The sequence below is a fragment of the Dreissena polymorpha genome, chromosome 4, assembly GCF_020536995.1.
Source record: "Dreissena polymorpha isolate Duluth1 chromosome 4, UMN_Dpol_1.0, whole genome shotgun sequence".
Lineage (NCBI taxonomy): Eukaryota > Metazoa > Mollusca > Bivalvia > Myida > Dreissenidae > Dreissena > Dreissena polymorpha.
Genome location: NC_068358.1, coordinates 112,277,279 through 112,349,367, shown reverse-complemented (window position 1 = coordinate 112,349,367; position 72,089 = coordinate 112,277,279). Strand labels below are relative to the sequence as shown.

The 72,089-nt window shown below is 33.6% G+C and overlaps 3 protein-coding genes across 3 annotated transcripts; 2 read left to right on the top strand and 1 right to left on the bottom strand.

The window, feature by feature from the left end:
* The first annotated feature begins 37,589 nt into the window (after positions 1-37,589).
* Positions 37,590-40,011, top strand: LOC127876594 (neuropeptide S receptor-like). The gene is made up of 2 exons (XM_052421924.1): positions 37,590-37,717; positions 39,078-40,011. The coding sequence occupies exons 1-2, from the start codon at positions 37,598-37,600 to the stop codon at positions 39,813-39,815; spliced, it is 858 nt and encodes a 285-aa protein (XP_052277884.1). The 5' UTR covers positions 37,590-37,597; the 3' UTR covers positions 39,816-40,011.
* A 3,858-nt stretch (positions 40,012-43,869) lies between these two features.
* Positions 43,870-52,336, top strand: LOC127878709 (neuropeptide S receptor-like). Its single transcript, XM_052425241.1, has 4 exons — positions 43,870-43,969; positions 50,174-50,349; positions 51,548-51,643; positions 51,896-52,336. The coding sequence occupies exons 1-4, from the start codon at positions 43,870-43,872 to the stop codon at positions 52,334-52,336; spliced, it is 813 nt and encodes a 270-aa protein (XP_052281201.1).
* A 1,418-nt stretch (positions 52,337-53,754) lies between these two features.
* Positions 53,755-56,583, bottom strand: LOC127878708 (uncharacterized). The gene has a single exon (XM_052425239.1). The coding sequence runs from the start codon at positions 56,581-56,583 to the stop codon at positions 53,755-53,757; it is 2,829 nt and encodes a 942-aa protein (XP_052281199.1).
* Between the last annotated feature and the right edge of the window lie 15,506 nt (positions 56,584-72,089).

Below are 72,089 nucleotides of genomic sequence, written 5' to 3'. Positions count from 1 at the left end.
ATGTACGTTTATTTTAGAGCTTCAGTTAACCAAAAATATTATTAAATATGTGTCTGTTTGAATGTTGATTACATGTTTTATTCTACGCAAGGAATCTACCAGATTTGTTTTTGTTGTTGTTTACTGCCCTGGTAACATAGATAGCTTTGTATTCGCATATTCGGATATAATCTTACAATATAGGTTTTAAAAAGCGGGAGATATATTTGATACCGCACATTCTTTTACAGTAACGAAGACAGTAATTTACATAGGTTTAGATTTTCTTACGCTTCAATACTTGTACTCAAATCTATCTTATTTTGAACGCACGTGTAACATTTACTCTTGTAACACCTACTACTTCGCTTTGCTTATTTGTTTTTGTCATAAGACGCGTATTTTGCTGTGATTAGAATTACGTTCATCCTAAATATCTTTTATTGTAATTCAAATAATTTTAAAGGAATAAAATGAGTTACTCAGCGTCTCTTTCAGTTCTTTTGTGTAATGTTTTGTTATCGCATTATGCATTCCTTAATGGTCTTGAACGACGAGCCAATGTATGTTGTAAGTAATGAAAAAATAATATATAAGTATGACTTCTCCTCAACAAAATGTTGTCCGTTTAATATAAATAGACTGCTGATTATCACTGATTCACATACTGTTTGCATTATGTTTAATGCTTGGCAACCTTGCTTTAATTTAACTAAGTGTAATCATGTTTGTGTCTTAGTTTTTTTATCATGTGAATGTATGCAAATATGTTCACATGGGCAATTGGCTTTCAGGACATGCCGTGAACTTATCTGAATCTTTAATTAATCTTATTTAATTGATAAACCTAACCATACCTAAGTGTCTACATTTGCGCTTCCCAAACTAAAGCAACATATAGGAATGCACTATTCGAGTGCGAATTAAATATCTTGTAAAAATGGTAAAATTAACGCCGCAAATAAGCGCAAAAACTTTATGTTTCTTAAGTAATTAAGATAAACGTTCAGTTAATTCAACACACGTATAATGAAGAAGCATTTTCCTCGTATATGCACTGAGATAATAAATCGTTGAATCTATCTGAAAAATAAAATCAAATATTGAATTATTTCCTTAATATATAATCATATTCGCAATAATCTGTCTTGCTTGGCTTGGCATGACATATTGCGTGACGTTTTGGCGACCATTCGGGAATTTAGTCGTGAAAAACATGTGATGTGTTTACACCCTACGTCCATAGCTGTTGATGGAAACTACCACATCAACAGATACGGGTGTATTTATATGCTTAATATCAAGACAAACTACGTCAGACATCCCCTATTGTTTTTATTCAATTAACAGTAAATCATTTTTTCCTCCAATATCATATTCTAAACGAAATGCGTGTTTCTCTCGGCATAATGTCTTTTTAAAAGTCATATTTGTTGTTTATTATCAAATGGTGAAGATATATGACGTGTAGTACGTGATTGCCATATCATATTTCTTTTTATTTGACTGTATGTGTTATAATTCTCATGCAATTCTCTTCTATATTATACGGTACTCAAAGTTTGGTTAAGCTCATTTTTATTATGGGAATTTCAGGAAAAACATTACCTTTAACAAGTTGTTTATAATTCGTTAAATCAATTTGGAATGATCCGAATTGGAAACTAAAACGCCGTTCACCGCAGCTCATTGTCAAGAGACCGGTTAATCTGAATCATTGCAATCGCGTAAATAACTTAACTAGATGTTTCAAATCGTCTTTACTTTGTTTAGCATTATCACGTTCTTACAATTGATCTTCATTTGAATGGATTGAATATATATAGAAAAAAGCAGACTTTGACAAGTTTATGTATTGAACTGTTAACTGGTGTTAAGTTATGGAGGTAATACGATATAAAGATATTCAAATTAAGTGTTAAACTGTGTTACTCATATACTATTAGGGAATCTTTAACTTTAGGTATGATTCTTTTTCCATCGAATCATTTGCAATATCATATGAGGAGTATTTACTCATCAGGTTCGTAAAACAATCGCACTGTTTCCAGAAAAGCATCCTTTCGGAAAAAACCTTTTAACCGTCAATATTTGGATTAAGATTTCATTGGTTGATATAATGGATCAGCGTTGTTTGTTCCGAGGAATAAGTGTTTTTTTTCAAAACGCTTGCTAATTCCGGAATCAATCTATATAATCCATTTCACAATAATATAGCAAATCCACATGTCTGGTATCGGCAAGCAACGTACTATCGTTTATCTAATTTTAATAATTAATTTATCATTATTTCAAAACCATATTTACATTTGAAATTACTCCTACAAGACACATCTCAGATTTGATGAGCGTTTGATGCCGTTTCCTTCATCTGGTTCTTGATGAGCGTTTGATGCCGTTTCCTTCATCTGGTTCATATATGTTTATAGGCACATGTAGGCCAGTCATACTTTCAAGGCTGAGTATAAGAGTCCGAGCGATATTTAATAGGTTTTAGACATATATGTGTTTTTATTGACAATTCCAAGGTGTTGAACCCATTATAAATCATGCGAGGCTCATTTGTGACTTATGGTGTAATAGGATGTACCACCCCTGCATGTTAAGTGATTATTGCTGGGCGAACTTGCAATGTTTGGTAAACCGGTTAAAACCCCGATGCTATGTATTTACCGTCTATTAAATCAACAAAGAAATATGTCGTGTAAAATGCGTACAATTAACACGAACCGAAGTGTCAAATACAATTGTTAACCGATCGTTAATATATAATTATGCCATCCTGATTTAACAATATGATGGCGAATTATTTATTTCACTAATGTAGTTCATACTTGCACAAATTATGCCCGAGACTTAAACTTGTATTCGTATTTTGTGAATATTTATGTCATTGTTGTCATTTGTACTGTAATCATGTAAAAATGGCTGAATAAATGCATTTATTCTTAGATATTAATTGCACCAGTATGCGTCGTAAGTCTTCCTTTAAGAAATGTTATGTGTTTTCAGTCGACAATTTAAAAATTGAAAATTTCTATGAACATCACACATTAGCTTATGATTACCGTTTTGATTTAAAGGCAAGATGTTCACATTGTTACGTCAAGCTGCAGCGTAGTTCATCTTTTCCATGACAATACCGTGCTGGTAAGAGAACGTTAATGGCTTTTGTTTAAATTAAAAGCACTTGAGTAAATGAATCATTTTCTGTAGATTGAGAACATTTTGTTTGGTAAGATGTTACCATGGTAGAAAAGAGATGTTATAAAGGACCTGCACAATTGTTTGCGTTTATCACCTTCAAGTTACGGTTAATTATTGAGAGAACAATATTTTAATATATTTATCGCTTACTTAGAAAATATTTTTACATTAAAAAAACATTTAGTTTAATTATGGTATAGTTTCTATAAAAACGCATTCATGTGTGCAGACTTCTGCAGCTTACAATTATTATTTACAATAGATATGCATAATGCTTTTTCCGTGTTTGCTTACACAACAACACGTTTTTACATCCATTTTGAAGTGTGTTTACTTGTCTACGGAAATGCATTGAAAATATTTTTTTTATTCAATATAATACATACAAAGCATACATGCATGTGGTCATAAATCAAATTGATACCATGTAGCAACAATAATGTTCAAACATGTTATACAAGATATGCTAATATATTCTTTAAAAAAAGACAGAAAAGAAAAACAACATATTAATTATGAATAAGGATGAGTTGTATGAAGTGGGTAGAAAGCATACTGGACATGTTATGAAAATTTGATGCGTTTCCAGTTTTGGTCAAATAAATGAAGTGTATCATTGTTTAGGGCTATTTCTTTTTCAATTTGATTTTTCAGTTCTAAATAATTGATAAAACAGTTCATTGTAGGTGTTATTTTTCTGTATTTCATACTGAATATGAAATATTTCATTAATATAATTATGTTGTTTGCAGCATTATTAACCTCTTGTATTTAAAGGTATTATCCCTAAACTGATGTCATAGAGAGATAGTTTAACATTTAATTTTTTTTTTCTCTAGAAAGGTTGTCAATTGATTGAATATGTTTACACTCCCAGAAAAGGTGTTCTATTGTTTCAATATGTTCACTACACATATCACATAGATTGGTATTGGATAGGTTGCACTTAAAAAGATATTTATTTGTAGCTATGATTCTCTGGATGTATTTATATTGAAAATTTCTTAGTGTGCTATCAGTAGTTGATTTATTTGGCATGACAAATATTGGTTTCCAATGTGATTCTTGTTCTCCAAGAAGGTTTTGCTATTTAGTTTGAGCTTTGGAGATTTCTGCAGGGTTTTTAATTTGAAGTGTGAAAAATATTTCGTTCGTTTTGTTTTCTTTTGCAGTTATGTTTTCTACGAATGTATTTTGAGTACACGGTGTGTTATTTGTGTTAGTAGCAGCTTTAATATGTATGGGTATACTTTAGATCAATGTGTAGTATACCAGGAAATTACTTGTAGATATTACGTATATGTAGCATATGTTTTCAAAAGAGTAGAAGTCGTTTATTCTGTCGTCGCACAATGGATCTACATATTTATTTTTTCAAACCAATGTTTATAGAAAAATTTAAATTGGTAGAAGTAGTATATGTTTTGTTCCATACAATGGTTTTACTATTTATTTTGGCTTCTAAATTATGAGTAATTTTACACCATGCCGATAAAACATTCAATAGAAATATGTTTTTGGTGGAAATTTCTTCTAAGATATTATTGTCGATATTACATTCAAAAAGTAAGAAATCACCATTTTTGTTTAGAATTTTCTGGTAGAATAATTTCCATTTACTCGTATTCGTATAATCTAAATATCTTTTAACCCAACTACATTTGATTGCATTCAGGAATGAATCTATGTCCGTTAGTCTGATACCTCCAAGGTCTACTGGTTGAATAAATTGAGTACGCTTAATTTTATCAGGTTTAACGTCTCATATGAAATTAAATATTTATGATTTTATATCTTCAATAATATCATTTGCTGGGTTTGGGAGGACTGTTAGTGTATACATTAATTTAGGGAATGCAAATGTTTTTAACACGGTGTTTTTTCCGATTAATGTGAGTTTACGATGCTGCCATGATTTGAAACAATTTTTTAAATTTTGTAGCTTTGGTAATATGTTTTATGCATTGAAAATAATGACCCCAATGCACTTCATTTTATTTTACGGTACTTCTGCTACTTATTAAATAATAAACCAAATCAATAAAGCTAGTCCCATTAGTTAGTATTTAATAAGAGAATGTGAAATACAGTATGTGTGTGCATGTCAGAATTTTTTTACAAGTAATCGCCGAGCATTCAGAATTACCTTATGTGCTGACCTGTGAAATAATGTATTCGAACGACTTGTACACTTAACTTATTCTTGATTGCTCGAGTACACCATTGCTTTCTTGTTTGAACTCCTGGATGTGCGTCGGTTATTTAACCGTCTTCGAACAAATTACTGAGTCCATATCATATATCAAGTATCTCCGATGCATTTAAAACGGCTTACATGACACACATGACAAGGATTCCAACGTTTCTAGTTTGTGAAGATAATCGATAAATTTAAACACAAGTTAGGTCTGATGATACAAGTGTTAATGAAATTTTGGTGTTTTGTTGTTTTCCAATCCAACTAGAATCTTGACCACATGTTAACCAATGTTTTCCTCCAGGATTTTATTTCCTGGGCTTTTTTATGGAAAGCTCACGTTTTTCGCTTTCAATAAAAAAGCCCAGACAAACAAACTACTGGTAACAAGAAATTCCAAATTAAATACGCATTGTTAAAATAAATATATTTCACAATTGAATACTCTCATGAACGAAAAGCAACAACATAATAAACTAAAAAATATCGTCATCTTTAATACGTGGAATCATAAAAATCTCGCTGAAACCTTATTGCTGTATCGTTTACGTCCACGGTCCTTGCTGATAAACGGTCGTGCTTTATCACCTAATTACGTAAATAATGTGAAGCATATTAAGACGACGTGAAATAAAACGCGTAAATGGCGTCCCCTGGAATCAAATTAAGGAGGTCAAAATGTATGATGTCGCAAAATAGTGGTTTCATTACGTTTGGGAATAATATAATCAAGCTTCTTATAGTGTTATGTTGGAAAAATTGAATCAGTATGCGAAAAGATAACATATTAATAAATCTTAAGGACACAAGTTTGTATGTTCTATATATCAATATTTGAATATTCCATCAGTGCACATACAAAACATAGACAAATATAACGCAAATACAAAATACATGCATATAATTTATATGTGTAGTTATACTTTTAGTGCATATCAAAATAAAAGATAACATTCACAAAAAAAAAGATAACATTCACATAATCAACATTATTATAATAATCCAACATTTAATTTTTGTATAAATGTGTGCATAACATATATACCATAGCAGAAAACACACCTGTACTGACAGTCACTGACATTAGACAATACATACGGAATATTACGCTAGTCAATTGTTCCAAGAGTTTGTATCACTCGAGTGGCTTGTGTGATGACGTATCACACGAGAGGCGCAGCCTCGAGTGTGATGCGAAATAGCACAAGCGTAATATTCCTTTTCTTATATACAACAACTAACGAAAACAGTTAACAATTGTATTGTTTTCTTTTACAAAACTGTCAAAACAATGACTAAAAATGTACGACATAGTTTTTAAGACGCGTATGAATACAGGCTATGTAAATAAACGTGCAAACATTCGAACCGGGAAAACACAGGTTTCCGACACGCTTATCTTAATGCCATCGTTAATCCAATGTTTATAACAATTAAGTTGACAACTTTAATTCGATGTTTATAACAAAACGTTGAAACGATATGCACTTCCACTTCTAGTCTACCATGTCTTTATCGAAACTTAGTTTAAACCACACTATTTTATTGTATTCCTATTGAAATAAACATTTAAGCATAATAAACACACACTCCAAAATACGTTTTGAATTCGTCAATATTTTTAACAAATAGTTAACTGTTAAAAAATACCAAGTCCGACATGTCCTTAAATTCCAGAGAGTTTAGATAAAACTATTGTGTTTCGTCACAGAAATGACATCACACGATGTACTACGTAATATATTTCGTTAAATAAAATATTTATATTTTCGGTGCGCGGAATGTGACGTCATTAAATGGGTCGAAGTAGTCCGGCTAGTATGGTAATACGGAATTGGAAACAGCGAGTAGCGTAATACGGGATTTTTTATTTCAACGATTGATACAACCTGTATTTTGTTTCATGCATTAAACAGGTATATAATAAAATAAACAATTACTATCTGATACAGTTTGTGTTTTCAAAAATAATAATGCACATATTAATTCCACGTGACCAAAGTGAATTCGTTATTTAAAAACAAGAAAAATGGTTTATGATGATATGCATGTTGATACCATTCAGGTATATTGGACTGCACATGTTAATCTGGGACGACACTTTACGCACATGCATTTAACCCCCTTTTCATAGAGCACGGCTCATATGTAATTGAAATGATGTATAAAAATGCCTTAGTCGTACGACTTTATAATACCGCCATAAGTGCAGGCAAGGGTCATAATTTTTTAGTTTTATTATTGGAGGCCTATTCATCAGTGCATTAAAGTGAACATAATGAAGCAGACATTCAGGCCGTTAATCGACGAACGAGTTATAACACCACCGTTAACATAATAGATCTCTCATTTTGAAAGAAACGTATATATTTTGTTCGTACATTTTTCAAATACTCAAGTCATTCAGCAGAATCAAAGTCTTTGTTGTACATAATCGGAACAATCTTATTTGAACGGGTTTGTCAACACATCGCACTACTTTCACGCGGATGAAAAGAATGTCAACTGCGAAGTGAGTTGGTAGTCGTTAATTTCGCTTAAGTAAGGTTTGGGTAGTATATATAACACAGTCGGTCATTTCGTAGCTTGACAATGTGTCAAACTTGCCGGTTGTTTTTCTCGGACAATGTATCAACCAGATGACATGCTTTTTCTTAGCTGGCAGTAGTTCTTAAACTGATTTGATATATCGCATCAAGCCTGCTAAAATGCTTTATTCGTTATGGGACCAATATTGCTCACTCTATATTATTAAATATCAGAAACATACTTTTTTACGATGCTCTCATCATTTCAAGAATATTTTTCATTATATTAATACGTATCAATTTTTTAGAGTATCCGTCTCATGCATCGATCATAGCGAGTACCGGATTAAATATACATGTACGAGTAAGCATAACCAGGAAATATTGTCCGATTATATATCTTTTGCACACACCCGCAAAATCGTCTGTTATTTTTCACAATCATTTTACAGTGTCTAAAACGCTCTGCAAATAAAGTCATTAAGCGTTCATATTGTCAAATGGATTTTTACGGGCGTTTTTTGCGCAGACGTTAGCAATATACTAACGGAAATTCATGCTTGAAATAAAATACAACACTCGGATACATACGACGGGGCACGTCTCCGGCGGAAATAGATACAACGGTCTTTGTCTTCGTAATATGACTCTCTTCATGTTGCAGTCGCGGCGCACTTCTAAATTTGCCATGCTCACGAAATCATCCCAAGAGAACACGGTTAATACCGTGGATTTCCGATGTCAAAGTCGAGGTTAAGGTCGTGTGCGTCTTTTATAAGGTTGGGAAGAAATATGATGTTTCGCGTCTTATTGTTTGAAAATCGTGAGCCCATCTGTCCATAGTGTATCGTTATACATTAGTCTGAAACCTTTTTTCAGAACTGTATAATTTAATGGCAATGTCATAAAACGTTTTTGTGAAGCATTATAAGAAGGTTAATGGAATCAAACCGCTTTAAGAACGCAAATTCATACCGGGCACATTGTCAGATTATTACTCCATATGCCTTGATATGAACAAACATGTATTTCGCAAGAATGATTACGTCTGAACCCGTTTTGTTTTCCGCTGTTAATACGCTTATCATCGAAGAACTTGCAATAATTGTTGTCTAAGGAACGCGTGCATAATTTCCTTACAAAAACCCTGTACAATTTATGCGAAAATTACGGTGTGAGATGTGATATTTTGGAATGGATGTATATATTAACGATAAATGAATGAATAAATGCACATTTTCACTACGGCTTTCACTTGTAGAAACTGTTTAACACAATATTATTTTCCGTTTGACATATTTAGCTTTCATTCATCAACAGTTTTTAAGTTTTCATGCATGTTCTGGATTTTCCATATGCTTTTCGAAGAGATACGTTTGAATTGGAGTTCCAGCTATGTTTATCGCCTAATATTGTATGGTATGTATCATTATATAATACATTATATGTATTATTTTTACTTTAGCCCCTCCTTATCGTATTTAGGTGCAGCCGATATCAGCGATGTCAAACCAAATATAATAAATAAAATAATAATAATAAAATAAAGTAATTGCTGTCTCAGAGAGCAAGCTTGTTGATCACCAGATTCCGTAGGCTATTTGGTAGCCATGGAAATATCTTTTTTTATGCACTCTGAAATTGCTTTATTTTGACATAACAGCCCAGTCAATGTATTTCAAGAAGAAGACAATTTTTTACGTCATTGTGTGTTTTTTTTGCGATCAAAACGATATTTCAAACACTTATGCTCTTTACTTTGCACTGAATCCCAGTGAATTGGTTGGTTAGGTATTGAACCTTTTTGGTTTTCTTAAAGGATCTTTATTGTACGTTGCTAGATATGAACATTAAACATAGCACGAGTTAAAATGGTTTTAAACTCGCAAAAAAAGTCTAGCACGCTCACTGTCTTAGAATCGTAACAGGATCATTTCACAGATTTTGGTATTTTTAACATTTGTCATTAATGCTTAATATTGATAAATACAAATTAGATACAAAATTTTGAACTAAATATCTCCAGAATAAAACAATAATAAAATTAAAGAAGGAACAAAATAATCCACAACTGGCCTCGAACCACTGACACTGGCGTAAAAGTCGAGCGCTTGAACCACTAGGCAATCCATGCTGGTATAGTATATGGTGTATGTTATACCCTATTTAAGCAATCCTTGTCAAGTCACAAAATATAACAATAAGAACAGAGCTGTCTAAATAATTGAATCGTTTCGCGTTTGTTTTGCTTTATAATTTCAGTTTTTTTGGGTCACAAGATGCATACACGGATATTTGAGGGCATGGTAAATGGTCAGTTATACTGCTTCCTCACAAATGTTATAAATCTAATGAACATTTCAAAATCGGAAATATATTTTATCTTTCGTCAATTTACCAAAACGTACAAAGGTCCATTAAAACGTTCAACTTGTTAGAAATAATACATCGCATACCAAACATAATATACGAACACTCTCTAACACAAGTGCTCAATCACCTATAGAAGAAATGCAAAACCTTTATTAGATATATGATACTCATTCACATCGGTCTAATATGTGTTTTCGACATGATCATTATTCTGTGGTACTGCAAAGATCACGTGATAATCATTTGGGATATCATACTGTAAACGTTTTGAGAAGCTTATTTGTCAACTGTTTATGACGGCCATCACCATTACTGGGTGTGTTTTACATAGAATCCCTCGCAAGCAAATCATTTAAAGAAGGCAATTTCATTATTGTAAAGACACAATTCATTTGCAGATTGAATCATCTTTAAAATACATTGTTTTTCTTAATATAGGATATCAATTTCTAGCATACGTTTGCTTGTTTATAAAGACATCACACAATTGCGATTTATAAAAATAAACACGATCAGAAATATCGAGATATAACTTCAGAAAAAAATCATTTTTTAGTGCGTTTTGTCGTCGTAATTATAATATTCGTATAATTGTGCGTGCATCAAATCGACGTGTATTTGGTTTCGCGCATCGATTCTATTTGCTACTTGTCACTTCTTAAAGGCATACTTTTTTAATCAACAGTCGCCGTTATGAACCTTCAATATTTGAATGAATATGTTTAGATCTTGTTGTTAACAAGCTGCAAGTTTAAACTTCGGTCGATTGTCAAATATTGTTCAAGCATCATAAAGTTATAAAATAGGGCGCACAACTTATCCACGGATACTAGTTGTTTGTCAGGCACTCTGGGTGGCAGACCGGAAGCGGTAACGTCTATGAATGCTTCAAAGGTTCGCGTCCTGTCTAGGCGTTGTTGTGTTGACCTGTGCCTGGACGGTATTTTACACTTCAAGTGACGTTGTATCTTTTCCTAAGTTGCTTAACCATGGATCTCGCGCAATAAAACTGACGCGTGACGTCGGTTACGCCACGTCCGGCTCTAAACATACCAACAGCCTCTGAACGTTCATGTTCTAATAAGCGTGACATGCTAGCGAACACGTTTTACATGAATTGTGAATGCTAAAAGTTTCAAATTGTTGGAGTAATTCGTCGGACTAGTTTGTGAATGCAAACAGATGTACGAACGGACGGACAGACTACCATGGTAATTCTAATATTTCCCATTTGTCCTCATCTTCGTAGCGAGGGGTGTTAGTAATTCGAAAGAATAACGAATAATTTATAGTTCTGCTTAAATTGCCATATAATTACGTTTGAAACAATAAATAATAAGGAAACTGTATGAGTAAAAATGTAATGTGTCACTTCAACGCGTAGAATGTTATATAAATAAATTTTCACTTACTAGAGTTGGTACAAGAAAACACATGTCTATTTTGTTTTAATGCTTTATTAACGAACACGTTTTTCCCTTGGTAACTGTGCCAGTACATACATATACACGTGTGACCTTAACATATTTGCTCTATTGATGGCGTTCCACAAGATAAGGAATGTACGATTTTTAAAGGGATTTTCCGCAAATTAAGCATTTTTATTGTAAATTAGGATGTACCAAACAGTTTTTTTTATTGGATCTGATATACACGCCTAAAGCTTGTTTGAATATAAAGTCTTTAAAACACTGATTTAGTAATACAACAAATCAAAACTATGAAACAGCGTTGTGGAGAAATGCAGTGAAATTCCAGGATGTAGTAGAATTTAGGCAGACGAAAGATGTATTATATTTAACATTGAATATTCTAATTCTTACAATTTTTTACTTGAACATTTTTCTCTTATAATGTTTTCTAAGATTTTTTCTATCACCTTTAAAGTTAATATTTCATTAATATCATTTTTTGTGAAAAAAATGTTGTTGAAAATACAACAAATTTCGTTCATGAAACAATTCTGCAACAGCTAGGGTCTCTCTAAAACGCATAAGGGAAACGCAGACAATTTACAATATACCGAAAGGTAACATTGAAAAATGCATACGATATGAACATAAAAGGACAATGCAGACGATGATTAGGGTCCGTTATAATGGTGTTTATTATGGTTTCGTTGTTTGAATGTATGTGTTTGATGTTGGAAATACATCAAATTCAAATGATGTTCGGAATACTTAAATATCGCTGTTTTATTGAAAACGTGGCTCGGAAAGAGATTTCGACCCAGATCGGAATTAGTGTAATAAAACCTCTAACCTTATCCGTATTATCTGCGTTTGTTTGCCATATTTGCGCATTGGCCCTGGTCAATGTCCTGAATTTAAAGTGTATGGCAAAACAAAGAATTGTTTTTTGACTCCAGAAGCTGAAATGTAAGTATAAATGGCCAATATTCTAGTAGTTTCACTAGTTTTCAGTAATTCGAAACTAAGTTACCTGGATTTTAGTAAACATTCTGCACATGCTCAGTGAGAAGTAAACACATGTACTGACTGCTTAAAGCAGCCGACATTTGACAGATTTCAACAGTTGGTTTAAATAATTTAGGAGATCTTAACAGTCTAATGGTAATGACCCATTTTGTTTGGCTCAGTTTGAAAGCATTTGCTGTGATAGTACAAAGCATGTTGTCGACTGTGTGCGTTATCTTACCCGGAAAGATAAATGTGATTGCCGGGTTTATCTAAATATGGGTTTTTAGGGGCAAGTTCCGTGATCCCCGAAAAGGTCTATTGTACCCCAGAAATCAATTTAAAGAGCATTATTTGCATTGTTTTGTGCTTTATTTTCAAGCTGTTGATGAGCTGCACTGAATATTCTCTGGATCTATTTGCAGGTTGGTTGTGACTGAAGGCCTTGTTTTGAGGTTGTTTTGCAGAACAGTGGTTTTCGGTCTGTGGATTTTCAAGAACAACTGTAGACTGTTCCCAGAGCAAGTGCTTAACGGATTTAAATCGGCTGTTACTTTTACAATGTGTTTCGTGCAAATACTCCATTGTATTGTGTTTTATAACTTTAAACACATTGTTTTAACTCAATATATGACTTAATCCTTGTTTATGCGAAAAGCAAATAATACCTTAATCGATAAAACGTACCGAGTAGAGTAATCTGTGCATCGTATTAAGTGCGTTTTCGGTACAAGTGTTATGTCTGTAAGGTATTCAATGGAAATGTATCAAGTCAAAAAAGAAAACGGATCGTTGCATAATGGTATGTGTGGAATAATGTAATTCTATACATGTATTTCATAGTTATGTCATTTTGTAACCATTCACCTTCGTCGCAATTTTGAATTCCCGTTCCTAAACATAGAACCCTTTACTTGGTAAAATAAACACACTTCAACCGGTAAAGAAAATGGCGGCACCTAAAAAGCAACGAGTAAACATTTTTGCTAGATGACTGTTAGATCCTCTGCAATTTGATGGGGTTAGGAGTGTTGTTTAGCCTGTTTGCAACCATGACCTCACGCGCCTCAGATTACCCGATGGTAACACAAATGATAGTAAATAGTGGTTTTCGTCTTGCAGATTTTGCAACTGCACTATTGAACAATATGTTGTTTCGGTACATAATCAAACAAGTAACTATACAGAAATATTACACTCTTTCTAAAAGATCTAAATCACATTATTAACACAACTGTTTACAATAAATATCTTCTCATAAGTATTTCTAAATGATAATACTAAATAACAATAAATTTCTAACGTCTTTTATTTTCTAGATTGATAGACAATGAAATACTGTAAAATTTATTTTTTATTGTATTTTATTGTTTAATGAATGAAATAAATGTATTTAATAACTGATGTTACAAGTCATTCAAAAACAGGATATGTGGGCTAAGATGGAGGATGAATATAAAAAGAAATCATCCAAAAAGTAAAATGAACATCATAAAAGAAAATGGCTGAATATGATAGCCAAGCACCTTCTGATATGAATATCCTTATACGTACCCGGCCGATTTAGACTGTACCCGAGTTGTATTCCCACCCAAAACCCGATGTTGTAAAACGCGCTACGGAAAACAAAAATAAACTTCTCTTTAAACAAGACCTGCATTGACATGCTTTTTTGAGTAATGCTTCGATAAAAAGAGGCAACTTCATAACATATTGACAAAAATATGAACACAATTAATATGAAAAAAACGGAAAACGTCCAATTAAGCGCTAGAATTGCCGGGTACGTTTCATCATATTTTTGTATTTTTCAAGGGGTACACTTAAGTATACTTAAGAGTACCAGGGGTGCATTTAAGTAGTACCAGAGTCGGCAATTACCAATCGAGCATAACTTAAGGCACCGTGCACTGACTCGTAGTCAACAATTAATTGTAAAATGGGACCAACATCACTTTGAAAATGCAAGTCCTCTTAATGCAAAGAACAAACAAAATTGATACTTTTTAAGTCAGTCATGTTAAATTATGTTACTTGTAGCCATTGTTTACTTTTCCTGTCAAGTAATATTATGTTGATAAATATGTAACAACACTCCAGTGAACGCCTGCTTAAACAATTCAGTTATGAAATTGTTCATTTAAGGAGGAGGAGGTTCCAATGAAAGTATTGATTTTTTTACAGAGGCTGTAATGAAATTCATAGGCACCGAGTTGCCTGCAATTGCTGGGGCTGAAACAGTGGCTCTGTACACCTGCTTCAGTTAAGTGCAGTCGTTTTCAGCCTTGTATGACACTTACTTAAGGTAGCGCACCTCTAATGATTTCCCGCGATTTATTTTACGATCATTGCCGATCTTCAATGATCGGTTATTTCCGAGTGATGCATTTTATTGTTTTCAAACTTCGAATTTTGATATATGTTTACGTAATTCCTTTAGAATACATTATTTTCACAATAAATATTGACTTTGATCCAAATATCAACATAAAAATACAATTTCGCGATGTCTGCAAAGATCGACGAGCCTTTTTATCTGTCAACTTATGGATACCTTATTTAAGCTTGTACTAATGTGAAGTTGTCGTGGCCGAGTGGTTAAGGCGATGGACTAGAAATATTTTGGGATCTTAACGCGCAGGCTCGAATCCTGCCGACATCGCATACTTTTTGCGACGCGTTTTATTTCTTTTCTAACGTAATTTGATTAAATATAGCATATAAGCTATGTTTATTGTTAAATATGTTGAAATTTTTATGCACATCCTAAATTAAAACAACGTTATGGCTAAATTTGGTGATTTACTGCTGAAAATACGAATGATGCATGTTGCATTTTTATTTTTATTTCAAAAAGTAAACGGTAAAAATGTCTATTTCTCGGTATTTTTGCTGTATATAGTGTTTCTATAAAAACTAAGTTCACAATATAACTTAATTATACTATTTTGAATTTCATGACTTTTTGTTTTTAACCGACCCAATTTTTACTTTGCTGAAATCACTTACACTTCATGGCGCTCTTCCATAGATACAAATTTGTAAAAAATAAATGTCTGTAAATGAATACTAATGTCATCTTGTTTAAACTTTTAACACCTTAACTGCATCTGTACACACCAACTGCATACCCATATTTGGAAATTTGAATGAATTATGGAACTTTTATATACCCCAGGGTTAAAAAAAAACTGGACAAAAGCCGAGCGTGGGGGTGGTTTTGAAAAAATCAGTATATTTTTTAAAATCGCATGGAAAGCCTACCTAAAATTTGCATGTAGTTCAGTGAAATGATGCTGATTAAGAAAAGTAATTAGATTATATTTGGATATGTGCCCATTAGGGGTGCGCTACCTTAACTTCTTAATCAACGCATATAAACAGTATCCTATTGGATTTTCCCGTCTGTCATCCAATTCAGTCAGCCTGTCAAAAAACTTTTCAGAACTATATACATGTATCACAAACTATATAAGCTGTCAACATGAAACTTAATGTGTGTATAGATATCGATCATGAAAAGTGTCATGCACACAAAAATACCCAGACACTTTCATAGTTTAGGGTGATTGCCTTATGTTTTCTTGTATGATGTAATTGTTAAGGGCTTTATCTCAGATACCATATCAGATATCAACATGAACATTCATGGGTGTGTATAAATCAATAGGAAGAAGTACCACGCACTAAAACCATAACCCTGCACTTTCTTAACTAAGAATTATTGCCCTTGTTTTTTTATTATGTAACTTTTCAATGCTAAATCTCAGATAAGATTTTTTTTAACATGAAACATCATGGACGTATAGACAACAATGAGGAGAATTGCAATGCATACAAACTATAACCCTACAGTAAATGATCTTTTTAGGATAATACCATATCAGGGTTTTTTTCCTTTTAAGAGATTCACAAATCCAGTAAGGTCAGTATACCTGTTTTAGATAGAATTTACCAGTCATAATAGTGTTGTTAGTGGTTATGTATTGAAAGAAAGTGTCAAGACAATAAATATAATAATTTAATGCATTATTTAGAGACATTTTAATATGATGCGAGTATTAAACATGCTTTTACCTAAACGTATTCTGTACAAACTGAATTTCACAATTTTTACAAATTCGCGAATCGTTTTTTTCTCACAATTTTCAGAAGTTCGCGACTCATTTTTTCACGAAGTGAGGGAGCCGGGGCCGCCTTACAAAATCAAAAAAAATAATATATATATCGAGGGTTTTGCATCCATTCATTAACTAAATTTATTTGGCGGGGAATATCAATTCAACAAATTCGAGTGTTTTATATCTTGATTGGGCATTTTAATGATCGTACGTGTATATTTATAACTGAAGACAACTTGCAGAAAACACAATCCCAATCATAAAACAAGTTCAGTTGCATGGTTTAATGTTCTTGAAAACATTGTGTGACAACAAATTCTTTTAAAATCTTACAATGCTACATAACTGAGTATTATCTAAAATGCTTAATTGATTTGAAGAACGAATACAATTATTTGTTAACTTTAACATAAATCACGTCATTCCATTAAAGGACATATATTTGTGATTAAATGATGAACAAAGACTCGTGGCTATTTTGTTCTATATTTACGACACATTCGTCAGGAGATTTCACATGAATAAGAAACTGATTCATAATCTCACTTCAAAAACTGACGAATCTTGATTATGTTCATCGGGTCATTTATGGCACGTCATAACTTGTGTAACTAATCTTTAAATCATGGGTTAACCAGACAGCAAATCACTGGACTACATGCATGATTATCTGTCTTAGTAATACATACGCTCACCCTTGGCAACTGGTTAATTTATATTTGAAAAACAGATAAATGTTTGATAAACCTTAACTTGACTTCACCCTTGGTCAGTGATTAGTTTATATTTGAAAGACCGAACACATTTTGATACTATCTCAACTTTTCATAAGAACGCAATTTAGGAAAACGTAAATTAGATGTTAGTTTTGACAGATGCTGTAGTGCAACATAGTCATTAGTCATAGTCATAGTCATAGTCATTTGTTTTTGTTCCAAAAGTATCGTTCTGACAATACAAAAAAACTGATATACGGCTAATTGTGTACAGCTTAATTGGTACATATAATTGCATGGCTTCATTTAAAGAGCTATGTTTGTCTGCCAGTGTTCACAATGTGCGTAACAGGTCAGGTGACGAAACAAATTTGGCGGATTAAACAAATATCTTTCATCGATAACCCTATTATGATACATTGAACAGACTCCATGCACATAAGTACTTCAATTTAGGTCATGTTTTCATGACACATGAACACATACACATAAACAAAATGATGAAATTTGTATGTTCGCGATTGCTTTATTCAGGAACAAATAGGTGAAAATACAGCGTTGCTTCTTTCAGGAAGTGTTATTTTATCACTACATACGTGTTCATTACAAATTTTCACGGTGCAAAAAAACCCAGACTGATCAATATGGACTATGAATACTCTTGTCATAGAAACTTATCAAATCTGCTCTGCTGACTGGAAAGTCATATGAATGAATTACCACACATGACAATCATCTGTCAAAATGATGATTGGTAATAACCTGTTTAGTTTTATGTAAGAAGCTTTGTCAAAAGATATAAGGGTTATTAAGTATTTATTGGCGCATGCTCGGGAATTAATATAAAAATCCTGTGTTGACAGATGCTCAAGAGAGCGTACACAGTATGCGTCTTTCATGTGTTAAGATGTTTGAACTGTAGTAAGGACTTGCATACCTTCCAAAATGCCTACCCTACATATGTTTTCCCTTGTTTTGCTTACCATTTATAAACAAGTTTCTCTCTTATGGGTCTGAGCCCAGTACAAAGTACATGCCATATATATCAAACGTCTGTAACACAATTAAATCAGATTACAGAATATCATTGCTGATATTAAATACTTTCAAGACATCATGCTCTGATATGATAATAATCAATCATTTTAATTTTCCTTTTTTCATAAAAAATGAATGCGAGTAACAATGCATGAGTTACAGACCATATTTAAAACATTATATTAATTTAACATGTTTGACCCACTCTTCGTCAAACTTGCTCTGAATATTTACAAAGTTGTGCATATCTGGGCTGAATGATTGTGGTGTGTACAAACACATGATTGGCAGGTGTTGGTAGCTTTTCTTTTTCTAACACGTCTGTTCTGGCGCCTTTTGAACACTACTATCTCAGAAAGGAAAAGTTCCTTGGAATCTCATGTGGGCGCTTTCTTGACTTATAACCTTCTACAATACTTTCTTGATTAAAACACATGATGAAATCACATTCTACTATAGAAATTACAATATTACAATTTCGAAATAGTTCTATATAATGTTCTGACAATGTACAGCAACTTGAACGTATGTTCACGCTCACTAGAACATATATAATGTGTTCATTAAAATCATGTTCCGTTAAAACAGAACATATTCATCGAACATTTACACTAAATGTTGACTTCATTGAAATGAAATTGACATTTTTTTAAAATTGCTCTTGTTCGTTACCATCAATAAACATGACAAACAAGTATTCATTGTTCTGTTTTGTTTTCAATTAATCATTTTTTTCAATTATTAAATAATATTTGATTTGACTTTTGTATTAGATATTTTAAGCACACATAATGGGAAAATGATTCAATAAATTGTATAAAAATTGTAGATATTACATATATTCAAATTATTAACCTAGTTTAAAAAGATGTACACTTTTTTATTGATTCACTAACCAAAGAAAACCAAATAGAACATATAATTTTCAAAAAGAACTGGTTTTGTATTATGATTGACTATCACTGTTGAGGTCTCTATATTGTTCACGGTTTTAAAATAAATTACCTCGGATGATCAAAACCATTTGTCGGACCGAATTCACAGCGTCTTCCCTCGCTTGTGCGTCGATCCAATATGTGAGATGACCTTGCGGTGTTTCATCGTAATCTTCTTCTTTGTAGTCCGATGCAAGTCACAAAATGCTTTTCTAGTATTGTCTGTGAGCGTTCCATCTTCATTTCTGGAATACCTGGAGTATGGAAATGCTACACTGACTACCTGCTAACCTACCCCAGCGTAACGGTATGAAAGTTTACTTTTTTACTAACCAACACAACATCTCATGCTAAAATCATAAAAAAACATAATTAATGCACTTAAAGTGAATAAATCGCATTTGTAATACAATTGTAATACGACACGTATACCAATGAGCATGGTTGACATGAACATTTTATGTAAAATATGCCCTAAGAAAGAATACTAAGAACACTAAGAGAGTACTTTACCTGGATGGAAAATAGTCATGTTTCCACCGGGTGACGGGTGGTCCATGGTCAACACACATTCCGGGTCTCCAAGCTCCTCACCGTTCGTACGACCGTCTCCGTCTGAATTCATAGGACAGATATTAGACCATATCCATATCCGAGATTGAGGCCAGACAGAAACGTGCACGCTCTGGGGCTGTGGATGCCAAGAGGCCTGCAGCGGCCAAGGCCACCAAGCCTGCAGCTAAAGGGGCCAAGCCGGCAACCAAGGCTCCTGCCAAGGGCAAGAACACCTGAACAACAACCTCATTGCGTCACATAAGTTAATAAACTCTAAAATGTAGTACATGTACATAATATATTAATACCTTACCAAAATCGTTGAGGTTTTTCTTTGATTTTACGTCATCATACTTCACATTGATCTAGTGACTGACTCTCTGCCACGTGTTGCCCTTGACTCCCAAGCACGGATCGCGAACTTGGTGACCGTTCGGTATGACGAAATAGCAAGAAACACTCCGGTACTTGGTACTTGGTACTTTAATCGACACACGTATTTCCCGCTATCTTTATGCGAGTTGCTTGCTTTCCATGGAATATTCCGATTTCGTGTGCACAAGTGTGCTTTAAATGCAAATTATCAAATTATGTTTTATGTGGTGCGCGTGGACTGCATGGTAATATATATATATATATATATATATATATATATATACATATAACTTATATCAACACCAGCGGACATTCAATGACACGCATAACTGTTGAACTTTTAAACCCAAACACTTAGTGATAGACTTTATATACGTGTTTTATTACATTTTTTTTTACATTTTTATTAAAAAACTATTCCAAGCTTTTATATGTTGTATTATATTTGTTTGAAAATGGAATACCTGCACGTATGAAACAGATAATTTACACTAAATAAATATAATAATTTGCATCGTCAGACCCGTGCGTACGTTAATACTATAAAGTATGTACGTGATGCTTTACACAGAATTTAAATGACGAATACTGTTAGACCACTTACATCAGTTTTATGTATTTTTGATAGTCTTTTATAGTGTTTTTAAATGCGTTAGAAAACATATAAAATGCTATTGTAGACAACTCAACCATCTGTAAGTGTTTATTTTAAATTAAAACAGCATACACAGTAAACATTGAAGAGATTTAATTGACAAAAGAAATAGGCAACAAACTATCAAGTGTTGGACAACGACTCGGGGCCGATTTAGTTTCTACTCAAATTGAATCCACAAATCTGTTTAGCAAATCCAGTATAAAGGATATTACCAAACCAGAAATAAATGTACTACATCATTCGGTAATTTATTGATTTTTTTTAATACCGTAACGAACGTATATAAGCTTTATTTTGGTTGTATACGTCTACAGACAACTTTATGTACACACCACATATCATATGAAGTTAACGCGCGTGGCATTATAAATATAAAATATTGTGAGAGTGTGCGTTGTCAACCTTTTCACCGCATACCTGTAAGTCGCAAGATCCAATGCTGGTTTAAGGATGTTGTGCATTGGACAGAAAAACGATTTTGCCGACATAATTGAGCCGTCCCTGATTAGCATTTAACGCACATGAATTTACCCCCCCCCCTTTTCGCAGAGCACGACTCATATTTTATGAAAAGACCAGAGAACAAGCACGTGTGTCTGGGGAGAAAATAACAGTCCTCACGCAGAGCTGACTACGTCTAATTTACACCCCCATATAATTGAGTGTCTTGTGATGAAGCAAAAGTACAAAATTATGCAACCATTTTTATCTTTTTGTATCAGAAGGAAATAGAGATGTCATAAACAAAGTCGGACTGCCTGCTTATTTTCATTTGCATATAAGTAATAGAAATGACACATTTAATATACAAAACTACCACGTCAGAACGTGTTCCGATATTTTGAAACACGGTTTTACTATTACTGTGTATAACATGATTATAAAAATGACAATCTTTAGGTGTGAACAAATATCATAACCATTGTGTGTTGATCAGTTGTTAGTTTATTGGAAGATATAAAGTTATTATAATACAAACAACTACTTATTTTAACATAAAAACATTTAATACTTCAGACGTCAGCAACGCTTACTTTTTAAATAGCCTTCACATTCACACAATGTGATGGTCTCTGGTTGGCATAGAGCGAAATTGTCAAAATGTATTAGTCGCGTCCTCGGAAAACGGGGCTTAATGCATGTGCGTCAAGAGTCGTGTCATCTAAGTCCGTGCAGTCCGCAAGGGCTTATATTGAAATACACATATCGCATAAATTTGATATTCGTTTTGAGACCTCATTTAATTGGAAAATACTATAAATTTGGAAAGTGTCATCCCTGATTAGCCTACTGTTTGAAGTCCATTTTACTGGTGTTATGCATTGATAAGCCGCTTAAGCCGCTCTGAAATGGCCGCTTATTGTTCAAAACATACTCGGATTATATTTGCATTTAAATTTGTATATTATTTGATGAAAAAAACACCATATATAAAATAACAAATTCGGCCATAGTAGTATTTCTTTAAAGCGTAATAAATCGAACCATAACGTTGATTTGTACATTCGCAGCAATAGCTTATTGAATTGTTTATGTCCTGAAATGTAAAGGCAATTCAAACGAGCTGGAACATATTGTATTGTATATTTTCGATATTCTATTCAGATGATATGACACTTTGATGTTGCCGTGAATGTGCACATTAAAATAGATATTTGAAAACGTGATATGTTGACGATAGAGTTTATAACGCTGTTAACCCACTTTGGGGCGCTAAACATTTTTTACACTTTTTCTTGCATATGTTAAGTATTACTAAGCATTTGAAGGAGCATTAACCATCCCGCACTGGGAATTAAATGAGATTTTTCACCTGCTTCAAAATCTAAAACACTAAGGGGTTATTATTCTCAAGCGGTTTTCGACATTTGCTACATAGCTATATTTTACGTATAATTGCTCTCTCAACGACTCAAATTAAGTAAAAAGCTTCTTAAACAGCATGCGTTTACGAGAATATGATAACTGAGCTTGGTAAAAAAAAAACATTTTTTAGTAACAACTAACGGTACATTGAGAGTTATAATGTGTATGCCTTTGCAATATTTATAAATGAAGAATCATATAGTGTTTACCCTACGTATTAGTGTAGATTGGTGAATAGACGGATGGAGAGAGGTATGGTTGGATGGGTGTAAATAAATGGCTATACGGAAGGATGCTGATGTGTGAACGGCAAAATGGAATTCTCAGAATGAATTTCGGTTGCTTAAAGGTCAATGTCACAGTGGGCACTTAAAGTTTGCTTATATTTGTTTTGATAATACGTCAAGTTATAATATAGGCTTGTGTCACGCCCATCACTTTGTTGTGCAAGATTTGATTTGATAGAAATTGGCACGTGATCATCCTATGAGGACGACGCGTCGCGCGCATCAACAATGTCCCCCGCTTACAGGTCACAGAATAAGCTAATTTGAACAAATGTTTTCAAACTTTGACCATCGTAAAAACCTTGTATTGTGTTATTCATTATTTAATAAAAGATCAGTAAAAAAAATAAATCGTTCACATATGGTCAGTCAATTTAAACAAGGTAAATAACGACGAACATAAGTTAAAGTCAATTTTAACAGTGATAAACTTGAATATTTAAAAATCAAATATATGAACGTCTTCCCGCCAGTAATAACCATGTCGGTGACCAGTGTCCGTAGGTTTTGCAAGAGCGCCGACGAAAACTCGGCCTTATACAATGCAAGCCCGGAAGGACGGCAAGCAGGCGTCGCTTTCGTATGACACGCTTTACTTCGACCGTGTAAAGTAAACACATGATCAACCTCCACCCGTACCTGTACCAGAGACGCCAATCCGTGGACCGCGAAACAACCTCCGTCGCGATGCCGGGAGTCACGGCGCTTCTTAACCCCGAAGTAATTAGGAAAACATCCAGAGGCAGCTAAATATTTGTTCGTGTAATTTTCGTGGCCTTCAATAAAACATGACAGTGATTTTTTAAGTGTTGTATTAATACTTATGACAGTCTTTTTCTCACGAAAACTTGGAATTATAGACTTTCAAATAATCACATTGATAATTTTGATCTAAAATATTATAGCTTTAATATTTTCACTAACATTGCGCAATGGAATTAATTCTTGGTGCGAGAATGATATTATAATACTATAATCAAAACATCGCAATTTGGATTTGGAGATAATCGTACTAGTACGATTGATTACATTTTTATTGTACACACTTCACAACATTATTTATACCAAAGCGAAACTTTATTGCGTTTTTATTGATCATGAAAAGGCATTTAATACTGATATACACGAGGCTTCATGAATTAAATTAGTTCAGGCAGGAATAAGTTGTAAAATGTTAAAGATGATCAAGTCAATATCGAAATGTTAAATAAAGAATTCAATATTATAAAGACTTGTCTTATTCTGAGCTTTTTGATGTCACACTTGGAGTGAAACAGGGTTATTTACCACCAATGCAGAATGTCTTCACTTGTAATTAGATTCCGTCTATCAATTCTCATTTAAATGGGGATAACAAACAGATATAAACACACTTCAAATTTGGATATCCTAAAACAGGAAAAGCGATGGTACAATGATATGGAATATCAACCAACAGGCTATTGAAATCGTTGATGAATTGTGCTACTTAGGCCTAAAACAACACTAAATAGGTAATATACCAAGCAATTAAGGCAAATAATGACAAAACCTTAAAAGCTTACAACCAATTTTTGTCATTTTTCTTTGCAAAGTAAAGCTAAACTCTTTACAAAATTATCTCTGTTCGACTCCCTATTTGTACCAATTATTTCATTTGCATCTGAAATATGGGGAATTTACAATATTGATGAAGTTCACAAACTTAATTTGAAATTTTGTATTACTATTCCTGTTGTGCGCTCTCACACTTTTAATGCCGCTGTCTTAGGCGAACTAGGCAGATTTCCACTTTCTACTATATGTGTACAGCAGGAAATGAGCTTTTAGGACACAATAAAACAAAATCCTAAATCTCGTATGCACACTGTGCAATTATTTTATTAGGTATAATAAAAGCAATAACTCATCTATGTGGTGTACATTTGTTAAAAATCAAAAAGAACAACTAGAACACGAACTTGTATTCAATAAAGTAATTGACAATTTAAATTATTCTAATGAAATTAGCAAAATATTAAAATACCAATTTATTAAAAATTGGCACGATACAATCTATAACCAACCGAAACTAGAATACTATAGAATGTTTAAGACTGAATTCGCGTATGAAAAATATTTAGATTGCATCAATACGAAAAATCCCAAACAACATGTAATACGATTTAAACTTAGCGTCTATAAATTGGAAAAAGAGGCTTGTAGATATATAAACATACCAAGAGATCAACGCACATGTATACTATTTAACACTAACGCTGTTGAATGTGTGTATCTTTTTTTTAACTTGCCTAATCGATAAAGATCTACTAACACAATATTGTATTCGATCAAGCTTGCCAAATTTGATTACATTTAAAAACATACTTTCTGGTCACAATAATAAAGTCATTAGCATTGTTGTCAGATTCATTACCGATGCCACGAAACTCCTTGAAGAAAAATAACAAGTATTGTCTGCTCCTTAAATGATAAGTGTATGTAACCCTAACTATATTTGTATAGATTTATATATTACTTGTTTACTTCTTTGTGCATTTAATATAACACGTTTGCACATAATGTTTGAACACTTTTATTGTAATGTGTGTTTATTGGCATGATAGCATTTGTATTGTACTGATAAACCTTGACTATACTTTGTTTACTTGTATGTAAATGATCATAGGCGTGCTGCCGATATTCCAATGAAAATAATTGAGCTATAAATCTGTTTTTAGCCCTGGTTGCATGCATAAACAAATATCATATCAATTAAAAAGGGGGGTAACAAAATGATTCTTCTCGTAAAATGTAATTAAAACCTTCCAAGCGTTAAAGCAGAATATTTTGTTGATTTATTTTCGGCGGCAGATGAAGGATGACGCAAGGCGGACATAACATGGGTTCAAAAGCTTAGTTAAAGCATTAAATATGCGAGCAAGAATGACTAAAAAAACATGGTGAAAAATGACGAATAATTTTCAGTAAATCTATTTATATGGCTGCGAATATTCAGGTAAAAACAATCATTCGGAATTTACGAGCACACGTTCAACAAACTTGAAGCTAACGTGAAATCATTTACAAGACTCAAACATCACATAGGCAGTTTAAAAGTATTTTCCTATGTTAGTTTTTTAATTTATGCTGGAGTTACGCCACGTAGGACGAACTTTTATGAATAACGATGTTGCATCCTAAGACAGACGTATACTAGTATTATACATGTGAAAAATGTAACCACCGTCAACGTTTTCAGGATATAAATTACTAGTATATTTTCCCGCATGTGTTTTAATTTAGGTAAGTGACCTTTGTTTATAACATGTTTAACAAAGTATGCAACGCATTGATACACATGTGAGTTACGCTTTATGCAAATAAAACTTTTAATGACGATCTTGTCGATGTTGTCGAAATGCTAACTCTAAACGTCGCACTATACCTTGCTGGGCAGGTGGGACGGGCAAAAGAGGGGAGGCTAAAGTTTTCAGATAAACCAAATTTGAAAAATTGCCGGCAGTGCAAATATAACCTCCATGATCGCAAGTGAAGCTCTGGAATTGCAGTTTCCTCGGCCTCGAGTTATCGCTATATCGCTTAGGACGTTATGTTGTTTACAAGCTTTGTGACATCATTTAATGTTGATATTGCAACACTAAAAAGCAGTTCAACGATCATCACTTTAACGTTTTGAAATATTTAGCAGTACAATTGCGACATTAAGAAGCAGTTCAACGTTTTGCGATATTTAGCAGTACAATTGCGCAATTAAGCTTCAGTGGTGTAACGACATTAAGTGTTTGTTGCGAAATAACTAGTTTTCTTACTAGGCTCACGAAAGCGTCTTATTTTGAAGATTAGTGCAATTGCCAGATATGTATTGTTTACTGAAAGATATTTGCATGATGTTGTACTGTTGAGGGGGGGGGGGGGGGGGGAGAGGAGAAAACACCAAATTGCAAATCTGAATATGAAACTTAAGAACAGTTTTACATCATAATTAATATATGTCCTAGATCAGCTTACATTCATTGTATTTGAGGTTTATATAATTTTATTTCGAATGAAATATGCAGTTTTACATAGGTACTAGACATTTCGAATTCTGATTGAATTATAATACTCATTTACAAAATACATAACGAATTTGGTTGTAATACGTTACGGTATGTCACAAGTACGACTCTCGAAGAAAATACTTAGATGTGTTCACGTTTCAAATCTGCGCGTTTCATGAAACTTATTATCTGAGTGGTAATAACCATCGCGGAATTAATTTGCACAATTTTGCAATTTGGTACGAATCAAGGTGTGATTTTCGAGGCAGTTTTCTCAATATTATTAAACGTGTACCGAACGTAATTGTGTTTGACATGAATTTCAAAATATTTGCTTGCGTAAGATGTTATGATTTTCCACATTTATGTTAACGTTTGCCTTGCATTTGAATTAATAGAGAAATAAATAACAACAGATGAAGAAGGCGTTGTAGAAACATTAAAATACCAAAATTCGTGTTTGTCTGGAAAAATACTCGCAATGACTAAGTAATTGAACTTTGCAAATGATTGTACAGCGCCAGGAGGATGTCCAAACGAATGAATGGATGGGTTTGTCATAATACAGAAGCTATCACAATCTCGCCTCACAAAGTCTTATAATTTTAATGTTCGTAGGGTAAAAAGGCCACACGAAAGATTTATATGAAAATTAAAAAGTAATGCTGCCAAAAAAATAACAAAACACAAACTTGCTTTTTCTGTAAATTACTGTCATTTAAAAAAATCTATAAAAAAAATCAGGCGAATTTAAATAAAATATCATGTTTTATTTTATTGACGTGATTTTGTGTTTTACAATACAATGCCAACAGTTTTTGTGTAACTAGAATTTACGTTCACTTGTTTACATGTGAAAATTTGTTTAAAATAAATTCAAGACAGCATGGAAGGCGTTTCATTAAAAAAGAATTCGGTCACATCGAACTTTCTAACGATTTTCACATAAATTCCCACCAAAAATAGCACGCATACTGGGTAGTGATCGCAAAAAGATTCCTGTAAATACCAATTTTTAAACCATATTTATCGAAATATTAAGTTTCTGTTCGTGAATTTAACATTAAACTAAATGATCTTAAATGGCCTAGAAATGCCATAAGTTACATTTCATTATCGGTTGAGAGAATAACGTTCCGAGTATCATGATTGGCGTACCGATTTATCGCGGTCTCTTAACAGTGAGTGTATTATTGTGTCAATATCAGACCTTATCAGATCTTGTATCTTGACGTTACCTGTTCCCGATTGATATCTATATCCGATAGCTTGCGATAGTTTGTCATGCCAGTCGTGTTAATCCTGGACAGTTTGTGAACTGCGGACTTTAACAAATATATTTGGTTCACATCCTTCGCTTAAATGTTCGTCGCGATACTCGCATAAAACGTATATAATCGTATTGAATTGTAACAACAATCCGCGTCAAATCATCTAGATTCTTACTTTCAGATCGAAGTGTTTGCAAGCGATTGTTTTCAAGAAACAAATGTTTTGTTTGATACGTATCTAAATTTGAGATGATACCTTATCAGATAATTCCAACTGCACTTGTCAAATTGTTTTTAAAGCGCAAATAAACGCATGACAGTGTATAATGACGTACTGACTCGTATGAGATTTATCAACGCTCTCAAAGAAAGGCCACGATCATTAACGTATGACCAATCGTGTCGTTCGTGGAGAATCACAATAAAGCGGAAACGCAGCATAACTAACACGAAATGTATCAGTTTTGCTAATCTTAGATTAACCCTAACCCTAAACCAAACTCTTACCCTTACACGCTTATATTTATGTTACCACTTGATTTGTCTAGCCTTGTCATAGCAATTACAAGTCTTAACTCGTCAAAGGTTCGCAATCATTGCATGAACCTTTTAAGTTAGCATGATGGTTGTGTTACAATTGTTATTGAAAATGATGAATGATCCATCACGACAAGAATTTATACCGATTAAATAGAATGATCCGTAGATATGAAACCACAACTATCGGGAAACATTGTATTATTTCCATGTCTATTAAATGTTGAGTTTAATATACTAAAAACCACCAGTAAACACTTTCGGCATTGGTTTATTGCAAGGCTTTGGATTGTACCATGCTATATTATATCGTAAGAGAGTTATGGTTTTTTGTTTTTAAAGTGGGCATTTTATCACTTCAAATTAATTAGTATCGCGATTTAAGTTAGTTTTGACAATAAGTCGATGAATGTTTAAATGAAATCAATAGTGGACACTTACGTACTACACTACATTTTGTATGTGTGTAAGCGTACGCTGTAAGTTACTTCCAAAATGCCCACTACGACTATTCTACATACATTTTTTTTCATTGCTTGCTCATCATATTTGTTTTACTGTTTTAATAATTTTCTTGGTTCGATACATTTTTCACAAATTACAATATTGCATTTTTTATACTGTCAACAACTCGTACATTAAAAGGAGAGAATCCTTGATTTTGTTAACATTTGTCACTTTGTAAAATCATTTTACCAAAGTAAAAAAGTGTTAGTCTGCACTTTATACTGTTGGAGTACAATATGACACAATATCGTTGTCTTCAATATTGATGAGCCAACTTGAAACAAATTCAAGTAAACATATCTTTAAAAAAGAATACCACATACGATAAGGTTTAGACCTCAACAATGAATAAACGGTAGTAACGTTAGGTAAATGTATCAAACTGGCATCGTATCATTGGTTGAATTTCCGTGCGGGTTTGGCCACAGTCCCCTTTTTCATGACTATAAGACGTCTTACCGTATCTCTAAAGGGGCATTTACACGGTTTGGTAAATTAACAAAATTAAAAAAAAATGTTTCAGATTCGCAAATTTTCTTTGTAGTTATGGTATTTGTAAGGAAACAGTAAAAACTGAACATTTACCATGCTTTAAAATATCCGTTATATGCATCTGTTGACGATTTAAAAACCTGAACATTATAAAGCGTTACACTGCGAAAAGATTGACTTATTTGGAGAGTTATGTTGTCGTTATATTTTTGATACGACGAGGATTGCTTATATAAAGTATAAAATACATAACCCATGGTATGAGCACGGATGGCCGAGTGGTCTCAGCGATTGACATTTACTCAATGGGTCAGTGCCTCGGATCCAGTTTAGGATTACTTTTGTTTCTTTCTTTAAATTTAATTCTTGCTTTTAATGAAGCTTTTTAGATACAATGTTTACATTTATCAAAATAACGCTTTTAATGACAATATCCAATACATGCCACAATCTGTGAAAATGCCCCTTTAACGGTCAGTCAAGAGGCATAGCTTATTTGACTATTATACTCCGACATTGGTGAGTCACCGTTCTGTTATTCGACGGTCGAACATGTACTGTTTAATTTCGTGTACGATCAATACTTTATAACACATTATAATACAACATTTATACACATAATACTTCCATTCGGGATCACGAAAAATGTATCCTCGTTGATCCGATCTGTTGACGCTGGATGTAAACGTAAACGTGAATAATGCAAATAACTAATTTTTTAATAGTTGTGTACAATACTGAGATGTATTTAAACTCGTTCAACGATTGCATAGTCAAACTCGACTCGCAAATCTGCTCATTCAATATTGTAGGTAAACCTGTGTACTTGTCCAAATATAATACCAATTTGTACACAACGCTGTTAAACAACATGTTATTTGAATTATAGCATACGATGCTTGACTCTTTTTAAGCAACTTATATTAATAAAATTAATCCAGTTTAGAACTATTAATTTATCTTGATATCTGTACATAGCAGAGTCTCGTTTTTGCCATGTAGTGTGTAGCGTATCCACAATTTCATTTTATTATTTTTTCTTCTGTCGGGTAATAAGTTTAAATTAACGATGTGGGACTGTCATTTTCATGTAGCAATTTTTTTGCAATGCAGCCCATATGTACAGAAATATGTACTTACTGTACAGCCTGAGAATGAAGTACTTAATTGACGAGGCAAACATTGGCGTAAAACTTATTTGTTTAACTCCTAGTGAAAATCTTCAAGTATGAAAAGCTCTTAATGTATTTGCATTGTTGAATTTTGAGATGCATAATAATATATTCCACTTGCAACGATTGTCGTTCATGGGAGCTAGATGGATACAAATGAGTTTATGTTTATAATCACTTTAAGCCTAGATATATAAAATTATATTGATATACGAACTTATTATTCAAATAAAATATTGTCTTATCGCCATACCTCGGCTCAAAACTTAATGTTAAACTAATAGTCTCTTAACGTGTAACGTTTTAAATAAAAGCAATCAATCACACGACGTGCACATAAATACAAACAATAAGATATCTCAGAAAGTTCATGTTATGTAACTATAATACTCCCTAGAGTCAAACACTTGCCAATGTAACACTAATAGCAACCAACGCTTATGTATTATAAATGTCTTTAGGGGTTAAAATCAGAGTAATTATTGTGCAGGCAGCAAGGAACACCTTGCGATATGCACCTAGCTACTTACGTGTATGTACCATAAATGTCTTTGATAGGTAAAATGAGAGTGAATGAAGAGGCAGACAGGCAAAACTGTGAGATAGGCAACTAGCAAGTTACGTGTATGTATAATAAATGTCTTTATGGGGTAAAATCGAATGATTGTAGAGGAAGAAACGCAAGAGGCAACTAGTGAAGTACTTCAGAGGTATTGGAAATTCTACAGCAATAAGAAGCATAGCGAACTCCGTCGACGATGACTTGGGGCTTATAAAAAATGCGAATTGTTGTATCGGTCAGAACTATAACGGAAGCTAGCAACGCAGTTGTATTATTGTTCACATCATTTTGGATTTTTAAACCGACTTTTTGCTGGTAATTGTTTTACTTTTTTCATTTTGTATTTGTATGTAAATTTTCATGTTTTTATAAGTTTTTTAAATTTCATTTTGGAAACTAAACTAAATGCTGAAACACTTCAACATTCTGAATATTTTGTCTTGTGTTAAGCTTACACAATCACATTTGTAAATGGTTTTAATAATGCTTGTTATTGTATTTAAAGCAATTTAGACTTGTTTGATATCAATACTTAATTTATTCGACCGTAAATCGGCACGCAGAACTTATAGATAACCTTTTATTATATTTAGTAAATAATTTCCGATCTTTTACGTGTTATCCTTAACATTCCAGGTTGTTCTAAGTATATACGTATGACTGTAATAATTCAAGCGACTACATTTAATCATTTTGTAATGAGACGTTTGGAATACACCATAACATACTCAAAGTGGGCTACACAGCTTATCAAAAAGCTTATCAAAATAGCACCGTCATGAAACATTAGCTGTGTTTAAACCAATCTGACGATTAGGACAACACCAAATATATTACGCCACGTAGCAAAATAAAAAAGCGTAAAAACAACAAACAAAAAAACAAACAAATGCAAGTCGTCACGACGAGATTATAGTGTGTACAAACATTAATGACTAAATTCCTTTATTGGTATCCGCGTTTCGCTTTACTGCAACAATTTGAACATGTAGATTTAAGGACTTTAAGAAAGTCGCAACTTCATTTTGTTTTAATAAAATGGATCTGACAGTTTTCCTTCAGAGAGTAATGGAATTTTAATTAAAAAGCTCGTTTCATCGAAAATGATTCAATGCTTTCTAAAATGTCTTCATCTTTCATGACAGGCAATAACGTTCATTTAAATGAAAACTATTTAATATAATTCCATTATTTTTGTTTGTTATGTTCGAACACCCGTTGTGCGATTCAATACACTTTACTGTCCGCTCGGTACGAACGTAGTGTTCTTACTCGATTTCTTAGTCGTTATTACCTGACCGAAGTCAATACGTTTGTTTTTTGGTATTTTGGTCAATAAAAAAAGAGAAAAACGGAACGTTCAATTTATTAAGTAATTGTGGATCGGAGTTTATATAGAACTATTATTTGTAGCCATTAAGTCATTTTAGCCGTTGACTGCGGTTTTTTATAACAGGTTGTTAATGAGTTACTTGCAAAGTATCATTATAATGAAAACACGCAAATAAATAAATAAGTAGAATAAGTTAGGGCGTTTCTAATTAAACCTTCTTACTTGGATCACAATACCAAATCCTATTGGACTTTTTTCTTGCAATTTATACCAAATTATCTTATAATGAAAGCTAATAATAATTTCATGACGATTCATTCTCGTTGAAACGTTTATATAAAACTTTCTTAAAAATGAAATTAAATGAAATTTGAAAGACTCGGGTCCCTAGTAGAAAATTGGTTAATAACGAAGCGTATGGTTGTGTTGTGCTGTTATCTAAATTTTTTCGATTCAAGTATGTAGTCCTGACACTATAACAGATACGTTTCACGACATAACACAATGCAACGATAAAATACCAACAGAATTAATAATGCATATCTTCATTGCATGGTGATGGAATGTTTCAAGTTTAATTGAAAACGCCTGAGGAGAGACCGACGGATTTACTAAGGTGGTATGTGTGATATTAAACTATGCATCAATAAAATATTAACATAATTAATAATTCTCATGGGCCGGACTCTGTGACAAGCGGGTTTATGCATGTGCGTAAAGTGCCGTCACAGATTAGCATGTGTAGTTCGCACAGGCTAATTAGGGAAATACTTTCAGCTTTTATGATATTATATGTTTGAAGAAAGTGTCTTCTGAGCAAAAATCAAGTTTAGGCGGACAAGCGTCCCTGATTAGCCTGTGCGGACTGCGCAGGCTAATCTGGGACGACACTTTACGAACATGCATTTAACCCCCATTCTTACAGAGCAGGGCTTATAACTGTTCTCGTGGAGATTTCATGTTAAAGTTGAATTTTAAACGCTTGAGGATAGACCGACCGACTGCCTGACTCAGGCGGCATGTTTGTGATGCATATACATAATTTCTAAATAATATATAAAAAGGCCATTTCTTCAAAGTATAAATATCTACGTTTCTAACATATAGTTGAAATGAAACAACTGCGATACGATTGCAAATTATTTGGTATTTTACAAGAACACTTTATAACTGAGAGATTGCAGAGCTGGTACAATCTTCGAACATTATCGATTCCTCGACAAACGCTTAAAATATAGTAAAGCAATATGGACTGCATGTCGGCAGGTGTTGTCGCAGATGATCGACATAGTTTCGAAAAACTTGCTTACAAACTGGAGATCGGCACAATCTGGTTTAAATATCAGAAATTAATGAGGGCACAAAGTCCTAGAGCCCGGTTTTGAAAGCATCGATAAACGAGCCTAATTTCCGCGAAGACGTTTAAGAGCCATATTTGCTTAGAAACAACATTTACGCTTGTTTTATTTGCTTTTGTATGACAAAAGTTTAAAGTGATATAATTTGTCAACTTAGTAGATGAGCCAAGTTACCATATGTGAACAAGACACATTTTGCCGTAACTTGTTTTGAAGTAGTGTTGATGTCCTAAATTTTACCATATATTTTTTAACCTAAGAAGTTTGTATTTGCGCTACAAATATTAAAGTAAATATTATAATAGTAATATTATTTATTCACAATTAATTGCAATTGAAAAAACTTATCTAAAACCAAATATATTTCAATTTATTTAGAATGTTTAAAAAAAATCGGTGCCCTGTCTTCTCAAAGACCTTGCGGAAAATTTGAAGTTTGACTGAATATTGTGTTCCCCACATATTGACGCTCATGGCGAATGGAAACAAAAACATAGGTGAAAGTTAATTATAAAGTTGAAGGTCAGTAATTTTGTGTTGTTAATAAACAACGTTGAAGTCGGTTGTACTGATGTACTAATGAGGATTTAAGTTAGGGAACCGGAATAGTAGCATTCACTTTGCCTGCTTCATTTTCACTCAGTAATAGACTGCTGTTGTGGTTAAAATAGAGTGCTTTCATTGCAAAGGTATGCTTATAGCGGCCTTTTCACAAATTTTGGCATGTATTGAAGTTTGTCATTAAATGATGTATAAATGTAGACATTGGATCTAACAAGCGCCAGTAAAAAAAAACAATTATAAAATTAAAGAAGAAAAAAGTAATCCCCAACTGGGCTCGGACCACTGACCCCTGGAGTAACAGTCTTTCGCTTAGAACACTAGGCCACCTGATCTCATACAACGAATGCTATATTTCTGATACTAATATAAGCAATCCTCGTAGTATCACCAAATATAACGACAACAACATAACTCTCTAAATCAATCGTTTCGCGTTGCAACGCCTTATAATTTATAGATTTTTAAATCGTTTAAAGATTCATATAATGGATATTTTAGAGTATGGTTAATGTTCAGTTTTACTGTTTCCTCACAAATATCATATCTAAAACGAAAATGTGCGAATCTGAAACAATTTTTCTTATTTTTGTCAATTTACCAAAACCTGAAAAGGCCCCTTTCAGTTGTATTGCTTTGATATTTGTATTCCAAAGACTGCCTCAAATACATGTGTAACTTGATCACATAAAACATGAAAAACTACTCATTGGCATTATTAAATGCAGACGCAAGGCCACACGGTTCACCGTTGTATATTATGTCGATACTTCTACTGAGGTGAATATTGAATCAGATTATATCTAATATTTTTGTAAGAACGTAGTAAAACCATATGAGTCGTGTTTTTTTATAAAAAGGTTAATATGCATTTTCGTAAAGTGTCGTCCAAGATTAGGCTAATCAGATACGACATTTTACGCGATAACTTGATTTCTGCTAGGAAAAGACTTTCTTGAATCGAAATATATCATAAAAGCGGAAAGTGTCGTTCTTTTAAGCCTGTGCGAACTGCACAGGCTTATCTGGGACGTCACTTTACGCACATGCATTTAACCCCGTTTAACAGAGCACAGCCCATATCATATATTTGAAAGTAAGCAAACTGTCTTTGTTAATTAACAGCGCCCCACTTGATTCTGCGGATGAAGTAGTGGGCAAATAATGAGGACTTGAGTAAGGGAACCGGAATAATCACTTTCACGTTGTATTCTCCTTTTTCGCCTAGTAATAGCATGCGTTTGTGGTAAAAGTCGAGCGCATGAAGTACCTCGTTTTAAACAATAAATAAATAAACAACTACTTATTTCCATGATGATGTAACAGTTATGCTGTCTATCAAACAATGCTTTGTCTGTTAAGGTATAGATTGAATATTTTGAAATCTTAATGCCTAATAATTGTAAAATAACATTAACCCAACGAAAAATATCATAAATGCGGAAAATGTCGTACCTGATGAGCCTGTGCATTTTCATTAAACCACCTTTCATAAAGCATGGTTCATATATTCTGGGATGTTTTACAAAGTATCCTTTTTGTAGTATGCGTAATCGTGTCAAAGGCTGAACTCAAATGGGACAAAACAATATTACCGCGTAAATTGTTTACTTTAGGACAACCTTTGTGAGTTTCCTTAAATGCATGCTTCAAACACTATTTGACAGACATTGATAGACATATCTCGTTTTGTGAGGCAATTCATTTGAATTGATAATGTTAACGATATTGCGGAGTCCTTTAATCAATTGATAAGGTTTACTTCCTCATTTTAAAGAACGTAATCATCAGCAACAAGCATGGAATACAAAACCTAGAGTTCTTAAAAAGCTAGCAGCTAATATTCCAACTATAAATCCCAAATAATTTAATATTTGTCTATGCTTCACTTCATTATACCTGTTCATTCGGATGGTGTGGTCGAAATGATCAATGCACTTCAAATACTACTTGATGCACGACTTGCAAAGTCACTAAAACCCTAACAATGGCATGCCATATAGATGCGTAAAAAATTATGTAATTAACAATACACACATTTCATTAATAGATGAATCATTTAATTTGTATTTGTTCTTCTGTTTGGTGCAAAATAGTTCGTTAAACGTATTGTTGTAGTAATGAAAATCTTCTTATTTACTCAGGTTGGTAACCAGATAGAAAAGTCATGGATGATGAAAGCATTGGTCCTATCGCCGAAATGAAACATTCGAACATGTCATCATCCCATCAAATACCGAAGGGCAATATAAGTTACGCTTGTAACGGAACCGTGAACGACATTGAGCTGGACAAAACATACCGACTCATCATCCTATACCTGACCATAGCATTCTGTTTAATTGGAAGTGTGCTGGTAGTCTTATGGATAATATTCAAACAACGTATCTCGCGGAAATTCAATCACCACTCAAGGGTCAACAATTTCATTCTGAATTTGACCGTTGCGGACATCTTGGTCATCTTGTTGGCAGTGGTCCCGCAGCTGATCTGGGAGTACGTAGACAGAGAGTGGGTGGCGGGCGACTTCATGTGTCGAGCCGTGAAGTTCATGCAAACTTTCTCCATGACGGCCAGCAATTATATGCTCGTTGTCATAGCAATTGACCGTCACCAAGCTATAATTTCCCCTTTAAAAGAGTCGTACTCGGTAAGGTTGGTCTTTTACAATTGCTGTTTTTGTTCCTAGAGAATTGGGTTATTCAAATGCTTACAAGAGACACAATCAAGTAAACAAGTCCTGATATATAAAAATAAATGTCTGACCCACCTGATGATTTCCATTGCATTCCTAGTTTACAATGACAACATGGCAGTTTTAAATGAAATACATCAGTATAACTTTAATTTTTTGACATAAAGAATCAGCGTTTGTGCTAAGATGATGATCGACGATGTTAATCGATTCAATATATTTCTTTTTGTATGCACGTCGCAATTAAAGAGCATATATTTTTCCGACTAAAAGTGATTACTGACTTTCAAGAAGAAATAAAAACACTCGCATAGTTCGCTGTATTTAAGTTAATTTTATCTATATACATATTCGACAATTAACCTTAAAGCAACCGCATATCACTGGTAAGACATCTAAAGTAATCTAACTTTTTTAAATTGAGCCTACTTGTGGTTAGCTGAATATAATAATTACAAAGGCGATGCGTTGTATATACCTGCTTTTGTTATATGTCCGTTCGACTTTTTTGCAATGTTACTTTCAAATCGATGTCCTTAAGATCAAACCCGACTTGAAGGTCGAAATTTATTACGGTCAATATACACCAAGTCGGAAAGTAACATTAATTTGAACATAACTTACTCAAATGACGTCCATTTAGTAAATCGCTGTTGCGATTACAACCCACGTTCCGAGTTCGAAGGCAAATATTACACCAATATGCAAAAGTTCATGGTAATATTACCGTCAATATACACCAAGTCGGAAGTAACTGCTTCTTTTATCACGAATTCGAACAAAACTTTCTCAAATGAAATTCATTTAGTAAATCACTGTTGCGATTACGATCCACGTTCCGAGTTGGAAGGCTCAGATTACACCTACATGCAAAAATTGCATGATAATGATACAAATTGATTAGGGTATTATTTCACTTTTCATCATGCGATATTAAAACTAAAGAGCCTGACATACTCACAAAACATATATTGCAAGCGAAACCAGTGTTAAATGTTTAATTAGCAGAGCCATGATGACTTTGATACAATAGCAATATGAAATATATACTAGACAAAGGGCTTGGCATGTTTCCAATAGGTTTTTATTATTCATCAGCGGTAATGAAATATCCAATCTTCAATACAATTCCATTAAATGCGCCTATAAATTTTGCCTTTGAAAACCCGTTTCGTTTTCAAAGTTTGAAGCCTCCTTCCTTTATTGGTCGGTTTATTATATACACTTTATGAAATGTTGCATGCGCACAAGCCACTATATTTAGTACATATTACGATATGAATGCAATACACCATATATATTTGGTCTTTTCAAGGTTTGTAAACTGGCCGGATTAGGCTGGGGGACGGCGGTTTTATTATCCTTACCAGTGGTTGGCATTTTTCACACTTCCGAAGACACCAACGGATTCGTAAAGTGCGAGAATATATTTCGTGGACGACCACAATTTCATCGTCAAATATGGATGACGTGGGTTGCGTTTGCGGTTTTCTTTGCGCCGCTTGTTTTGCTGACAGTGTGTTATACGCGAATATTTATGAAAATTTCGAAGAAAGCCTTTCAACATAACAGTGTCAAATACATCCCAAGAAAAGATAAGGTTTGTCTTCAAAGCACCCATTCAAATTCATTATCCAAGGCTAAAATCAAGACTTTAAAAATGACATGTGTAATAATCGCGTCTTTCATATTGTGCACGACACCATACTTCATTGTCGAAATGATAATGTCCTATGGAAACCATTGTACCATTTCGAAAAAACTGTACGCAATTCTCGGCGGAATGGCTGCCTGCAATTCGGCAACGAATCCGTATGTCTTCCTTGCGTTCAACCTGAAAGGAGGGATGTTCAAATGCTTTAAACAGTGCTTAAATAAACCAAGCCGCGATGGTATATTGCAGTCAAGTCACACAGGTTCCACTGGGGCAAATCCACAGCACTGTGTTTCTCCAGCCAGTACGAGTAAATACGTTCTGAGAAGACAGGACTCAGTAGGGAGTCATGAGGAATTGACGTTATTAAAGGAAGGAAGCATCAGAGGAGATGTGTAATCCGAATATGTCATTGTTGTGTTTTTGTCCGAGAATGTTCTATTATAGGGTGATTTTTTTAGTTGAATGAACTGAGCAATATATACAATTTTTGAAATGAACTGTTATATGCATGCTTTGAAATAGGGTATTTGAGTTTTAAGGCAATTTGTCAAGAAATATATGTTTGATATCAGAGCGAAAACTTCGAAGTGAGTACAGGCCAGAAGTAAGCGTTGGTTGAACAAGTGATAAAATAAAATTTACCAATACATTTTAACATAACACTAATTATATCTTACAAGGCAGTTTTAGTCCCATGATGTTTTCGGTTTACAGAGTAAAATGAACACTTTGTATCACGTGCTGCAATTCATTGTTTGCAAATACCAATTTGTATATAATCATAGAATGTGTATAATACCGTTTTTGTCTGTTCGTTTTATATATGTAGAGAAATATAAATACATATTGGTGTCCGTCGTATGAAAGATTTCCATTCACCGGAATTATATATGCTTACCAAATGACGAGTTTCAACTGCAGGGAAATTATTATGTTGCGCGTGTCTTCGATAATTGTCCCTTTGAGTGTGAGAAAATCTCATTTTATATGGTTTCACAGTACAACATTTCTAAAACATTCGACTATTCACAAAAGGCAGGCCCACCATATGCCTATGTATTAATTCATCGTGCAGAAAATACCGTTACAAACGTTCATGACCGTGAGAGGACTTTAATAAAAACAGCTTGTAATTAAGAGTCCATGTACTTTATATTCTATTCAATATTCAAAGTATTTATAAACAGTTTTACATTACCCTGCTATGTGGGTCCATGGATTCTGTCAATTGTACATATGTAGAGGAAACCATGTGAGACTGAAAATTTGGTAAATTGCGTTGTGAAATAAAAGTCTTGAAAACTTCATCTTTTCTTATTATAACTGTATACATACTTTTCGGTGATGCTGTTACTGTTGTAAATGGAAAATGTTCATGGTTAAGACAATATTTAATATTAAAGCAAAATGAGCCATAAATATGTTTTGTTTTTCTCACGCAGCTGAGCATTATTCATTTATATTGCTTAAGTTATACAAAATATAAGTCCAAATCGTAAATGTTGTAGCTTCTTTTATTTGCATTGCTGTGCTCATATTTACGTATTGTATTTACTCAACATACATACGAAATGATAATAAGTAAACACATTAGGGCATCATTTGATTTTTATTCAATGACTTTGGTGTCAATCCTACGATATGTCTTTCCTGAGGCACACCACAAATGTGACTCAGAATGTACATTAAACACGATCAAGAAGCTACGTATATTCAAAAGTATGACGTTTTTTTGAAGGACTCTTACGTTTTCCATATGGCCAAAAAACTGTAACTTAGTACATTTTTACTGAATACCGAAATGCTTCGAAAGGTACGTATACAATGATGAAACGTGCGATTTCTACTCACAAGAGGGCAAACCACTGTTACAGAATAGAAATGGTGAAGTGACAAATCGACACGGTTGCGATTATGAAACGTTGTTTGATACACGAAGAAATATGAAAGAAACTTTAGAGGGCGTTTACCGGTAAATTTGAATATGACCACTGTAGTGCTTGACATAAGGCCCAAATCTTTTTAACAGTTACATATAAAAAGATATTATTCGACTTCAAAAGCATCATCACTTTAAGTTCTGTTTTGAGACATGCGTTTGTATTTAGGACTGTTTCAAAGTTTATTACACTTAACTGATTTACTGTCAAAATGGAAGAATACACATAATCTACAATACTATTCGAATTGTATTGAAACCTTTTGTTATTTTTTTTTGCGTTTTTCATAGTTAAAGTGTATTATACATGAACGTTTGCAAGTTGTAATCGAATTGATCTTAAAACATTTTTTTTAACTTCCACGTTTTCTTCGCCGGCTGTACCATTGCAAAACAAAATAAAAAATTAGTTGATCAAGCATTCAAAGGCAAATTTTACTTGTTGCTATCAAATGTAAAATTACAGCTTTTATTGTCAAATAATGGTTGTCATCTGTTTAACAGTATACATCGATAAAATTCACTACAGTTGTTTGAGCCATGTGTTTAAGTAAATACTTAATACGTGGCATACGCTTTCGAACATTAATGTACCTCTTGGAAAACGTTTTCAGTTAAAAATAATATTTTCTTCCTCTTGGACTTATTACATTTCAGTTTGCATGGGATTGTGTAAGTGGACGATGGCTTAACAAACGTATGTAGAATTGTATGTGTTCTATTTATTAAGTCGTGGTGTGGTAGTGCATGTAGAGAAATATAAAACTATTTGCTATCCTGAATTTGGTTTGCTTCATTAAAAAGTTTCCAAATAAGTTCACCAGAAATTTACTACGCATCATGAATATTCTCGTTATGTCATTTCGTCTACAACCCTTCCAAAAATAACCATGTGTCAGCGTAAGAAATGTCTCGTGTAATGTTTTCTTATAACGAAACACATATTCGCAAATGTAATGACTACAAGTTTGCTATATTTACTGCATACAAGTTCAAAGCACAAGTTGCATATTTAGCTTTAAAGGTGCCTTTTCACAGATTTTGGCATTTTTTAACTTATTCATTAAATGCTTTATATCGATAAATGTAAACATTGGATCGTAAAAGCTCCAGTAAAAAATCAAGAATAAAATTAAAAAAAGGAAAAGAACATTGCCCGGACCAGGTTTCGAACCAGTGACCCCTGGAGTCCTGCCAGAGTCCTGAAGTAAAAACGCTTTAGCCTACTGAGCTAATCCGCCGAGTACACATTCATGACGTATTTTATACCTTATATAAGCAATCTTCGTAGTTTCACAAAACTTGACGACAAAAACAGAACTCTCCAAATTATTCAATCGTTTCGCGTTGCAACGCTTTATAATTTTTAGGTTTTAAAATCGTCAAAAGATGCATATAATGGCTATATTAGACCATGGTAAATGTTCAGTATTACTATTTCCTCACAAATATCATAACGAAAACGAAAATTTGCGAATCTGAAACAACTTTTTTCAATTTTGTCAATTTACCAAAGCGTGAAAAGATCCCTTTAATAAGAATAGATCTATATGTCGCATAATTAAAGTTTTTCATATTCTTTTGTCGAGAATACTTGCGCAGTGCTCAATATAGCTGTAACAATGTCGGTTCTGTGTATGTTTATGCGTCCACGTGAGGGAGCGTCCGTTTTATAATGTTATGATTGAAATGATAGCAATTATCGATCTATATAAAAAGCTATTCCTTATAATCAGCATGTAAAAACGGTTTGGACCGCAAAATATTTTTTTCAACTTTTGCCTCGTCCGTTTATCTGTCTGTCGATTCGTCCTTTGATCGCATTTTTGTTTAACGGTCATGAATATTCTACGCGTTCATTGAGGGATTTGGAAATATTGTTAAGCCGATGTTTACCTCTATCAGAAGGTGTATCTCATACAAGAGCCATTAAATGTCATATAAGATCGTATGATGTCAAGAACCAAACAAGCTAACTGTATTGGCAAGCTCTAAACCGCACGTGATACCGAATGGGTATTAATTATAAAAGTAAGTTCGGTTTTCTCATGATTTCTGATTAATCCTTTTAATAATTTTAAGGTTTATTGTAATTGAATAATAATAAAAAGTATTTGTGTATCAGTTCATATGTTTGTCTTTTAAATCTTTAGTTGTTTGCTTCAATTGTCAGTAATTTTGAAAAAAAATCATTTGCAATTTTTGTTTATTTTTCCATTAGAAGTATAATTAAAAATAAGAAAAAATCGAGTTCGTTCTACGGCGTGAGTTATGGAATGTATTCAATATATGCATCGACAATCAGTAACATTTGTAAATTTTGTTTCATTCTATATCAATGCTATGGAATACTATGTGAATAAATTTAGTATTCACTTCACAAAATGGTTAAAGTTGATGTGTCAGGCAATGTCTATTTAATACCGCTATTACCTCAGTAATGAGATTTCAAATATGTTCAATTTTATTAGGAAGACCCGCGTCCATTACTGCGAGACAATAATGACAATAATGACGTTCATTAGGAGGAAAACAGGAACAAATGATGGTCCCAGAGACCGCGCCAACGACAGTGCGGAAATGATGACACAAAGGCGAGCAAGTGTAGCGGGTTTCTTGTTAAATAGTAGTGTTGCATTCTGTGTTGAAAAGACATGTTAAGCTGCGTATGAATACACGGGTAACAATACAAAAAGATGTTATAACCCACATTTATCTTGTCAATCCTAACAGGAAAAGATCCCTAAAAAATATATCAGCGTTGTAATAAGCCGAAACGTCTTGAACTATATAACTGAATCTTTGTATCGCGTTTTCTTAAGGAAGCAGTTTTACATGCATACTGACCAACTGGCTTTGCATTCATCTTAAAAACATCAAATCTTGACCAGTTTCAGTTTTATCGAAAAATTACTATCATAGCTGCTACTTATATAAGGAAATCCTTAAGAAGTGCCGTTTACATAAAAATGCACTGAATTTTTTCGTTATATCAATAAGGAATACTGTTAGAACCAGTCTATACAGGCATAACGTTTGATAATGATTATGTTTTCCTATACTAAAGTTCGGTAATACTTGTTTAGAGAACTTGAATTTAAATCGCGCCTTATAAATCATTGACCATAGTTTCATTTGTTATTTATATTATAATGAATTTATATAACGGGACATGTATTACAAAAATCATCTTAACAATAAACTATCTGAAAACGCACGATTATATAATTATTTTCCTATAACAAAATACTGTTTCATTAAACATATTTAATTGCGGTTGAATTAATGTAATTTGAAACTATTTGCTTGTCGAAAATCAAATTCCTAACACAGTGATGATGGTTTACATATATTTCTTTATTACAGAAACGAAAGTACACAAGCTAATACTTAATACTGCGTGATATAGAACGACAACATATCAGACACATTATTGTGTGTTTTAATATCAGATAAAGCAAGACGTTTTAAATGCTTTGTGATTTCATTCAAAAATCTAAATCTGGTAAACAAAACAACCCTTAAACAAGCAAAACTTGCGAACAACATATTAAAGAACTTAACGTTTTGCTCACTTTCTTTTCTTCTTTTTTTTACAAATCAAAAAGTATATGGCGGTATAATTTCGTTTGTCGGTTAACATATATTGTTGTTATATAAGGTGAATTTTGAATATAAAATGGATTAAAACCAACACGTGCTTTTTCATCCTCTGAATAACATTATCGTCAAAAAAATATTGAGCTGAAAAGCCAATATTGATTCTTTGTATTAATATTATTTTGCCGGAAATAAAAAAATAGCTTAAGCAGAACTGCATATTGTTGAACTATCAAATAGCTAAAGTAGAACTGTATATTGTTGCACTATCAAATAGCTAAAGTAGAACTGCATATTGTTGCACTATCAAATAGCTTAAGTAGAACTGCATATTGTTGCACTATCAAATAGCTAAAGTAGAACTGCATATTGTTGCACTATCAAATAGCTAAAGTAGAACTGCATATTGTTGCACTATCAAATAGCTAAAGTAGAACTGCATATTGTTGCACTATCAAATAGCTAAAGTAGAACTGCATATTGTTGCACTATCAAATAGTTAAAGTAGAACTGCATATTGTTGCACTATCAAATAGCTAAAGTAGAACTACATATTGTTGCACTATCAAATAGCTAAAGTAGAACTGCATATTGTTGCACTATCAAATAGCTAAAGTAGAACTGCATATTGTCGCACTATCAAATAGCTAAAGTAGAACTGCATATTGTTGCACTATCAAATAGCTAAAGTAGAACTGCATAGTGTTGCACTATCAAATAGCTAAAGTAGAACTGCATATTGTTGCACAATCAAACTAAAGTAGAACTGCATATTGTTGCACTATCAAATCTGAAGTGCACTAGGAACCCGAATTGCTTCCTCAATCTTCTGGTTGAAGGAAGTTATGCCGAACATAAAATAAAAAAAATCCGAGCGTTGAAGAAGTCGCCGTTCGCCATCTGAAGAAATACTATAGTAATTAAATACATGATGTCTGTAACATACACAAATATATGAAATAATATATACAAGACTTAAACACTGTGGTTCTGAAAACGTTTTGACTCTCGAAACCCATCTTATTTGATGTCCAATGGTATAACAAACGGCTTATGCGTCTCCTCAAATATCAGTATCATGATAAATCTATGTGACGAATACATGGAAATTAGTCGACAAAAAAGCGTTAACATATGGAATGGAAAATTACAATCACATATTTCTTATGAGGCGGGGTTTTTCATGACGCAGAAATAAATATTAGTTATCTAAATTAGGCAACTGTATATTCCATTCGGCTACACAGTCAATATCAATATCAATATATCTATATGTTAACGTGCACACTTTAACCGATAACAAATGTGTAGTTCGCAATCGTCATTATTATCCGATTCTCATATCGGCGATATTTCGGCATTTTATCTTCAGCAAATCGGGTACTACTCTCAGTAATCCACAAACGTTCAACCGGTTCGGTTATTGTTTCAAGAATAGTTGCCTTCGTTCCGCAGCCAATTGAGGCTATATGGCGCAATCAAGATGGACGAGTATCAAACCCTCTGCAGAGCACAGAAACGTGTTGTTCAAACAAACCTAGGAAATTATGCACACGATCTGTACCGATACAGCAGTAAAATGTCTACTATACTTTAGAACGATCTAATTATCGGTTTGTCATTGTGGTATGCCAATAAAGAAGGGCACAAATATTAGAACGGTGCAATGTTTTCAAATGTATCTTTGCATCACTATGCATGACTTCGTGGTAACGTAATGGTACGTCTAAACGTATATATATATATATATATATATATATATATATATATATATATATATATATATATATATATATATATATATATATATATATATATATATATATAGTTATATATATATATATATATCTATATATATATATATTATATATTATATATATATATATATCTCTTCTACATATCTATATATATATATCTATATCTCTATATCTATATATATCTATAGTTATATAAGTAAAATGTAATAATCCAGATTGTGAATATTATATAATAAAAGTAAAAACACGTGTCTGGGATTTTAAATATATATTGATTTAGCCAACGCGTTTCGCATAGCTCATCAGGGCATAATACAATATATTACAACGTAAAAATGTCATGGAGATAACGTCATATCAATTATGACGTCATAACGTCAATAAATATTAAATGAAATTTAATTTGGGTTTAAATACATGTATAAAATGTTGTTCTTTTGCTAACCTAGCTGATATATTGTTCGAAAATAGCTTATAAAATGGAAATATTTTAAATGTTGGTTCATTATGTGAACATTCATCTAAATGTTTACTTAAAGGCATCTGTCTTGTTGAGGGGTCTCGCATTTGTTGTTCATGGACAGATCGCCTATTTCTAAGTTTATCGCCAGTTTGCAAAATTGAATGCGCAGCGCTTGAGTTGTGAGCACTACGATCTTTGAAGTTCTATTGTTGTTTTTACTTTTATTATATATATATATATATATATATATATATATATATATATATATATATATATATATATATATATATATACAAGTATATCTCTATCCTGTATCGCTCTCCCACTCTCTTTGTTTCTTTCTCTCTCTCCATCTCTCTTTCTCTCTCTCTCTCTCTCTCTCTCTCTCTCTCTCTCTCTCTCTCTCTCTCTCTCTCTCTCTCTCTCTCTCTCTCTCTCTCTCTCTCTTCTCTCTCTCTCTCCTCTCTCTCTCTCTCTCTCTCTCTCGCTCTCTCTCTCACAGTTATCATAAAACTACAACGAAAAATTGCGATTCTGAAACAATTGTTTGTAATTGTGTAAATTTACCAAAACCTGAAAAGTCCCCTTTAAATTATATTGCTTAAATATTAGTATTCCAAAGACTGCCTCGCATAAGTGATCACATAGGACATACAAAAACTACTTATTGGCATTATTCAATGCAGAAGCACGGTCAAACTATTCACCGTTGTATGTTAGTTCGATACTTCTACTGAGGTGACATATTGAATTAGATTAAATATAATATTCGTAAGAAAATAGTAAAACCATATGAGCCGTGGTTTGTAAAAAAAAGGGTTGAATGCATTTGCGTAAAATTTGGTCCAAGATTAACCTGTGCAGTCCGGCTAATCAGGGGCGACATTTTCCGCGAAAACTTGATATTTGCTAGAAAGAGACTTTCTTGAAACGAAAAATATTATATAAAAGCGGAAAGTGTCGTCCCTGTTTAGCCTGTGCATTCTGCGCGGGCTTATCTGGGACGTCACTTTACGCACATGCATTTAACCCCTTTTAACAGAGCACAGCCAATATAATATATTTGAAAGTAAGCGAAATGTCTTTGTTAATTAACAGCGCCCCAATCGATTCTGCAGATGTAGTAGTGGGCAAATAATGAGGACTTGGGTGAGGGAACCGGAATAATCACATTCATGTTGTATTCTCCTATTTCACTTAGTAAAAGCATGCGGTTGTGGTGAAAGTCGAGCGCTTGAAGTGCCTCGTTTTAAACGATCAATAATAAAACGACTACTTATTTCGATGATGTAACAGTTATGCAATCTATCGCACAATGCTTTGTCTGTTTTTGTATAGATTGAATATTTTGAAATCTTAATACATAATCATCGTAAAGTAACATCAACCCATAATATATGTTAAACTGATTAAACGATTACACACACGATATACCCAAATTCTCGATATTTTGTTGACTATGTCGGCATGCTGAAACATTATCTCATTCTCATATGCGGATACAAGATCTCACTTCACACTTATGCTTAATTGTTTAATTGTTACCCCCTTCCTTACCTTCAAACAAGAAGTTGTATTGTTCGCAAATTCCTGTCCGTCTATAGGATATACCTTATAATCTTTATAACTAGCGGTTTGAAGGATAGTATATGAGCCGTGATCTGTGAAAAGGGTTTTTTGTGCATGTGCGTAAAATGTCTCCCAGATTAGCCATGGCAATCCGCACAGGCTAATCATGGACGATTCTTTTCGCAAAAAATTCAGTTGTACTAAGAAGAGACTTTCTTGAAACGAAAAATATCATAAAATGCTACTTGATATACGACTTCCACAGTCACTAAAACCCTAACAAAGGCATGTAATATAGATGCGTATAACAGTATTTAAAGGGATCTTTTCACGCTTTGGTAAATTGACAAAATTGAAAAAAGTTGTTTCAGATTCGCAAATTTTCGTTTTAGTTATGATATTTGTGAGGACACAGTAATACTGAACATTTACCATGGTCTAATATAGCCATTATATGCATCTTTTGACGATTTTAAAACCTAAAAATTATAAAGCGTTGCAACGCGAAACGATTGAATAATTTGGAGAGTTCTGTTTTTGTCGTTAAATTTTGTGAAACTACGAAGATTGCTTATATAAGGTATAAAATACGTCGCATATGTGTACTCGGCGGAATAGCTCAGTAGGCTAAAGCGTTTTTACTTTAGGACTCTGGCAGGTCTCCAGGGGTCACTGGTTCGAAACCTGCTCCGGGCAATGTTCTTTTCCTTTTTTTAATTTTATTCTTGATTTTTTACTGGAGCTTTTACGATCCAATGTTTACATTTATCAATATAAAGCATTTAATGAATAAGTTAAAAAATGCCAAAATCTGTGAAAAGGCCCCTTTAAGTAACAATACGCAAATTTCATTAATAGATGAATCATTTATTTTGTATTTGGGTGGTGCAAAATAGTTCGTTAAACTAATTGTTGTAGTAATTAAAATCTTCTTATTTAATCAGGTTGGTAAGCAGACAGATCAACCATGGATTATTAAAGCATTGCTCCTATTGCAAAAATGAAAATTTCGAACACGTCATCATCCCATCAAATACCGAAGGGCAATGGAAGTAACCCATGTAACGTAACCGTGAACGACATTGAGCTTGGCAAAATATACCGACTCCTCATTCTATACCTGACCATAACATTCTGTATAATTGGAAGTGTGCTGGTAGTCTTATGGATAATATTCAAACGACGTATCTCGCGGAAATTCAATCACCACTCAAGGGTCAACAATTTCATTCTGGCCCGTGTTCACAAAGCGATTTTGCAATCAAAAATCAATTTTAACTGACATCGATTTTCATTTTTGCCTATCAACTACAATGATTATCCTTTTTCAATGACAAGCTAAATCGATTTTTGATTGCAAAAACTGTTTTGTGAACATGCGGCCTGAATTTGACCGATGCGCACATCTTGGTCATCTTGTTGCCAGTGGTCCCGCAGCTGATCTGGGAGTACGTGGACAGAGAGTGGGTGGCGGGCGACTTCATGTGTCGAGCCGTTAAGTTCATGCAATCTTTCTCCATGACGGCTAGCAACTATATGCTCGTTGTCATAACAATAGACCGTCACCAAGCTATAATTTCCCCTTTAAAAGAGTCGTACTCGGTAAGGTTTGTCATTTAAAGGTGTTGCTTATGTTCCTAGAAAATTATTCAAATGCTTACAAGAGACTCAATTAAATAAAAAAGTCCTTATATATAAAGATAAATGTCTGCCCAACCTGATGTTTTCCATTAGATTCCTAGGGTACTATGACAACATGTCAGTTTTAAATTAAACACATCAGTATAACTTTAATGATTTGACATAAACAATTAGCGTTTGTGCTAAGATGATGATCGACGATGTCAATCAATCAAAATATTACTTTTTATATACATATCGCTATAAAAGAGCATATATCTTTCCAACTAAAAGTGATTTCTGTCTTTGAAACAGAAATAAAAACACACACATAGTTCGCTGTAGTTAAGTGAATTTGTATCTATTTACATATTCGACAATCAACCTTAAAGCAACTGTATCTGAGTGCATCTCGCTGGTAAGACATCTAAAGTAATCTAACTGTTTTAATTGAGCCCACTTTTGGTTAGGTGGATATAATAATTATAATATATGCCTGCTTTTATTATATGTCCATTTGACTTGTTTTCACTGTAACTTTCAAATCAATGTCCATAAGATCAAACCTGATTTGAAGGTCGAAATTTATTACGGTCATTATACACCAAGTCGGACAGTAACTGCTCCTTTTATCATGAATTCGAACATAACTTACCCAAATGAAATTCATCTAGTAAATCGATGTTGCTATTATAACCCACGTTCTGAGTTCGAAAGCAAAGATCACACCAACATGCAAAATTTGCATGTTAATAGTCCAACTTGTTAAGAATATTATTTCACTTTTCATCATGCGATATTAAAAGTAAAGAGCCTGACATACTCACAAAAAATGTATTGCAAGCAAAACCAGTTTTAAATGTTTAATTAGCAGAGTCATGCTGCCTTTGCTACAATAGCAACATGAAATATATACTAGACAACGGGCTTGACATGTTGCCAATAGGTTTTTATTCTTCCTCAGCGGTAATAAAATATCCAACCTTCAAAACAATTCCATTCTGGCATGCGCCTATACAGTTTGCCTTTGCAAAACCGTTTTGTTTTCAAAGTTTGAAGCTTCCTTCCTTTATTGGGCTGTTTTTCAAATAAACTTTATGAAATGTTGCATGCGCATAAGCCATATTTAGTACATCTTACCATATGAATGCAATCCACCATAAATATTTGGTTTTTTAAGGTTTGTAAAATGGCCGGATTAAGCTGGGGGGCGGCGGTTTTATTATCCTTACCAGTGGTTGGCATTTTTCACACTTCCGAAGACAACAACGGATTCGTAAAGTGCGAGAATATATTTCGAGGACGTTCACAATTTCATCGTTAAATATGGATGACGTGGGTTGCGTTTGTGGTTTTCTTCGCGCCGTTTGTTTTGCTGACAGTGTGTTATACGCGAATATTTATGAACATTTCGAGGAAAGCCTTTCAACATAACAGTGTCAAGTACATCCCAAGAAAAGATAAGGTTTTTTCTACAAAGCACCCATTCAAATTCATTGTCCAAGGCTAAAATCATGATTTTAAAATGACATGTGTAATAATCGCGTCTTTTATATTGTGCACGACACCATACTTCATTGTCGAAATGATAATGTCCTATGTTAGCCATTGTACCATTTCGAAAAAACTGTACGCAATCCTCGGTGGAATGACTGCCTGCAATTCGGCAACGAATCCGCATGTTTTACTTGCGTTCAACCTGAAAGGAGGGATGTTCAAATGCTTTAAACAGTGCTTAAATAAACCAAGCCGTGATGGTACATTGCAGTCAAGTCACACAGGTTCCACTGGGGCCAATCCACAGCACCGTGTTTCTCCAGGCAATACGAGTAAATACGTTCTGAGAAGGCAGGACTCAGTAGGGAGTCATGAGGAAATAACGTTATTAAAGGAAGGAAGCATCAGAGAAATGTGTAGTCCGAATTTGTCATTGTTGTGTTTTTGTCCGAGAACTTCTATACTAAGGTGATTTTTCATTTGAATTGAACTGAGCAATATATACAATTTTCGAAATAAACAGTATTTTATATGAATGTTTGTAAATAAGGTTTTTGAATTTTAATGCAATTTATCAAGAAATATATGTTTGATATCCGAGCTAAAACATCCAAGTAAGCGCAGGCCAGAAATAAGCGTTGGTTGAGCAAGTGATAAATTAAAACTTATCAATATCTTACAACGCAGTATTAGTCCCATTATGTTTTCGGTTTACATAGTCATATGAACACTCATGTATCACGTGCTGCAATCAATTGTTTGCAAGACCTATTTTGTATATAATCGTAGAATGTGTATACTATCATTTTTGTCTGTTCGTTTTATATGTGTAGAGAAATATAAATACATATAGGTGTCCGTCGTATGAAAGATTTCCATTCACCCGAATAAATATGCTTACTAAATGACCAGTTTCAACTGCAGGGAAATTATTATGTTGCGCGTCTATTCGATAATTGTCCCTTCGAGTTTGAGAAAATCGCATTTTATATGGTTTTAACAGTACATCTTTTCTTAAACAGTCGACGATTCATAAAAACCAGACCCATTATTTGCCCATTTATTAATTCATCGTAAAGACAATAACGTTACAAATCTCCATGACCGTTAAAGGACTTTAATAAAAACAGCTCTTTCATTTGTAAAATTATCGCTAGACGAGTAAAGCGATTAAACATAAATGAGTCAGTTCATGTGTCGTCGGTCATTACTGTAGACACTCGATAAGTCGGTATGTAACGAGTATATTATATGTTACGCATGTTTGAAGTATATCATAAAATCTGATTTGCTGTAAGGTTTCAATATAGAGTTTGTGAACTTTATTCTATTCAATATTCAAAGAATATAAACAAACAGTTTTACATCACAATTTTATGTTGGTTCATGCTTTCTTCCAATTGGGCATATGTAGAGGAAACCATGAGAGACTGAAAACTTGGTACATTGCAATGAGAAATCAAAGTCTTGAACAGTTCATCATTTACTGTTACGAAGTTTCCCCGATAATGGGAATTTCAGTATTTTGCTGTTTACTGAGAATTATCCCCGATAATGGAAAATCCGTAATTTACTATTTCCCCGATAGTGGGAACAATATAAACGCCAAATACCCGCTTTTGGTATCAGCATTTATTAACGATCCAAAATATATGTACAATCCTTGTGTCAATCCAGTACATCACTAAGTAACGACGTCACGTCTTTAACGTTACGTCACAAATCGACGTCACGTCATGGAACCAATCCGCTGGTACCAATTAAACGTTCAAATCTAAAGTCCATTTTCCCCTCCATCAAAATACAGTACATTTTGATAAATATTGTAAAACAAAATTTTAAATAATAAATTGAATACGTAAATTAATGTTCTTTTCGATATTCTAATCATTAATTGTCCAGTTCTAACGGGCATAGCTTTGTCACCGATCTCGTCATGGTGCTGCTTCCAACCTGAATGTGTACGACTCTCACTCGACCGTCTTGTCCTGGATAAACCTTGAGTATCCGTCCTAGTGGCCAGTTTCCCCTCGTCGTTTCCGGAGTAATGATAAGAACGACTTCGCCAATCTTGATGTCTCTCTCAGGATGAAACCGCTCTCGTGTTGAATTGGTTAGAGAGTGGTTTTCAGCAGCTAATGGAAATGCGCTGAGATTTTCCCTTGCGCGTTGCTGTAAGACATACTGTGCTTGTAATGGTGATGAATTTTCACCGAACACGACTCTATCAAAATCGTAGATATCGGGACAACGGTTATGATTCATTCCCCTCCATAGGAATCTGTGATATGGCTTGTTCGCGTGATCGATGCCTATTCTGAGATACATCTCGGCTATGTCGCAAACTACTGCAACGGGATGCTTCTTGAATCTTAGCAAAACGTCAAACAGATCGCGATGGAGCTTTGGGCCTTGGTGCATTTTATCATTTAGTGATACGTCTTCAAATTTTGCTGCAGCATCAAACACGATTCTGGTTTTTTTTGTATCTTTATCTGGCCTCAGAACAGGAAAATGAGGTGGGAACCATTTTAAATTGGACACTTCAGAATCCGAAACTTTTGACACGTACCCCTTTTCTACGTATTGTTCGATGTATTCGCTGTATGCTTTAGCTTCCTGAGGACATCGTTTAAGTATTTTTTGTGTGTTCTCTATTCTATTCAGTGCCATTTTGTAATTTTTTAGCATAACAGTTTCGTTGCTTTTCCATGGAATTGCGACGCGATACATCTGATTTTCGAATATGCACGACTGTTTTACTGCTTTAAGTGCTTGTTGCTCGTCAATGTTAACGACATGTGATTCAGTTGATTCCCTTTCAACTTCCCAGAATTTCTTAAGAGTCAGGTTTAGAGTCTCGATTTCCGTTACGTCTCTTACAAAGTATGTTCGCGCATATTTTTTTTGTAGGACCGGTGTTAAATTTGAACACGGATTACCGATGCATGTCCATCCAAGTTGAGTAAGACGCGCTATTGGCTTCCCTGCTCTATCTCTTCTTTCTTCCAGTGCATAATGTAAATCTGCACAATCAACTCCAATTAAGATGTCAACAATAGGTCTGGTCGTAGCTTTTGGAAATGTTACGTCACGAAGATGTGGCCATTTTCTTTGGTACTTGTTCCAGTCAACAACTTCCATGTCTCCTGTTACTTTGTTAGCTGTATATGCTGCTACATTTATCTTTACGCTTCCGTTGACACTTCTTATTTCGAATTTAACTGGTCTAGTTTCAAAAGTCTCGACTTGACCATTCAGAACATTGACCTTGACCTTTTCCGTTCTACCTTTACAGCCGAGTTCTGCCGCTACGTCACTGTTGATGTACGTTTTTGTACTTGCGTCATCAAGCAATGCGTTTACAGTTATCGACCGATTTCCATTTGCGAGAATAACCGGAACTGTTCGGAGCCCTACTAAATCAGATCTGGTATGACTTTTTGCTGACAAATATGTTGCCCCATTCTCTTCCGTAGGAGATTGAACTGGCCTGTCAGCAGCGTTTGATTTCATGCTCTTTTGCGCATCTCTGTGTAACAGTCTGTGATGCAGCTCTTCACATCCATTGTGTCCGCATTGTCTACTTCGACGGCATGACTTTCCGACATGGTTAAACCCAAGGCAACGATAGCAAAGATAAAGTTGTTTTGCTTTGTCCCACCGTTGTGAAACGTTCATTTCTTTAAAATTGTCACAGTTCCATACTCCATGATGTTTGTCACATACTTTGCATTTAGATATTTTCCCGCTTGCTTCGGAACCACCAAAAAACGATCTGTGATTGTTAGAGTTCGTCTTTTTCGAAGTATGCTCTGACATCAAATATCCTGACATTCCTTGCACGGTCTCTGACGCGATAGTTTGGAATTCTGCCTCTTGAATAACCCATGTCCGTAGCGACAATACTGACTCATTGTGTTGACCCTCAAAGACCCAACGATGATATCGTGCCAAGAGCGATTCTGGTAATTTTCTTTGTAATTTTGCATATAATGAACCAATTCCAAGTTCGTGGTGTTGATCCGCTTCCTGCAAATTAATAATTGCTACGTCTAATATATCTGCAAATTGTTCTAGGTCTTTTGCGTTGCCAAGTCGGACGTTTTCGAAGTGTTCAAGTTCTTCTAGGTAAATTGCTATCTGTCGACGCCTGCCCCCATATTTCCTTTCAAGTCGATCTTTTGCCGCTTGATATGCAAATGCCGAGTGCCCAAGATTTTCAATTACTTTTAACGCTTCGCCAGATAAGTACTGTCTAAGCTGAAGAAGTTTGTACTCTGCTGTGGCTGGCGCTCTGTCAATACAAGCAAGGAATGCTGCTTTCCATGATTGGTAAACTCGCTTATCACCATTGAACACTGGAATTTCCACACGTTTGAGTTGCCTCCAAAGGTCTTGTCCTAATGTAGGATCGATGCCTGAACTCATAGCGTTGCCTTTTTCAAATTCGTCTTTGATGTTAGAGGCATGAGGTGCTTCACGCCCACAAACGTTTTGCGCATCGAACCCGGTCCAATTACGCCACATACTTGGAATTTTGACACTTTGTCGCACAGTATTATGTGAAACCGGCCGGTCTTTAGAAATATAAAGTTTACTCACTGTGTCATGCGACAACGCTTTGCTTACTTGACTTGCTGTTTCACTTCGTAGATCGTTTAAATAGGTACAGGCATCTTCCGTTGTTTTTTCATATTCAAGTTCAATCTTTTCCATTTCCGCAATTACTATTTTACTTTTTTCAAGTTCATCTCCTTCCATGTACATATTGGATAAACTATCAAGCCCTTTAATAACTTCGTCCATCGCAAAATCCAACTGCTTGCAAGCGTCGTTCACTGTCGCGCTACATGCATTTCCCTCCAAATGTGACACTACATTTTGCCTTGCTCTGGTAAAATTAGTTTTTAGTCTTATTTTCTCCCTCTTTAACAAAATCTCTGTCTTTAAATATTCAACTGGATCCATCGCTCACTCAATTTAGAAACCACGCTCTGCTACCAAATGTTACGAAGTTTCCCCGATAATGGGAATTTCAGTATTTTGCTGTTTACTGAGAATTATCCCCGATAATGGGAAATCCGTAATTTACTATTTCCCCGATAGTGGGAACAATATAAACGCCAAATACCCGCTTTTGGTATGAGCATTTATTAACGATCCAAAATATATGTACAATCCTTGTGTCAATCCAGTACATCACTAAGTAACGACGTCACGTCTTTAACGTTACGTCACAAATCGACGTCACGTCATGGAACCAATCCGCTGGTACCAATTAAACGTTCAAATCTAAAGTCCATTTACTATGATAACTGTATACACAATTTTCGGTTATTCTTTTACTGTTGTAAATGGAAAATGTTCATGATCAAGAAATAATTTTATATTATAGCAAAATGAGCCATAAATATGTTTTGTTTCTCTCACGCAGCTGTCGTGCAATTGGTAGCAATTTATGTTGTTGACTGCCGCATAATTCTAGTGGGACAATCAACAGTGGATTACAACGGCCACATACGGGAAATGTCTCAATCGTCTTCTCATTCGTAACTGACAACACAGATTGCAAGTTATTCCAGCGGATGTTTTCATTATGAAACGCTCATATCCAGTATGCCCATTGAAAGTTTTATCGAGTAATCTCTCAATTGTAATGATCTCGAAAAAAGAAGTACGTGACGATGAAAGGTCTGATATATTTTCACACCACTTATATGACTCAGAATGTACATTAAACACGATCAAGAAGCTTGGAACTTACATTCATAAGTATGACGTTTGTTTGAGGACTCATACTTTTTCCATAGGGCAATATTTTTACGTAATACCGAAATGCTTCGAAAGGTAAGGATACTATCATTAACTTGCGATTGCTACTCACTAGAGGGCAAACAACTATTACACAAAAGAAATGGTGAAGTGAAAAATCGACATGGTTGAGATTATGAAACGCTGTTTCATACACGGAGCAATATGAAAATAATCTTCATTTGACCGGGCGTTTTACTGGTAAATTTGAATATGACTTCCGTGGTGCTTGAAATAAGGCCCAAGTCTGTTTAACAGTTACGTATAAAAAAAGGTTTAATTTAAGTTCAAAAGCATCATCATTTTAAGTTCTGTTTTGAGACATGCGTTTGAATTTAGGACTTTTTTCAAAGCATTATCACACTCTACTCATTGACTGTTAAAATGGATTAATACACATAATCTTTAATACTATTCCAATTTTAATGAATCATATTGTTATTTTTTGTGTATTTAATAGTTAAGGTGTATAATTCATATACAATTGCAAGTTTAAATCGGGTTAATCTTAAAACATTTTTTTAATTTCTACGTTATATTCGCCGGCTGTACCATTGCTAAAAAAAATAAAAAATAAGTTGATCAGGCATTCAAAGGCAAATATTACTTGTTGCTATCATATGTAAAATTACAGCATTTATTTCAAATACTGGTTTTCTCTGTTTAACAGTATACATCGAGTAAATTCACTACAGTTGTTTCAGCCATGCGTTTAAGTAAATACGTAATACGCTGCAAAGTCTTTCGAACATTAATGTACTTCTTGGAAAACGTTCAGTTAAAAAAATATTGTCTTCCTCCTGAACTTATTACATTGCAGTTTGCATGAGATTATTTAAGCGGACGATGGCTTAACACATACATGTATTATGCTTTCGTACGTATCACTTGTGGCAAAATCTATGTTTCTTAAAATAGATGAGGTATTACACATGTTATGCGTTCTATTTATTTAGTCGAGGCGTGGCAGTGCATGCAGAGAAATATAAAATATTTGCTATCCTTAATTTGGTTTGTTTCATTAAAAAGTTACGGAAATGTACTACGCATCATGAATATTCTCGTTTTGTAATTTTTAAACCCAATAACAACCATATTTAAGTGTAAAAAAGAAAAGCCTTTCTTATAACGAAACACATATTCGCTAATGTAAGTTGTCTGTAAACGCTGTCAGATGACTGCAAGTCTTTTATATTTACTGCATACATGTTCAAAGCATAATTTGCTTATTTAGCTTTAATAAGAATAGATCATTTTGTCGCGTAATCAAAGTTCTTCATATGCTTTTGTCGATAGTACTTGCGCACTGCTTAATATAGTTTTTACAATGTCGGTTCTGTGTATGTTAATGAGTCCATGTGAGGGAGCGTCCGTTTAATCATGTTTTGATTGAAACAATAGCAATTATCGGTCTATTTAAAAAAGCTATTCATTATATTAAGCATGTATTAACGGTTTTGGCCTCAAAATACTTTTTAAACTTTCGATCGATATTGTGTAACGGTCATGAATCGATAACCTCCGCGTGCATTGAGGGATTTGGAAATATCGTCAGGCCGATGTTAATCTCTATCAGACGGTGTATCTAATACAAGAGCCACATAAAATGTCATATAAAGTCTTATGATGTCAAGGACCAAACAAGCGAACTGTATTGGCAGGCTCTAAACCGCACATGAAACCGAATGGGTTTTAATTATAAAAGCAAGTTCTGTTTTCTCATTATTTCTTAGCAATATATACCCTTTTCAATAATTGTCATGTTAACTGTTATTGAATTATAATAAAAAGTGTTTGCGTATCAGAGTTCATATGTTAGTCGTTTTAAATATTTTGTTGTCTGCTTCAATTGTCAGTAATATTGACAAAAATCATTTGCAATTTTTGTTTATTTTTCCATTATGAGTATAACTAAAAATAAGAAAACATCGAGTTCGTTCTACGGTGTGAGTTATGGAATAAATTCAATAAATGCATCGAAAATCAGTAACATTTGTAAATTTTGTTTCATTCTATATCAATTCTGTGGAATACTCTGAGTATAATTTTAGAATTCACTTCACAAAACGGTTAATGTTTATGTGTCTAGCAATGTCTATTTGTAGGTATTAATAAGCGGCTTTTACTGTTGAAAATGGAAAATGTTCATGATCAAGACATAATTGTATATTATAGCAAAATGAGCCATAACTATGTTTTGTTTCTCTCACGCAGCTGTCGTGCAATTGGTAGCAATTTATGTTGTTGACTGCCGCATAATTTTAGTGGGACAATCAACAGTAGATAACAACGATTTCAACAAATATTTAATAACGCTATTACCTCGGTAATGATATTTCAAACATGTTCAATTTTATTAGGAAGACCCGCGTCCATTACTGTGAGATATTAATGACAATAATGACGTTTATTGGGAGAAAAAACAGGAACAAATGATGGTCCCAGAGACCGCGCCAACGATAGTGCGGAAATGATGACATGAAGGCGGTATAGCGGTTTCTTGTTGCATAGTAGTGTTGCATTCTGTGTTGCAAAGACAAGTTCAGATGCGTAAGAATACACGGATATCAATACCAATAGATGTTCTTAACCACATTTATCTTGTTCGTAATAACAGGAAATGATCCATAAAAAATATATCAGCGGTGTTATTGGCCGAAAAGTCTTCAACTATTTGAATTAATCTTTGTATCGCGTTTTCTTTAGGAACCAGTTTAATATGTATAATGACCAACTGGCTTTGCATTCGTCCTATGAACATCAATATTTGACCAGTGTCAGTTTTATCGAAAAGTGTGTATCTGCTACATATATCAGGAAATTCTAGTTTCCATAAAACTGAACTGTTTTTCGTTATATCAATATTGAATACTGTTATAACCCTTTTATACAGACATAACGTTTGATACTGATAATGTTTTCGTATAATAAAGTTTGGTAATACATGTTTAAAGAACTTGATTTAAGATCGTGCCTTATTAATCATGGACCATATTTTCATTTGTTATTTATATTATAATGAATTCATATAACTGAACACGAATAACAATAAAATCCGCAAAGCCAAAAGCGAATGATGGTATAATTAATTTCTAATATGAATGTTGTTTCATTAAACATATTTAATTGAGTTTGAATGGATTGCAATTTGAAATGCTTTGCTTGTCTATAACCAATATCGTAACACAGTGATGATGGTTTCCATACATTGTCTATATTACAGAAATCGAAAGTACGCAATCTAATACTTAATACTGTGTGTTACAGGACGATAACATCTCAGACACATTATTGTGTTTTAATATGATACAAAGCAAGACGTGTTAAATGCTTTGTGATTTGATTAAATAACCTGGTATTCTAAACAACCGTTAAACTAGTAAAACTGGCGAACAGCCTGTTACAGAACTTACCTATTTGCTCACTTTTTTCTTCTTTTTTTTTTACAAATCAATACGTACATGGCGGTGTAATTTCATATGTCGTTGAAAATATATTTATGTTAAATATGTGAATTTCAAACATTAAAACCTACAAGTGTTTTTAAATCCTCTGAATTACATTTTCGTCAAAAGAATATTGAGCTGAAATGCCAATAATGATTCTTTGCTTTAACATTATTTCGCCGGAATGTATTGTTTTAACACATGTTGTCACGCGTTGGCTATTTTATTAACATTTTTTGACATCTTACGCAGTCCATTATTGCTATTGAAATAAAAATGGGCTATAATTTACCGCACCGACATATTGAGAGGAATCTTTTTAAAAATAATATAACTTTCGAATATCAAGGTATATTAAGACTAACTTCTTTTCAAACGATAAAAAATAATCTTATTCACCTCCTTATCATCTTTTGCAAACAATGCCTGAATAAATCATTGAAAAATATGGAACTTTACCTGAAGGTCATCACTTATCATCATATTTGATGTGGAATGGTTTAACAAACGGCTAGAGTGTCTCCTCAAATATCCATATCATGATAAATCTTATGTGATTAATACATTGACATTAGTCGAGCAAAAAAGTGTAATATTTATTTAGTAGAAAATTACGAATCACATGTTATGAGGCGGGTTTTCTCATAAGGAAAACATAAATATGTGCAATCTAAATTAGGCAACAACATATTCCATTCGTCTATACAATCAATAGCAATATCAAAATATCTAGTTGGCATGCACACTTTCAATACGTTTAGTAACCCTCTACATACGGATAACAAATGTGTAGTTCGCCATCGTCATTATTATCCGATATCCGCGATATTTCGACATTTGATCTACGACAAATCGGCAACTATTCGGGAATTCCTCAAACGTTCAGCCAGTTCAGTGATCATTTCAAGAATCGTCGCCAGCGTTCCGCAGAATCAATCTGTAGGCTATGTGGCGCAATCAAGTGGGATAAATATCAAACCCTCTGCAGAGCAGAGAATAACATTTGCTGTTCAAACAAACCTGTGAAATTGTGAACACGATATGTATCGATACAGCAGTTTAATTTCTGCTATGTTTTAGAACGATCTAATTATCGGTTTCTCTTAATATAATGTCATTATAGTACCAATAACGAAGATCTCAAATGCTAGAACTGTGCAATGTTTTTTAATGTATCTTTGCAATACTATGCAGGACTTATTGGTAACGTTTGGTTTGTATAAACTAAGTATGGATTGGTTAAATAGTGGACAAAACATATATGACAAGCACTTTTGTTTAATTGATATCCCCGCCAAATATTTTTTGTTTATAGGTCGGTGCAAATAACTTGATGTTCGGTTTTATCATAAACAATTATACAATATATGATTATTGATTTATGCATTGCAATTTCACTCATTTATATATATATAACCCCAATAGTTTTCATGTTGAAATCTTGTAGTGTATGTTAGAACAAACCTTGAAAAGTAACATACATGTAAATAATACGATAAATATAACCTTATATATGTGTTATAAGCAAACGGTTTTCAGTGATTTATAAGTCACCATTTGTTAATACACATGTAAATACGAGTGTTTAGATAATTGTTATCGTCGAGGTAATTTATATTGAAATAGTATTTTGGGATTTTTAACAATTTACATCACACTGTGGTTGGCATTGTAAACCGCAACTATTGTTGAAAACATATTACTCACAGTTAAAAAAGTAATACAGTGCAGGTGTCCAAAACAAGGATTCGTATGCATTATGTTTTAGTTTGTGTTTGTTTATTTGTTGATGACTTGTTAAGCGATCAAAGTGAAGATTTGTTCTGTTTACAACATCGTTTACACTAACAACTATGCATTTTATTTCATTTTTATCCAACTTTATCTTGTGTTTATTACTGATAACGCAATAGTTAAAAGGGATTGTGCTAAGTGAATTCATTTGTTCTTTACCGTATCAGAACTCCCATCAATACAACTATAAAAGGGCATTTTATTGGTTTAATATTTTCATCAATCTTGAAAAAAGTTGATATGCTAACCAAATTGTTCTGTAGATCAAACATATTTACCTAAACGATTAGCGCTTTTCTACGTATGGTTCCAAAGTGCTGTTAACAATAATAAGGCAATAGTGTCTCAAGCTTTTTTGTTACTATGCAATGGTCGTGTTGGAATCTTCTTGCTTATATTTGTTAATGATAGTAACGTTTGCAAGCTACTACAGAAATAATTCAAAACTTTATTGTTTAAACCGTCAGAGCCAGGTTTAATGCTTTTCGACTATCGTGTAAGTACCTGTTATCGAACAGCACCTATTATCGGACGTTTTGTTTTGATTCTGTATGCACATGCGCAAAAGTGCGCATTACGTCACATTGATAAACAAATAGTCGCACATAAAGTGACTGACCTACTTGCCTACTTAGCTTGAAACAAATGCGCTGAAAACAGGTTAAAGGAATGCATTTATTGTTATTTACACGGTTTTATGTGTTTTTTGCTATTACTTTTTGAATGCATTTATCAAAACGTGCATTTACACACCAAAAGCATATTTCCGTTTGCAATTTTGATTGCAGCCGACGCAGATTTTTTCGCCGAGTCCGGGTCACGTGATAGTCATGTGACTTTGTATATGCTAGAGTAGTATTTATGAAGTGTCGGGTAATAGGTCATGTTTACATCGGCCGCCATTTTGTTTTGTCTGCTAGAGGTGACAATAACCAGGGAATCATTGTTATGAATTCTTGAAGGATATTTGCTGGAAAACTTTACAGATAAGTTATTTAATGATTAAACTGTTAGTCATTTGTTAAAACAAAATGTTTTTGTCATTTTAAGTGTTTCAATGTTAACATAATTTAAGGTAATTTCTTAGGTGTTCGATAACTGGTTCGTCCACCATAATGCTTTTTGATCGATTTTTATGTATTGTCATTTATGATCTTATTGAACAGTTCTAAGATGCATTCTATTGTCTGTAACCTCACCTGGGTATTCAATTTACCGTTCCAATGTGGTGGCATCAGAGTTTATAATGTATGGTGTATGTATTTGTGTTAATAATATTTTGTACCATCCCGTTATTTCAAGTGATTATTACTTGATAAATATTCAACGTTTGTCGAACCATTAAATCGGTTTATACCCTAAATGATTTTATTTTACTGTTTCCATGTGGTTACCCAGCGTTAATTCTTTCTAAGTTCTATGTCGTGTTGTTTGAATTTTCCTATAGTGTTACAGAGAACGGGTTTTGATAAAACATCATCTCGTGATAATGTTTCTTGAGTTTCAATTTTCTAAAACTGTATCACATGAACATGATCAAACTGCGCAATTTATGATTATGTTCTAATCTTATATTAACACAATATGTTCTGACTAATTTATATAATTTTCTGTCGTTCAAGTTATGTTTAGCCTTGTAACGTAAAAGACAAAGTGATCACATGTGAGACGACTATTTGACTTTTATTAAAAGCTTTCCTTGGTCCGCAAGACCAATACATTATTCCCGTTTCTCACCAGTTCTATGTATCGTTCATATATGTCGATTAGTGTTTGACAGTCAACACGAACCCAGTAGTAAAGGGGCCTTTTCACAGATTTTGGCATGTTTTGAAGTTTGTCATTAACTGCTTTATATTGATAACTGTTAACATGGGATATAAAAAGCTCCAGTAAAAAATCAAGAATAAAATTTAAAAAAAGAATAAAAAGGTAACCCTCGAACCACTGACCCCCGGAGTCCTAGGGTAAACACTCTGCCACATAGACCACTCGGTCATCCTTCCGAATACACTGATAGTAGTATTTTATACTTCATATATATATAACCAATCTTCGTAGTTTCACAAAATATAAGGACAAAAGCAGAATTCTACAAATTAATAATTCGTTTCGCATTGCAACGCTTTATAATTTTCGGGGTTTTAAATCGTCAAAAGATGCATATAATGACTATTTTAGAGCATGGTAAATGTTCAGTATTACTGTTTTCTCACAAATATCATAACTAACACGAATATTTGCGAATCTGAAACAACTTTTTTCAATTTTGTCAATTTACCCAAACGTGAAAAGGCCCCTTTATTTAAATCTTTTGAAGAAATTCTCAAAGAATGCTGTCCATCGCTATAGGATGAATTGGGAAAAAAATAAGACAATTGTTTACATAGATACTTTATTTGAGTGAGATTTAAAGCTTGTAATGGTCCGCAAGACCAATACATTATTCCCGTTCACCACAAGTTCCATGTATCTTCCATATATGTCGATAAGTGTTTGACAGTCTACGTGAAACATATATTAAATCTACTGAAGAAATTTGCACAAAATACCGTAAAAAGCTTAAGGATGAATAGGAAAGAAACAATAAATGTGTTCAAAGTACTGCAATAAAAAATGAACGTTAACATAAGAATACAAGTCTGTCAAAACTATATGGTCATTGACTACAGTTTAAATGCAGTTTTTGAACAATAAATACATTTATTTCGCTGTTCATACATGTTACACATTGTTTCTTATTTCGTTTTTATGTGTTACAGTTTGCGTAATAAAAAATCCACAGTTGTCATCGTTTTCATTTATTGTGTTAAATATTTCAAACAAAACATTTAATTTTCAAGTATTTTTTCTTTGTTTTCAGGATAACACTACATGCCTGGTAAGTCAGCAACTTGCAAATCACTTCGACGAAAATCTCGGTGTTTCAAACCATGCTGTGTTTCAAACCACACCACTTTAAAACCTAAAAGGGGAAAGGATCATCGGAATTTCTTTGAAATATATTGTTTATTATATGCACATAACGATATCCCACGCCGTACATTATTGTTTTCAAGCTAACAATCATATAATATCTTTATTATACAATAATTTCCTTAGATCCAACGGCTTAAAAAGCCAAACGTTGTGACCCCGGTCCCTGTGACCTTCTGACCTGAACTTGATACGACGCGACAGCAAGTTCTCAGACTTCCCCTATACGATCTACATACTCGAAGACACAAGTACCGATTACTGCTAATTTCTTTTCGTGTTTCTTGTGTACAAAGTCATCATGATAACAAGACAACGCCCAATCAATAATGACTACGCCCATTCAATGATGAAAACGTCCAATCAATTATCGAAACGCACAATCAAATATCAAAACGCACAATCAATTATCAAAACGCACAATCAATTATCAAAATGCACAATCAATTAACAAAACGCCAAAGCTAGTATGACAACCTTCTTAATTGTGAACTTTCGATTGCTTAATTACAGTCGCTTTGGCACATCGTTCAATGAATGAAAATGTACCATTAGCAATTTGATTATCTTGCTCAGTCGCAATCTTTGTTTATATGTACAATATGCTTGTTAGTCTTTTAATTTTAATAAGCCGTGCGTCACTAAACAAATATTACTTAATGTCATAAACGTTTAATAAATTAATTGATTTAACAAATGACAACGTTACATCCACATCATATATTTCTATGTTTTAGTAAGAAAACAAAATATTATGATTTTGTTGCATGGCGTTCTGGGGACACATATTTAGAGATATTAGATAACAGCATAACAGTTCTGGCTGTTAAATAATAATAACAATATATTCCAACCAAAGTTGTCCCGCAAACATACAAATTATCGTTAAACGACGAGCATAAGCTCAGCATGAAAGAAGGAACTATCAGCATGACAACCCTAAAATAACAAAGGTCGGAACAAACAAAACACACATTAATATATGATAATGATTTTACACTTTAACAATATTATAGACCACCGTTTAGACCAATAAGCAGACGTCGGGGATATATGCATTTTAACTAGTATAGATATTGAATTTTATAAAGCAGCAGATTCTGTTTTTAGAACCTTTAACATTTTCAGAACACATATCGAAAGACTCTGAATATAAAGCATTTACGGTGTATGTGGCGTAGTGGATATGGTAAACGCTTATTTACCTGTAAAGTGTTTAATAAATCTCATGTTAAGGCACCAAGTAATGGTTCGGCCCAGGAAACGGACTCGATAGTCTCGATAGTGCATCAATAAGCATAAGGGTTTTGATGGAATCGAGATACCGATATGCACAAATAAGTTTACTCCAAAAAATATTAGGGCAGTATTTTAGAAAATATCGATCGACTTGTTTAGAAAGTATGTACCGAAACTTAAATTAAAACAGTACTTATGATATATATTTGCGTGTCACTGCACGTTTTATTAGAAAATTGAGTATATTACATTACATGTTAAAGACGACCACAAGGCGCAAATAAAAATTTACTCATTTTCTTTAACACTTTAAATTATACAACTTTTTATTCGTCATATAAATGTGTTGATACAATCGTATTGCACTCAGTATTAAAAAAAACGAATTACAAATATCCTTCTACATGCAAAACTGGAAATTTACACTGGTGTTGCCAACCGTATTTCTAAGCATTTATTAATCGGCACAATCGGTTAGAAAACTTTAGGGTCAAACTGAAAAAGTATCTTTTAATTATGGAATATATGTAATTCGGTAATGCTCACTGTATAACCACATCAGTTGATCCACGTGTAAAAAGTGGAAAAAGGCACTGCTAAAAAAGTGATTGAGGGGAAAATTAGTCAGTTTGGTCAGTCACATTTTGATTTTATTAAAAACACATTGTCACACACGAACGATAGTAAAATACACATTCGTTTTATAATAAGACATTTCGTTCTTCCATATTATTAATTATTGATCACTGAGCGTTACCGGCGTAGTAAAGTTAGCATTTAAAGTAGTAGCGGTTCTCTTTTGTCAATCTACGAAGTAATTAAGCATCTTTTTCAAGGTAATATTTAAGCGTTTGACTTTTCTCGCAAATAATGTATGATATGATGTTAAGTGCGACCTATGGGGCTAACGATTATTCAACTTTTTTAATATAAAAATTAATTGGGACATTGAATCACTTGTGGTAGGATACCAGAATGTGCGTGTTAGTTTCATAATATACAACCGCGACACTATACTGATGTTTAATGCATGCTTTATGGTCTTGGAATGTCTAATCTACAATGCCTTGTATGGAAGACAAGTTAGATTATATAGGCGTTTATTGCCCATGAGGAGAATGTGAGTACATGCGAAAAAAGTTGTGATATAGGTGTTATTAAACATTGAAACTCGTGTGCAGATTAAATCAACTTAGAACAAATGTTAACTAAATATTATATACATTATATTTTGTTTTGCGTACATAACAATAAGCATGTGCATACAGTTAAAAATATATTATGAAATAATTAATATTAACATGTGTGAGGAAACGAAATACATAAAAACATGCAACTACCTCAACATACTTCATTCAATCATTAAGTATGTCTTCTACTAATCTATGTTTAGTAACTTATTCATTAAGGTCTAAATTATTTCTTATATTCGCTGATTGCCTTGCACAAGTCTAAATTGGCTTCGATTATCAAATCATCTTCGGATTATCTACAGAGTTGCATGCATACTGCGTACACCAATCAGACGTTTAATGTATGTGAACATATTTTTTCCATAAACATTTGAACAAAATTAAGCTTTGATGACCGACGTTTTATGAAAATTTCGTGTGTTACTACCAGTCGAACTTCTCACGTGACCACACACTGACCAACTTTCTATTCAAGAGCATATTGTCTTGGCTTTTGTTATGAACAAAACTTTTGTTGGTAGTTTTTTAGTGTGTATCTTTACCCACATAGATGATTGACATAACGCAATATCGATCAGCAATTGGGAGCTTTTATTTATGTTTGCAGCGATATCTTACAACTTACATTAAACATGTGTATCCATGGAAATACTTGTATCGTAACATAATCTATTTTCCGTGTTCCGAGTTTGCATCTGTTCAGGGGGGCGTTTTATTTATACTCTGTACGCATGGTTTCACTTTATATACGTGCTAAATGAAGTACAAAATGTATACCATTATCAGCACCGTCATTTTACATTGGCAGATCTAAACTCAATTTGGACGACAATGCATGTTTTCTATATACCATTAAGTACACACTATTATTGCTATTGTTACTGTCGGGTGACATTGAACTAAATTCTGGGTCATCTCATATAACCCCTCAAGAATGCAGCCTGTCAATATTCTATCAAAACATAAGAAGTATTCGAAACAAGTTTGAATATATTCGTGACAATTTCGTAGATTTCGACATAATATTTTTTACAGAAACGAAACTGTCAGGTGATATCATTAATGAAAGTCTATCCTTTAAAGGTCATGATTGTATTTTTCGAAAAGATAATACAAACCATTCAGGGGGCTTATTTACGTATATTTCGTCATTATTTCGACCCACACGAGTATTTAACCTAGAAATAATCTTACAAGAATCTATATGGATACAATTTTCGACCGCTCCAATCCTTTTTAATTTGTAATGTGCATCTATCCTCTAATACTGCTTCTGATTTTCGGGATCGATTTTAAACATGCCTTGATCAAGCATAGGGTCTTTGTAACAATATAATTATTGTTTGCGATATTAACGAAAACCAATTAAATCCCTCAAACCACATATTTAAAGATATTCTTAGTTTAAAAAAAATATCTAACGTAATTAACGAACCAACCAGAGTGACCGAATGTACTAGTACACTAATAGACCCCATTGCTTTAACAAACACATTGCAGCAATTACATTCAGGAATTTTGGTACATACATATATATTAATATTGTCTTACCAGTATGAGAATTTTAGAGAGCTTAATGCTGCAATAACGTCATACGACTGGTCCTTTTTCCACACGGGTGGTCTGTCCCTTATTGTACTCAGATTTAAAAATGTATTTCTTCAATTAGCTTCTCAGTGTATTCCGTCTTCCGATGTCTCTATTCGACCAAACGATCGTCCTTGGTATAACTCATCAATACGTAAAACATTCCGCCATAAGGACGAGAAAAAGCGTGTTGCTATCAAATCTGGTAAAGTTTCTGATTGGTCAGCATATAAACATCTACGACACAAAGTCAATAATATGAAAAAAACATGCGAAAGAATGCTTCTTCAACACTCTTGAAATTGGGCTTGCCGATTGTAGAAAATCTAATCCACGCCAATATTGGAAAACGGTAAAAATGATAGTTGAAGAAAATGCAAATAGTTTTAATAGTATCTCTCCGCTGGTGAACCCAGATGAATCGTATTCGGTAACTGACATTGAAAAGGCCAAAACATTAAATAATTATTTTGTATCAATAGCTACAATTGATGAACGAGCGATCATTACGCACCACAATAACACCACAAATGACGTGATCTGAACAAGACGTGATCGATTTTCTTTGCAAAAAAAAGCTAATGGTCCTGATGGTATTAGTCATAAACCATTAAAAGAAACATCTAAATCAATTAGTAAGCCACTATCAATTATTTTTTACAGATCGATACATGAAAACTTATTTCCATCCTTCTGGAAAAAAGCAAACGTTATGCCTCTCTTTAAAAAAGGTGAAACGTTTATTTCTTCGAATTATCGACCTATTTTTCTTATAAGTTGTGTTGGACAAGTATTCGAAAGGGTTGTTTTCAAATACCTCTACAACTACCTACACACAAATCAACTTATATACAAGAATCAGTGAGTTTTTTTACCAGGTCATTCTACTGTTTACCAACTAATTGACATGTACAACCAAATATGTAAATCGCTTGGTGATAAACAATCTACATGTATCGTTTATTGCGACATAAGTAAAGCTTTCGACAGGGTTTGGTACAAAGGTCTTATACATAAAGTGAATGAACTTGGGTTTTCAGGAAATATTAATGCGTGGATATCCAGCTACTTGTCCAATAGATCTCAGAAAGTTTTTATCGGCTCGGCGTTTTCCCGATCATTAAATATTAATGCAGGCGTTCCACAAGGCTCTGTATTCGGGCCTCTTTTTTAAATTTAATGATATCCCTGAGTCACTTCTTAGCACAAGTCGCCTTTTTGCTGACGACTCTTCACTATCTGTTTCCTCAAATGACACAGATTTTATTGAGATTGTTTTTAATCATTACCTAGACAGTATAAACCAATTGGCAAAGAAATGGCTCGTCCAGTTTAATCCCTCGAAAACGGAAGTAAAGTTTTTCAGTCTCTTGAAAAGTCAAAACCGTCTAAATTTAACTTTCGACGAAACCCATTTATCCTTTGTTAAAGAACATACACATCTCGGTATTACGCTAAGTGAAGACGGTTCGGGGCACAAACATATTGACAATATTACAAAATCAGCTTCCCAAATACTTGGATCCATGAGCATGCTGAAATACAAACTCAAGCGGTAAACACTCAATCAGATATACGTTTCATATCTAAGACCTTTGTTAGAGTATGCGTCCATTGTTTGGATCAACTACGCAATATACGAAAAAGAACTGTTAGACAAAATTCTATTGGATGCAGCTCGTATTGTAACAGGATCAACAAGATCAACTAAAATTGCTCTACTTCTAAAATAAATTGGTTGGGTTTCTCTCGATGACAGACGAAAAATTCAAAACCTTGTTTTCGTATATAAACACAATAAAGGTGCCTTAACACAATATTTAAACGATATTTTCCCAGCCAAAACAGATAACATTCCTTACTTGTTACTTAATCGTGGCGACTATGCAACAATTGCCCGCAGACTTGCGATTTACTCAAATTCATCTATTCCTTCGTCTCTTAAGTTATGGAACGAACTTGACATCGATACAAGGTCTTAACCAACGCTTTCTAGTTTTAAAAGTGCAGTTTAGCGGAAGTACAATCCTCCTATAGTTCCTCCGTTCGTCCTAGTTGGCGAACGAAAGCAACAAACTGTACATGCACGGCTAAGAAACCACTGTAGCGACTTAAATTCCGATTTACACTTAAACCACCTACGTGACAATTCAAAATGCGCTTGTAATAGTCCTGT

Excerpts from the sequence above, each read along its gene's own strand:
- LOC127876594 (XM_052421924.1), top strand. The coding sequence starts at position 37,598 with ATGTGTCGAGCCGTGAAGTTCATGCAAACTTTCTCCATGACGGCCAGC. Across the intron at positions 37,718-39,077 it reads CTTTAAAAGAGTCGTACTCG|GTTTGTAAACTGGCCGGATT; the intron begins GTAAGGTTGGTC and ends GGTCTTTTCAAG.
- LOC127878709 (XM_052425241.1), top strand. The coding sequence starts at position 43,870 with ATGACGTTCATTAGGAGGAAAACAGGAACAAATGATGGTCCCAGAGAC. Across the intron at positions 50,350-51,547 it reads CTTTAAAAGAGTCGTACTCG|GTTTGTAAAATGGCCGGATT; the intron begins GTAAGGTTTGTC and ends TGGTTTTTTAAG. Across the intron at positions 51,644-51,895 it reads CCGAAGACAACAACGGATTC|ACATGTGTAATAATCGCGTC; the intron begins GTAAAGTGCGAG and ends GATTTTAAAATG.
- LOC127878708 (XM_052425239.1), bottom strand. The coding sequence starts at position 56,583 with ATGGAAAAGATTGAACTTGAATATGAAAAAACAACGGAAGATGCCTGT.